Below are 72,089 nucleotides of genomic sequence, written 5' to 3'. Positions count from 1 at the left end.
ACTAACAGTATTTACAATAAAATCTGGATGAGATTCTCCTCCTGGTGTGGTTCTCATCCTCCAGACCCACTCCTGCCTAACATAGCGCAAATACTGGACTTCCTCCAGAATGGATTGGACTTGGGTCTTAAGCCCAGTACATTAATGGTGCAGGTTTCGGCTCTCAGTTCTGTCTTCGATATGGATCTGGCAACTCATCGTTGGATCCGCCGATTTATGGTGTTCGCTTGTAGGATTTGTCCACGGCAGAGGGTCTTCACACCATCCTGGGACCTCAATGTGGTCCTGACTGGACTTTCTCAGTCTCCTTATGAACTTCATGTCATCCTGTAGCATACGCTCTCTCTCACAAGGCTGCATTTCTTGTTGCAATTTCTTCTGCTCTGAGAGTTCGGGAGCTTCAAGCCTTATCCATCTGGGAACCATACTTGACCTACAGATATAAGAGCATTGTCTTTTGGCTGGACCCGTCCTTCCTTCCCAAGGTGGTCTGATTTCCATTGCTCCCAATCCATCGTTCTTCCTTCCTTCCTTCCTTCTGTCAGCATCCTCAGACTCCAGGGGAGGAAGTATTCCATTCTCTGAATGTTCGCAGGACGGTGTTACACTATATAGACCTGACGGCATCTTGGAGTATTGATTACAACCTATTCATCCAACCCTTCGGTTGGAATAAGGGTAAAAAGGTGTCTAAAAACACTATAGCCAACTGGATCGTGCAAGCCATTAAAGAAGCCTACCTCAACCAGCATCTGTCACCACCAACTGGTTTTACTGCACATTCCACCAGATCTACTTCTGCCTCTTGGGCTGAACGGGCAGGGGCTTCTCCCAAGCAGATCTGCAAGGCAGCTACCTGGTCTTCACTACATACCTTCACAAAGCATTATCGTTTGGACCTAGACTCCAACAGGGATTTGGCTTTTGGCCGTGGTCCAACCATCCCCTCCCCCCCCCCCCCCCCCAGGTATTAATTCATTGGTATTCCTCCTATGCGGTCGTGGAAGGGACTAGAGAAAAAAGAATTTATTCTGACTGTTAATTCGGTTTCTAGGAACCTTCCACGACCGCACTTAATTCCCTCCCCACTCCTCGATATTTCCTGGAATGTGTTTTTATACTTCCCATGTGCTATGGGTTCTTTGTAAGACACTGGCTTATGGCAGGTGGGAGGGTCCTTTTAACCTTTCTTATACTTCCTGTCCCTATTAGGGCTTTTTTTTTTTTTCTTGCAATACGGACTGGAAGCAGGGCTTGCGCCTAATTCCCTTTTTAAAGGGCAGGCTTCCGCTCTCGCTATTTTGTTTCAAAGGGATTTGGCCACAGAAGCCCAAATCAAGACATATCAGGCCTCCTTATTGACCACCCGTAGAATCTTGGGATCTTAATCTAGTTTTGGAAGTTCTCCGATTTTCTCCTTTTAAGCCAGTCAGGTAGATTCAGATGCTTCTATTGTTAAAAGGGTGACTTTTCTTATAGCCATCACCTCCATTAGAAGGGTTTCGGAATTGGTGGCGCTTTCTTAACTCTCTCATTACCTTGTTCTTCATCAAGATAAGGGGGTGTTAAGGCCAGTTATGACTTTTCTTTCCAAGGTAGTTTCCACTTTTTACTTTGAGGACATTGTCTTGCTTTCTTTTTGTCCCTCTCCATCTCATGCGATGGAAAAGAGACTGCACGATCTAGATGTGGGTAGGGCCGTGTATTATTATTTATCAGCTACTGCCACTACTTTAGGTAGTCCAATTTGTCCTGCCAAATGGGTCCTGCAGTGGTCTGGCTGTCTCCAAAGTGACTATGGCTGGATCAAAGCAATCATTGTTCAAGCTTATAAGGTAAAGAGCAGTGCTCCCCCAGTTGGAGGTACATTCTATGCGAGTGGTGAGGGCTTCCTCTTCGTTTTTTCATCAGGCCTTGACCCTGCAGCTCTGTAAGGCAGCTACCTGGGCAACTGTATCTCCTTTTTCAAAATTTTACAGGGTCCATATATTTTCTTCAGCTGATGCAAACTTGGACAGGAAAACTTTACTGATAGCAGTAACTCAAGCTGCCCAGGTGATTTATTCCGTGCAGTTCAGACAATATACAGAGACGTTAACGCGTTTCTGGCTTGACGCCTTTAATCATAAGGTTATGATTAAGGGCGTCAAGCCAGAAACGCGTTAACGTCTCTGTACATTGTCTGACCTGCACGGAATAAATCACCTGAGCACCCAGCTGGATCATCTTCTTCATTTATTATCGCTGTGCGGCCAGGGCAGGGCCGAATCCGAGTCTGAGGCACGGTGAGGTCAGACGTGGGTGAGCTGGATTCCTACACAACTCAAGCTGCCACTTTAGCTTCACCAGTAAGTTCTGTAATTTCAACAAAATATTTATCTTGGGTCTTTTCCCACCCCAGGACAGCTTTAGGATGTCCCAGGGTTCTGTGTCCCGCAAAAAAGTGACCAAGAAAAGTAGATTTTTGGTACTCACCGTAACATCTGTTTCTCGTTTGTCTTCATTGGGGTACACAGTTCCTTCCCCTGTTGGGCATGTTTTTGTTTGTTTTTCTTTGCCTTTTTACCGTCTACTGCTTTCTCACTAAACTGAGGAGATCAGAGACAAACAGGCTAGGTATAGTCTGCGGGGGAGAAGCTAATTTATTTGCTATGTAATAGTGTCATCCTCCAGGTGGCAGCATACTATCCGAGGGTTCTGTGTCCCCAATGAAGACTAAGGAAAAATAGATTTTACGGTGAGTACCAAAAATCGTTTTCGCCAAAATTATACTTAGTCGTGTAACATATAATATGGTTGATTATTACAATTGTGCATATTTTATAATGTATTGGTGTCTTCACAGTAGGAAAATATGGCTTCTGGTTTTTCCAACCAATGTTTGTATTTTGTAAACGATGGCAAACTTTGACACCATAGCCCTGATTCATCATTGCTGTTTCTCCACACTCTTGCATTAGGCTAGGTTCGCACACTGCGTCTTTTTGACGCTGCGTTTTTGTGCGTTTTTGGCCTCTAAAAACGCACAAAAGTGCACCTGCGTCGAAAAATCGCATCAAAAAACGCATGCGTTTTTGCCGCGATTTGCGTTTTTCCAATGCATTGCATGGGGGGAAAACGCAGAAAAACGCAGGAAAGAACTGACATGTCCATTTTTTTTTTTTTAAACTCAAAAACGCAGGTAAAAAAACCAGATGTGTGCGGACAGCAAAAATGAAAACTCATAGACTTTGCTGGGGAAGCAAAGTTCTGCAGTTTTGAGGCCAAAAACGCACCCGAAAAACGCGCAAAAACGCCGCGAAGAACGCACTGTGCGCACATAGCCTTAATTTGCTCCTTTTTAGTGGCTTTAATATATGCACTTTAGTCTATTTGACCCCGATTCTTCATTGCCTTTTGTGCCTTCATTATTCTATTTGCTCCATTTTCTTTTTTTGTGTATTTTATGTGCTCGCCTGTTTTTTTTTTATTTTTTTTTTTTGTTTTGTTTTCTTCCCCATTTCGTTGGTATAGTGATTCCAGATATTCAACTTTTTAAGATGTTGCAAAACCTGATGCAACTACACTCTCATCCTCCCCTGGTGTATTTTTGAGTATGCAAGTTTCCTGGCGACATTTTGACAAATGTGTTTTTGTTTTTTTTTTTTACGCTAAACAGTTGCAAAAACTGTTCCAGATAGAGAAGAAGACCTGGTGTGACTGTGTGCAAAATTCATGAACTGCATGGTCCAATTTGAAGAATTTGTTGCAAAAAACAATAACTATCACAAGACAAAAAGGAAAAACGATATATAAATATATATATTTTGCAAGACTATTTAGTTTAGTTTTAATTTTTCCTTGACCGCTTTACTCATCCAGATTTTTTTCGATGGGGTCAGAAATTGCGACTTTTTACCAAATGTCGATTTTTTTTTTTTTTTTTTTTTTTTTTTTTTTTTTTTTTTTGGGGGGGGGGGGGGGGGCATATCGCTATCCAGTCTCTGCCGGAAGTAAGGTTTCTAGCACAGTTTTCCATCTGGTGGGTTTTTTAGAAAAATGTAAGACCTTTTTAAAGGATGTGCTACTTTTGGTGCTAAAGTTACAAAACATGGTTAAAGACTAGGAACATTTTTTTTTATTTTTGTGCCAAATTCATGGAGGATATTCACTATGTTAAAGAACTTGTTGCAAAAAACATCTGAAAAGTGAAATCGCAAATGATGAATCGACCTCCATATTTTTTTTTTTTCAGTTTTCCAGACAATGATATCACCCTTTCCCCCTTCAATTGTTGATGGTACAGTTAATATCTCTGTATTCTTGTCTGGTTGGTACACATTTTAAGGCCTATATTATAGATGTACATTATGAATCACATACTGAATACTGCACCTTCAGAATAATATTTTCATTATGCTGTGTTATTTATCAGGCATATATATTGTAAGTTACATACAAAACATATTGCCAAGCAATTGTCCTGGAGGGTTTATTCGTTCCTTCCAGGGCCGGCTCCAGGTTTTTGTAGGCCCTGGGTGAAAGAGTCTCAGTGGGCTCCATCCACACATAGACATGCACAGATACATACAGGCATACGTACACATACAGGCATACGTACACATACATATTTAAAGAGACAAGAACACATATAAACAGACATAAATCTAGACACAGTCATATACACTGACATACATAGATACACATCATACATGCACACACAGACACATTAGAGATATTTCTAATATTGGGAAGCCAGCAACAGCCTCATTCACCTCTCTCGCATGACTCCATCCAGCTCCTCCAGGGCATGTGTCTGTGCCACGCTGATTGATGGCCGTCACTAAGAGACATGGCCGCACATAGAGAACACTAACACTGCTGTATATACATCACAAGAGAGGCTGGGGAGATACATATTACTGGGGGGCATACATATTACTGAGGAAAGGGGTTTACAGCAATGGGGGCATACAGCTTTAGAGGGGGGCAGTGGCTCTGAGGTGGGGGGGACATACAGCTCTGGGGCGTATACAGCACTGGAGTGGGGGGACATACAGCTCTGAGGGGGTATACAGCACCGGGGTGGAGGGGACATACAACTCCTGGGGTATAGTAGTATGCAGCCCCCACATTCCTCCATATAGTGTTAGGAAGCCCCCAGAGTCCTCCATATAGTATTATGCAGCCCCAATATGGAATTATTCAGCCGCCATAAAACATTAAGCAGTCCCATATAACATTAAGCAGTCCCCATATAGCACAATGCAGACACAGCATTAGGCACCTTCATGTAGTATACAGCCCCATATAGCACAGTACAGACTAAGATAGCATTAGGCACTTTCATGTAGTATACAGCCCCATATAGCACAGTACAGACCCAGATAGCATTAGGCACCCTCATGTAGTGCACAGCCCCTATATAGGACAGTGCAGACACAGATAGCATTAGGCACCTTCATGTAGTATACAGCCCCATAACACAGTACAGACTCAGAAAGCATTAGGCACCCTCATGTAGTACACAGCCCCCATGGTCGTCTGACCACAGTGATTGGATATATACTCACTTCTCCTCGTTCCCCCGCTGCTCCGGTCTCCTCGGCGCATCCACTGCTGTCGCTCGCTCTGACCTCCCTGCAGGTGCACAGTGATGACGTCACCGCACTCCGCTGCAGTCCTGTTAGAACGCCAACAGACACAGCGGAGAGAATGAAGAGAGAGGGAGCGTGCTGACGGGTTTGCCGGGTGCTGACGCCGGCCCTGGTTCCTTCGTTCTCATTGGTTTACAGAAATGTGACCTTAATTTAATATGTTCAAACACTGCCTTCTCTAATTAGGAATGGGAAAAAGAAAAAAAAAATACCTATTTCCATGTCTACCCACAGCAGTAACTGGTCATCAACGTTTAAATCTTTTTTTCCCCAGCTGAGCCATTCAGTGTGTCATTGCGTCCAAATGGCTCTCACAATTACTCAATGCATCCTATCTGTTATACCCATCATTCCGCCAACCCCATTAGTCCCATTATATAATATCTTTCCTTAGAGTGCTGCACATATATAGATCACTCATTTTCAGTCCTGTTACATTTTAAGGTTTACAATATAATATTCATATTTTCCCCTCACCCATGACAGCACCACGTGAGAGAGGTATCCGCCCAGCGAGGACAGGAAACCATTCTGAAATAAAAGGGCGGTACCTCTCCCCTTCGTCAGTTGGTTTCCTGTCCTTGATGGGAGACCTTGTTTTGGAATACGGCGGTTGAAGTAAGAAGTTTGAAGTACAGAAGATGTATTTACCCAGCCCCGTCCGGTGTCCGGAAAAGCCCCGTTCTTCGAGGCTGGAAGCGCCGTCCACCAGCCCTTGGGGAACCTGGTGTCTGTGCGGGGGTGTGCGGCAGGGCCCATCAGGGGTTCCGGACCGCCGCTCCTTCCCCCAACCCCCCCCCCCCTTGCGCTCCCCTGATGCCTAGGACTTCCGAATGTGGCGCACTCTGGGACACGCGCAAGGCATGCAGGGTACAGGAGGCGTGCTTGCGTGACGTCTCCTGAAGAGGATGGAGGCGGCCATGCAGCAGCAGCGGCGGTGTTTCAGGGCAGACGCCCGCCGTCTGGTCACCGCTGGGCGCATTGAAACGGGGGGGGGGGCACCTTTATGGGTCCGGAAGGTGGAGGAGCAGCGCGGGTGCTCGTGCCTACATCCCAGGATGGCTTCAGAAAGGCAGCAGCACTCTCTGGAGCGCCGGCAACATAGCCGTATGAACAGTCACCGTTCTAAGTGAAACAGACCTGCCCGGCCTCAATAGCCAGAAGGGCAAATCCTCTTGTGGCTCCACGACTTCTGCGGGACCTGTGGGTGTTCCAACGAAGCCTCCAGGACCGGTACCCTTGATCTCCTGTGGTGGGTGAGTGATCTTCGTGAATGTCATCTGCATCATTAGGTGGCTTCTAAGCTCCATACGGAGTGTTCCCTGTGCGGAGAGCCGATATGGCCTGCGGGCCGAGTGTCGGAGACCCCTTGTGTGGGGCATAGATGGCAATGTCTCTGCTTCGATCTATGGATTGCTGCATGCGAGTTACAAATGTGTATATGTTGTGAGGTAGCGACCACCAAAATTGTAAATGGTCGCTATATGTCGCAGTGGAGAAGGTCGCTGCGATATTAAACTGAAGAGGTTGCTATGGGACTTGTAATTCCACAAAGGTTTCTTTCTGCATATAAGGGCCAGGTTCCCTTATAAGGCCAGTGTGCTGTGCAGGTGTGGAGAATCAGACCTCCACCTGTGGGTGTGTCCAGTCTGATTAGGAGATTCAGTGTGTGTTCTGCAGAGTGTGAGAGCAGAGCAGGGAGCTCTGGATGTATCAGCCTGTGTGGAGGCTGAACACGGGGCTCTGGAATTCAGTCTGGGTTTAGACTGGAAGTAGTGTGCAAGCCAGGCTGGTTAGTGCTGTGGCTACTGGACCAAAGCTCTCCTGGAGTGGAGAGACAGACAGGAGTCTGCAGAGTGTCTCTGGGTTCTTGGACGGAGCCACAGCAAGTGTTGTTCACTGGCAGGAGCCAGTGTGTACAGGCGCCACACTTCCAATAGAGACCGTATTGGACTGGAAGCCCACGGTATGTGGTTGTGCTATGTTTTTGCCGTAAGCCAGTAGAGGGCTGTTATGTTTAATGTTTGCTGTTTATGACAAGTTTTTCATAACCGGCTGGAATTTTTTATGAAGATACTGTGTCGTCCTGTGACCTTGCCTATGCCTACCTGAGCTAATCCTCACAATGTATTGCTATATGGTTGGTAGCAGCCCCTTCCTTTGTGACAATTCAGCAGCGGCAGCCTCCGTGGTTGGCAACAACACCCCTATGACATACAGCATAAGTTGGGGTCCATGCCTACAGAGTGGCATGTACACAGTGACAGCTCTGTCTTAACAGCTGTCACTAACAGTGGGGGCTTGTTACTGTCAGTTACGGCACTCACTCTCCAGGTCCCATGTGCACGCTCCTGTGTGCACGCACTTGTGGGAAACATCAGCAGGAATTCTGAAGCCGGCTATTGCCAAATCCCTGCACGGCCCGTGATTTTCAGGATCTGGCTACAAACTATTGTAGATCAGCTGAAGGATACAACTCCTCGGGAGTATATCTTTTTCTAAACTTACCACTGCTGCAGGGAGCAGCGGCATTCTTGCAGAGTCGTCAGCCGATGCTGTCAGGCTGGGAGCCCGTTGTGCAGGATTGTCTAATCTGGCCGGAATGGCATTATGGTTGAAGGGCTGTCCCATATGCCTGCAAACCAAGCATAAATTATGTTCAGGGCCGTATGTCGATCTGCTCCTTTTGGTAAACAGCTGGAAGATGCGTTGGAGAACGTATCCGACGCCAAGCAGCCCTTCCAAAGGTTATCCCTTTTGTTCCAGCAGAGTAGATACTCAAGGTGTCAGAATAGGCCCTGGGGGCACTCTGCCATGCCATCATGTCTCTGAGACACGCTATATCCATGCGTGGCACTATGATATTGTGCTTACCGGCGGCTCCATGGGGCCTGTTCCACTCCAGGGCTCTCCAATAACAAATCCTGTCTGCCAAACAAAAAAAAAACACAAAAGGAAAACGCTTAGGAAGATATTTCGAAGAGGACGTCATTCTCTCCTTGCCAGTCAAGACTTCCCTGCTTTGGTGGACGTCCATAGGCAACCTGTCTGTGGGGTTCCTGGCTACCTCGGCATCTGAAGGTGGTCACTGCTGATGCCAGCCGGTATGGCTGGGGATGCTCGCCTCCAGGTGCAGATATCCCTGGGCTGGTGGTCAGCGCAGGAAGCAGCACAGCCCTCACGCCTCCTGACGCTAGGGTCTGAAGAACGAGCACTAAAATCCCTTTGCCCCCCCCTCCAGGGTCAGCTCGTTTGGTTGCTGTCAGTCACTCAGTCTATCGTCTCCTTCCTGAAACGCTGTGGGGGGGGGGGGGTTGGCACGATTCCCCATCCCTCATTCTGGCATCTTATGGTCTTTACTGGGTGGGACAGAATCCCCCTCGGCTCTACACTTCACAGGATTCTAAATGCCAATGTTCGTTCCATGGTCTCGTGGTAAGCTTGTGGCCTTGGATGTGTGAGCTTGTGGATTTGAATCCCTATTGGGCCATTCCTGTAGTTGGCAGCTTACCTCAGGCGCCATCAACCGCGGCAAGGGGAATGATCCCTGAATCCACGGATCTTTTCAACGGTAGTGGCTCTGTGGAGAATACCACAGAGGGACCTGTTTCCTCCAGGCTAAACTGGCATATAGACCTCTTGTTCCATGATCCCAGTAGTCCGGCCCTTGCGGTGAATGCACTTCCATTCCATGGACCTTCGGAATAGCCTCTGCCCTTCCCCCTGTTGTCATGCTCTCGATGGTTCTCCAAGAGCTCGGGGAAGCTCGGGCGAGGTTCCTTCCCCTCGCCCCCTTCTGGCCCAAGGGGCCATGGCTCTCTCTCCTGAGGACAATGTCTGTCCCGGATCCTGGGGTTCTGCCGGGGATTCCGGACCTGTTAGTGCAGTAACCTGTGTTCCTCGTGCAGGAAAAGGGTTTTTTCATTTCACAGCTTAGAACTTGAGAGGTTGTTGCTGATGCGCAAGGGTTCTCCTCTGACCCGGTCTCTTCCTTGCTGCAGAGCCATAAAACGGTTACCACTACACTCTATGGGAGATGGTGGCAAAAGTTCCCCTTCTTTGCAAATGGTCCCTTGGGTATGAGTTCCTATTCCATGCACATTGGCATTCTTGCAGACGGGGTTGCTCTAGGATTCTCAGTGTACACTCTAGGGGTTCCTGTTCTGCCCTAGGAACCTTATCCATTGGAAAACTGGCAGCAAACCGGTGGGTTCAAGGTTATTGGGTTTGTGAGTTCATGCCTGAAAGTTCCACCGGGGGATCAAATTAGGGTTGGACGCCCTCACGAGTCCTCCCTTTGAACCTATTGCCAAAAAAAAAAAATCTCCCTGACGTTGCTGACATTGGAAACTACTTGGCTCTGGGCCTTGGCATTCGCTCGCAGAATTAGTGCTTACGCGCCTTATCGGTAGTACAGCCCTACGCTCAGTTGTTCAACGATGGGCCGGGTCAGGTGTTAATAGGACCCTTTCTCCCAATGGTCGCCTCTCGATTCCATAGCACGCAGGGTATAATCCTCCCTCCTTTTGCGGCCATCCTACAAATACCGGGGTAAAACAGATTCATACGTTGGAGGTTCATAGGGCCCTGCTTCTCTACATCTCAGTGACACATAGTGTGGGGAAAATACAGTCCTTTTTCATAGCCCTGTTTGTAGTAGAAAAGGTCAGTGCAGTTTCACTCCCACAATCTCTAGGTGGATTAGGGAGGCCATTGCTTAGCCTACTCATCTAGTGGGGCTGCCTTCCCTGAGGGCTTAAGGGCCCATTCCACCGGTGCGGTGTCGCCCTCTGGGGCTGAGAAGACGCAGGTATCTATTGACCGCTACCGCTACCTGGTCTTCACATTCTCCTTTTTCTTCAGTCACTATCGGTTGGATCTATCCTCCTCGGCTGATCTCTCGTTTTGTAGAAGGGTGCTTGAGACGTTGGTCCCTCCCTAATACGTTATTCTCTGGAAATCTCTCACGTGGTGCTGTCATGGGTGAGGGGAAAACACCTCGGTTACTTACCGGTAGCCGGTTTTTCCAGAACCCATGACAGCACCCATATAATCCCTCCCTTTTCATCCTTAGTGTGCACTATTCTGGGTGTGCATGTGTGTGTTATAGTTGGTGATAGAGTTAAGTTCTAACGTTTTGTTGGAGGACCTCTCAATTCTCGGTAATCAACTGATGAAGGGGAGAGGTACCGCCCTTTTATTTCAGAATGGTTTCCTGTCCTCGCTGGGCGGATCCCTCTCTCACGTGGTGCTGTCATGGGTTCTGGAAAAATCGGCTACCGGTAAGTAACCGAGGTGTTTTCCGCAGACACTAGAGTTGATTTTGAAGGAAACCAAAAAATGTAGGTGTATGGTTTTGGAGTCTGGAAAGTAATTGGATTATGAAGTATCTCACATAAGAACATATAAACAAACTCTAAAGGGTGCTTTACACGCTGCGACATCGCTAGCGATCTCGTTAGCGATGTGACACGCCAGATCGCAGATGCGATCTGCCGAGATCGCACATGTGACCGGCTCTATAAAACGACCTATGTGCGATCTCGGTAGATCGCATCTGCGATCTGGTGTGTCACATCGCTAACGAGATCGCTAGCGATGTCGTAGCGTGTAAAGCACCCTTTAGGCTATGTGCGCATGTCCATGCTAAAAATTCTGCAGCGATTTGGCACTGCATGTGCGCTTCAAATCGCTGCAGAAACAATGCGTAATGGATGCAGTGTGTCTGCAGAATAGATGCCGATTTCATGCGCTCGGCATGCTGCCTCTCCCATAGTCAGAGTGGGAGCAGCATCCAAAGTACACCAAATAAGTGACATGTTTTTTTGAGCGCAGAAATTTGAATCAAAATTTCAGCATGCAAATCGCTGCGCTCTCAAACGCAACGTGCGGATGGATTATGCACAATCTTCATAGATTGTGCTGGGGACACAGGACGCATGCGTTTACGCTGCAGTGCAATACGCAGCGTAAAGGCATGAAAAACGCATACGTGGCACACAGCCTTATAGGGGATGTTTCATTGTAATGCAGAACCTTGGATCATTTCCTCTATAAAAAATATAATCTCCTGCATTAATTCCAACAAATAAAATATGCCTCTTGCTTTGTAATCATTTTTTTAAACCTTAGGCCATGTGCGCACTAGAAAGTGACTTAGGAAAATCTGGACCCTCTGAAAGAATCCTGCACCTGCGGTAAAAAAAACGCAACGAAATCCGCATGCGGAAAATCTGCGGGTAAATCTGCAGGTATAAAAAAACGCAGTGTGCGCACATCATTTATTTTTATACCCATAGGGTTTGCTGAGGATTGACTGCAGAAATGTTAGACACATTTTCTGCAGCAAATCCGCTGTAATATCCGCAGCGTGCACACATAACCTTAAGCCTCAGTTTAGACAGCTCTAATGCGGACAGGTATTTTAGAATAAGCATTATGGTCACAAGTCCAGAACCAATCACAAGTTTTATTACACCGAAGTCAAATCCGGGACTGGAGAAAAACAGGTTTAACACCGCGCTTGAAGACCACGGACATCAGTGTTGAACACACAATTCTTTTATTTTACTTCATTCCTACGCGTTTCGGAGACCACAACTGCCTCCTTCTTCAGGGAAAAGAAAAATTCTTTTCCCTGAAGAAGGAGGCAGTTGTGGTCTCCGAAACGCGTAGGAATGAAGTAAAATAAAAGAATTGTGTGTTCAACACTGATGTCCGTGGTCTTCAAGCGCGGTGTTAAACCTGTTTTTCTCCAGTCCCGGATTTGATGTCTTGCTTGTACAACAGGGCTGCTGCTGGACCACCTTAGCACTCGCCTATGCCATTATAGGGGTTGTGACTGGCACAACCCGACCAGGTGAGTGCACCATTTCTTTATACCTCTTACCCAGTAAATCGGGTAATACCCTATTGCGCCTTCTCTCTCCTATCTTTATTACACCGAAGTAACACTATTATCTATAGAGACGTCTTTCCAGGTCCATACGCTTACAATCCCTGGCTGGGACTTGCAGCCTTAATTCAGATGCTGACATGTCAGTATCTGGATGAGATTTGGAAATTTCACCTGGAATGTGGATGAGATTAGTATTTCTTCTGTATGTACCGTAATCCACTGCAAATCTTTCTTGCTCAAATTTACAGATAAAATCCATACTTAGGCCCTGTGCGCACTACAAAATGGAATTTTCTTAAGAAAATTCCGGACCCTCTGAAAGAATTAAAAAAAAAAACACACCCAAATTCTGCCTTCGGTTTTGCCGCGGTTTGTGTGCGGACTTGCCGCAGTATTGCTGCGGATTTTCCGCAGGTTGGTCCCTGCAGTTTTTACCATTATCTATGGCAAAAAATGCAGGTACCTGCAGAAATTAAGTGACATGCATATTAATTCCGCAGCGCAAAACCCCGCAGGGACAAAAAAACCGCAGTGTGCACACAGCATTTTTTTTATCCCCATAGGTTTGGCTGCAGAAGGACTGCAGAAATGTTCACATTTTCAACAGCATTCCTTCAGCGAAATCCGCGGCGTGCGCACAGTGCCTAAAACCGTATCCTGTGGGCTTAGCACAGTACTACAAAATTTAGGATATACATGGTGAAGGGAGGGAAGCACTAATGGATTAAGCAACTTGCATCAGACATTCCAGTATGTTCTCATGTGGCATATACTCTGTGCAGTTTTTATGACATAGAAATTTTACATTCTATAGATAAAAAGTGTGGATATTTCCTCCATTTCATCTTATGCATTGAGAAAAGTGCAATATGCAGATATTCACAGGATAAAATGACATGCTGCAGAATTTAAATACTGCAACGCAAGCAAATTTCTGCAGCGGATTTTCCACAAGTGAATCTATAGTTGTGTATTTACCCTTAATGTACAACACTGAAAAAACACTGACTATCATTCTACATCACTAATTAGGGCTACATGTGACATTTGATGATTGCACCTCAGGTGGTGCGTTTATTACTGACCATTTTATTACATTTATCAAAGCTGTAAATGAAGAAATGTAGCTGAAACCATGTAGACAAAATCCAAGTATTGTGATTATAGTATAAATCACAATGTTTATAGGAGAATATTCTTAAGGGTACTTTACACGCTGCGACATCGCTAGCAATCTCATTAGCGATGTGAAATTCTAGATCGCAAGTGCGATCTTTCGAGATCGCACATAGGTCATTTTACGCATGTGCGATCTCGGAAGATCGCACTTGCGATCTAGAATTTCACATCGCTAATGAGATCGCTAGCGATGTCGCAGCGTGTAAAGTACCCTTTAGTCTAATTCCAAAGGAACTTTTAGCTCTAAAATTGTTTCATTGTACCGCTGTGGCCTCGAATCAAGGACAAACAAGAACAACCTCTGAATGGAGGTTGTACAGTGGGTACGGGAAGTATTCAGACCTCTTTAAATTTTTCACTCTTTGTTTCATTGCAGCCATTTAGTAAATTCAAAAAAGTTCATTTTTTTTCTCATTAATGTACACTCTGCAGCCCATCTTCACAGGAAAAAAAACCCCCAGAAATGTAGAAATTTTTGCAAATTTATTAAACAAGAAAAACTGAAATATCACATGGTCATAAGTATTCAGACCCTTTGCTCAGTATTGAGTAGAAGCATGCTTTTGAGCTAGTACAGCCATGAGTCTTCTTGGGAATGAAACAACAAGTTTTTCACCCCTGGATTTGAGGATCCTTTGCCATTCTTCCTCTCCAGTTCCGTCAGGTTGCATGGTGAACGTTGGTGGACAGCCATTTTAGGTCTCTCCAGAGAAGCTGAAGTGATTTAGGTCAGTACTCTGGCACCATATATCATATTTCCAGATTATAAGAAGCACTTTTCCCCCCCAAAAAAATGGTGGTGTATCTTATAATCCGGAGTGGCAGTGGTGGAGCGGGGTCACAGGAGGCAGGGTCAGCGATACTGAGGGCTAGGAAGAGGGGGTGTCACTGCAGTGGAGTGGCTCAGGAGAGTCACAGGACAGAGGGTCGGCGATGCGGCGGGTGCCAGTGATCTGACAGCGGGCTCCATTGAAGCGCCTGCATTTGATGCGATGGACTCCAAGAAAATGACCGCGCCACCTCTGCGGCCATTTTCTTTAAGTCAATCTCATCAACCGTCGGCGATTTAATGGAGCTCGCAGTGCCTGCCGTTGCAACACTCTCAAGCCCGCAGTATCGCTGACACTCCATCTACTGACCGTCCTCCTGAGCCATGACACCCCCCTCTTCTGTGCTTGCAGCATCGCCGACCCTGCCTCCTGTGACCCTTGTGAGTCGCTTAACCACCGCCGCTCCACCTGGTGAGATATAAGACGCACAAGGATTGTAAGACGGACCCTCATTTTAACATTAAAAACTATTTTTTTTCCCATTTTACTCCTCTATTTGGGGTGCATCTTATAATGCGGTGCGTTTTCTAAAATGAAAAATACGGTAAGCCAGCGTAATAAATAGGTAATATATGTACTTGTAACGCCCCTGCGGTAATTGGGTGTCACAAAAACAAGGTAGCAGTTCGGGTCCTACATGACTGTGCCAGTTACTACACACACTAGCACACACACTAGCACACACACTAGCACACACACTAGCACACACACGGACATTTACACTCGCTGTACCCGTCTGAGGGACTCACTTAGCCAGATGACAGGGCTGAGCACTGTTAGATAACAGGCAGCCAACTGGGAGGAAGAGACTAGACCTGGGGGAGGAGAAAGTGACCTGGGGAGTGGGGGTAGACAGTGGGACAGCCAGAAGAGTTTAGGAGGAGGAAGTAGTAAGTTGAGAGGAGAGGAGAAGTAAGAAAGGTGTCAAGACAGACCAGAGACTCTTGAGACAAAGAGAAAGTGGAAGTGGAAGGAATGAGAAAGGAAAGTGAGGAGTAAGAAAGTCGGCGGAGTGGTAGTAAAGACACTGCAAAGGCCTGAGGAGAAAGATTAGCCACTCAGAGGAGGAAAGTAGCTGGAGAACAAGAGAGCAAGCTCCAAGGACAGAGGGATCCTGTGGGGTGGACATCCAGGGCTCACAGTACTTTACACGCACGGGTTGCAAATCCCAGAACAGACCAGGACTTCAAACCATCTGTTAACTCAGCCAGGAGGGTGGGTTTTCAGGGCCCATCTGCCACCACTAATGTCCAAGGCATCCGGAGCAAAGAGGGGACCGGCACATATTCACTTAAATAGTCCAAGCTGCCTGCGACAGGAGCCAGACACCAGGAGGACCTCCAAGTGCTCCACGCCAGGGAGGACCCACATACACGAGAGTGCAAAGGTGGAGAGTGGCACCAGGTCGGCAGGCGCAGCCATCAGGGACACAGGCGCACCTGGGATCCTGAGAAAAAGGAGCCAGCACGATCGGAAAATGGTATGCATCATATAAAAAGTGCAAATTCACACCCTACTTGGATCTGGTCCGCCTTTATCAATGGTTGCTGTCTGGCACTGGGAGGGTCAGTTCTGATATAGTCCTGGTATGTGTGGAGCTTGCTCCACACGCTGGGACCTAGGCTGGCCTCTATCCACAATTGCTTCTTTTGCAACATGGAAGCGGCTATATACAGGTTACAGGTATGTGTGCTCCATTTTGGTTCTGCTTTTAACTTTATATAGGAGGCTGCATGGCACATGAAATACATAAGATAGAGTAGGACGCCCCTATTGAGATTTGCCGTGACGTTGTCAGGGGTGGATCAAAGAAGTGATCAATTATTTGCTAAAAATCTCATTTTGTATTATAGTACAGTTGGAATAAATCTGTGAATTTGCACCTTTTTATATGATGCATGTCCTTTTCAGATCTTGCTGGCTCCCCTCTCGCACCTGGGATCCAGTACGTCCCCAGGGTGTGAATCTAGTGAGTAAAACCCATCAAACTGCCCTCTTTGTCTGGACTGATTAATTGCCGTGCGCCTCCATGTTAACCCTTCACCTACCCCTGGGGAAAAACCCTGTTAGCGGAGGGCTCCACCATCCACGCTGCCCCCATCCATCATCCCCAGTGGGAACCTGCAGATTCCATTCCCTCTTACCAAAAGCAAGGTGTCTATCAGGTGGTACAAGAGTACGAGCAAGTTTTTAGTAAGCATCCGTTAGATTTTAGGAGGTAAAAGGGGTATTCCATCACTTCCCTACAGGTGACCATCCTCCCATTAAAGAGCGGTATCGGCCTATCCCACCAGCACACTACCAACGTGCCAAAGAGATGTTGAGGGACATGAAGGAGGCTGAGGTTATCAGAGACAGTTATAGTCCCTGGGAGCTCCCCTGGTCCTAGTAGAGAAAAAAAATGGTACAATGAGACTGTGCATAGCTTACAGGCAAATAAACCGCATAACACATAAAGATGCTTCCCCTTTACCACGCATAGAGGAATCCTTAGCTGCATTAAAAGCCTCTAGCTATTTTTCTACTTTGGATCTTACCAGTGTGTATTGGTAGGTCTCCGTAGCAGAAGAAGATCGGGAGAAGACTGCATTTGCAATGCCCATGGGACTATGTGAGTTCAACAGCATGCCATTTGGACTCTGCAACGCTCCTGGGACCTTCCAAAGGCTGATGGAATGCTGCCTAGGACACTGCAACTTTGAGACAGTGCTACTCTATCTGTATGATGTCATCGTGTATTCTAGGACCTATGAGGAGCACCTGAAACACCTGCCTGAGGTATTTGAAGCACTGTCAAGGAATGGGATGAAGCTAAAACCTTCCAAATGTCACCCAAGGTTCAGTACCTGGGACATGTGGTCAGTGCAGAAGGCGTAGCACCAGATATGGACAAGGTGACTGCTATCAAGAATTGGCCCAGGCCCACCACTGTCAAAGAAGTACGTCAGTTCTTGGGCCTGGTGTGATACTACAGGAGGTTTATCCCAGGCTCCACCAAGATGGCGGCACCTAGGCAGGATCTCCTAGTAGGCCAGAAGACAAAAGTCAAGGCCTCCAACCATCCACTCCACTGGGGAGACAAGGAAGAAGAATCCTTCAACCTCATGAAAAAGGCACAAACTTGTGAAGAAATCCTGGCCTACCCTGATTAGAATCTGCCATTTGTGCTGTATACCGACGCCAGCAACGTGGGACTGGGAGCCGTGTTGTCGCAAGTGCAGAGGGGCAAGGAACGTGTAATTGCCTATGCCAGCAGGAAGCGCTGTCCTACAGAGAAAAATCTAGCTAATTACAGCTCGTTCAAGTTGGAATTTCTGGCCTTGGTCTGGGCAGTGACAGATTCAAACATCTGGCAGCTGCCAAATTCACAGTGTTCACGGATAACAATCCCCTGACACACCTGGACACTGCGAAGCTGGGTGCATTGGAACAACACTGGGTAGCTAGACTAGCGAACTATGACTTTACAATCCAGTACCGAGCTGGGCGCAAGAATGGCAATGCAGACGCATTGTCCAGAATGCCACACCTGCCAGATGATGGGAGAGAAAAAGAGGAGCTGGAAGAAATTGAGTTGCTCGCCTTTCACCACCTGAAATCATCACAGTGTCCGCAAACTCATCGCAGAGATACTGAAGGAGTCTTGAATCCCTTACCACATCATCAATGGAAGGAGACTCAGGACATTGATCCAGCTGTTGTCATGGTCAAGGAACTGATAATCCAACCTAATGCTCATATGGAGCAATAAAGCAGATCTGCGCTCGTGGAGCTACTTATTAAGTGAAGCGTTAATCCGTGTGGAACTAAGTTGTATGCAATGTAGACACCTGTAGTTCTAAATAGGTTTGTGTCGGAAGCTATTTGTTTGTTAAATATTCAACCTTTTTAATGTATAAAATTGGTAAATTCTTATTAATTTAAGAATCAAAAGCTGGAAAACTGAATGATTTGATTATTCTCTTTATGCTGCAAGAAAATCTGTCAAGTGTTCTCGTTCATTTTCAGCTGCTTCCTCTGCGCATAGAAACTATTCTCTAGAAAGACACCTCAAGAAGCACAACAATTGTGGAAGGCGAGAGGTTGGCTGTTTCTTCATCAGGAAAAGCTGTGCAGGCGTTTCATCAAACCAAAAACCCAGAAATTGGTGTACCAGAGAATAGTGCTGAAGAGAGATGTCCCAATGGTGTTAGAAGCATACCATAACAGAACAGGACACTTCGGATGGAAAAAACTTGAAGTACTCCTGAGTGACAGCTGTACAGGACTGTTCCCAGGAGACGGGCAGGCGTTAGGAAGGGTCTGTGATGGAGCAGGCCAGGACCCCGTCACCACAGGAATCGGTGACGCTCTCCCAAAACTTTATCACCACTTTGCTCATCCAGGAACAAAAGGACACCAGGGACTTTGGGTGGGAAACCACTAAGCAGTGGTGCCAGAGACTCTGAGTGGCGGGTGGTAAAGAAGGTGCAACCAGGTTGCAACGTTAAAGGAAATGTGCCTCCCGCAAGGGAAGAAATGTTGAAAATTTTTTTAAAATTGTTTGAAAAATGTTTACATTGTTTGTATGTAAAAACTGAAGTATGACCTGTTTAAATCCAGCACGTCCGCGGACTGTAATTCAATCAAGGGGGAATGTGTCGCCCCTGTGGTAATCAGGTGTCACAAAAACAAGGTAACAGCAAGGTCACAGCTTGGGTCCTACATGACTTTGCCAGTCACTACACACACACTAGACCACCAGGACATTTACACTCGCTGTACCCGGCTGGGAGACTCACTTAGCCAGATGACAGGGCTGGGCACTGTTAGATAACAGGCAGCCAACTGGGAGGAAGAGACTAGACCTGGGGGAGGAGAAGTGACCTGGGGAGTGTGGGTAGACACTGGGACAGTCAGAAGAGTTTAGGAGGAGGAAGTAGTAAGTTGTGAGGAGTAGTAAGAAAGGTGTCAAGACAGACCAGAGACTCTTGAGACAGAGAGAAAGTGGAAAGTGAGGAGTAAGAAAGTTGGCGAAGTGGTAGTAAAGACACTGCAAAGACCTGAGGAGAAAGATCAGGCACTCAGAGGAGGAAAGTAGCTGGAGAGCGAGAGAGCAAGCTCCAAGGACAGAGGGATCCTGTGGGATGGACATCCAGTGCTCACAGTACTTTGCATGCACGGGTTGCAGATCCCAGAACAGACCAGGACTTCAAGCCATCTGTTAACTCTGCCAGGCGGGTGGGTTTTCAGGACTCATCTGCCACCACTAACGTGCGAGGCATCACCAGCAAAGAGGGAACCGGGACATATTCCCTTAAATAGTCCAAGCTGCCTGCTGCAGGAGCCAGACACCAGGAGGACCTCCAAGTGCTCCACGCCAGGGAGTACCCACATACACAAGAGTGCAAAGGTGGAGAGTGGCACCAGGTCAGCAGGCACAGCCATCAGGGACACGGGCGCACCTGGGATCTAGTATGTCCCCAGGGCGTGAATCCAGTGAGTAAAATCATCAAACTGCCCTCTTTGTTTGGACTGCTTCATTGCCACGGGCCTCCACGTTAACCCTTCACCTCCCCCTGTTGAAAAGCCCAGTTCGCGGAGGGCTCCATCATCCACGCTGCCTCTAGCCATCATCCCCAGTGGGAACCCAGAGCGGCGGCCCTACTATCCCTGGCCGCAAACCGCGAGTGGCGTAGTCGGACTTTATTTTTCATTTAAAACTGTTCGATGGTGCCCCCGGGTCCTGGACCCCTCGGGCCACGGACTGCCCAGATCCGAGTAGCCCGGCTGCCCCAGGGCGCGACATACTCTTAAAGGGAATCGATCACCAGGTTGTAGCCACCCAATCTTAGAGCAGCAGAGCTCTTGATTCCAGAAGCATTTTACTAGGCTGTTTACTCTGGGTTTGATAAAATCACAGCTTTATCAGCAGATTATCACTAGAGTACCAGTAAACCGGTTCCCAGGTGGTGCTCCATAATCATGAGCTCTATATAACCCAGCCCCACCACTGCTTGTCCGCTTTCTGTGCAGACTGAATATGGGCAGAAAGCGGACAATCATTAATGTAGGTGGGATGATACAGAGCTCAGCATTCAGAGAACTGCTAAATCTGCAACAGATAAAACAGTGCTTTTGTCAAGATGACAGCAAACAGCCCAATAAGTGACACATCGCTGGAATTAGGATCTCTGCCTCTACATTATGCTGGTCTTAGATTGGGCAGCAAAAACCTGATGACCGATTACCTTTAAGTGTATGTCTGTGCACATGTTGGCAGTTTAAGAAAAATAACTTTGCAACTTTTTTTTTTCTTTTTGTAAAAATGGCCATTGCTACTTCTATTTATATCATTGTATGGTGCTATGTATTTCTAATCCGGAAAATTCAATAGTTACAGAGATTTGAAGGCTTCTCCTGTGCGGTGTCCATGTTTCCTGTCCTGTTCGCACTCAGCAGTCACTATATGGAGAGAAGAAATGGTAGCTTGGAAAAACATATGAGTAAATGCTTATATGGCTGACATCCTGGTGACGTCTCATTAGTAGAGCTAAACACAAACTCACAATAGGATAAATACGCAGATCTGTATACATACAGATGTAGTAATCATTACACTAACACACAAGAATATTATCACGATACAGAAAGTTTAAGGGAGTCTTTCACTGCCAATTAACACTAGAAGTGCCAGAGATGGGTAATTTAACATTTCTACCTTTGGAACCCAGAGAAGGGTCGAATGACCTGAAGGATTTTAGCTAACATCCTATAATCACCGTCTTTTGCTCTGTACTTAAGGCCATTACTGTCGCACCACAGGAGGTTGTTGTTTTTCATTGAGTTTAGCCATTTAGTTTCTAGTTAGTTCTATTTAGTCCAGTGTTCCCCAACTCCAGTCCTCGAGGGCCGCCAACAGTGCATGTTTTCAGGATTTCCTTAGCATTGCATGGGTGTTGGAATCATCAACTGTGCAGGTGATTAAATATCACATGTGCAATATTAAGGAAATCCTGAAAACATGCACTGTTGGCGGCCCTTGAGGACTGGAATTGGGGACCCATGATTTAGTCTATTGTATAGTGTCATTTGACCCACTTTCGGGACTTCAGGGGGAGCTCGAAATTTCTGGGACTTCTAGTGTTAAACTACTTATACGGCCTAGATTTTAGTGCTTTGATTGCCAGACACCCTTTCCACTTTATTTCATATACAATTGAGGAGATTTCTGTGCACACTTGGCGTGGGACTCAGTTCACCATTACACCCCATCACTTTGCATACTGAACACTTACACCTTGATTGACTGCTGCCTGAATTCAATCTGTGGCTATGAAGGAGCCCAGATAGGTTCAGTGGCAGTGTGCACTCTGATGCCTGGCTCCTGTCTGCAATAAGTGGTGTTGATCACTGTCTGCCCTAAGCCGCAGAGGGAATACACACTGGCACTGGGAGGGGTGCGTGGCTGAGCTCTTACAGTGTCATTGCTGATGTGTAGACTCCCTGATTGTCATATCTTGATTGACAGTACTCAATGTGCTAAATATACAAATTGAGAGAACTAATTTGGATATAATTTTTTTCCCTCAACTACACCACTAAAATCTATATTACATTGATGATGTTTATAGGGGTTTAAGGGGTGGTTCCCTAATCTGCAATAGTGGCCAAATCTCTGTAAAACTGATAGCGAAGGGTTTTTCCAAATACCTTGTGTTGCCAATAGTGCCTCTGAGTGGCGCTATTGCGGTCCACTCATCCCTATGAAATGACCCGCTTGGGCCCTGTCACCTCTGGGATCCGGTGATGTCATGTCAACATCCAGTTGACGTGACATCACTGAGGTCGGCCCTAGTGTTCCTGAGTGACTGGGCTGTGGGCGGAGTTTCATCGCTTGTCACAGCCCAGCATCACTCCTGCTTGCAGCGCTCTGCAGTGAAGGAGAGCTTGCGTGACATACTGCACTGTGCTGAGCAGTGAAACAGCGCCCACAGCTCGTTCACTCAGACTGTGGCCGGCCTTGGTGATGACGTGACGTCAACTGGAAGTTGACGTGACATTACCGGATCTCATAGGTCACAGAGCCCAGGGTGTCCCTTAATGGGGATGAGCGGACCACAATAGCGCTGCTCAGAGGCAGAATTGGCTGAACAAGGTATTTGAAAAAAGCCTTCCTTATCAGTTTTATGCCTTTGACACATCAGTATTTTGCATCAGTGTGCAATCAGTAATTTATGCCAAAACACAGAACTTGTGTAAGTGGTTTAATTACTGCTGCTGGGGTAACAAACTCTCTAACTCTTTATACATGCTCAATGGCTTTTGTTGGTTGGATTTGCATTACACTTTTCTTCATTGGGAAAATGTGCTGCATCATAATATTTTTATCATAATCGCACATCTGGGCATTAAAAGGTCTTACAATTAGGTAAATATACCCTCAGGTGAGCAACACCACGACAAATTACATCATATAATTTAACAAAAAACTAAGCCAAAATGCAGCAGTATTTGAAAAATCAAGTCTAGCCTTGCTTCTTTGATAGGAAGCACAAAAGATTATTGTTCTTGGCAACACACCTGTCTAAAGAGGACGCGCTGCCGAGAACAATGACAGTTACTGTACACTGAGCAATTTATTGCAGATTGTTCAGTTTGCACCATGAAAACGGGTAGATAAATGGTTGCTGATATGTTAAGGGTCACATGAGTGTCATGCCCAGGGAAGGGGGTACTCTGTCCCGGGCGGTAACAAATGGGAATGTCACTCTGGTGGCCGTTGCCTGGTCCCGTGCCCTTGGGATTCTTTTGTAAAAGGGGGTATTTACAGGGGTAAATAGAGTTAATGTCATGTGACGCCGCCTATGGGTTGCGGTTAAGGATAGAGAACCGCCGCTGCTAAATGTGGGTACTCCCAGAGCTGGTGGTGATTGCAGCAATGTTGTTAGGCCCTCCGCAGGTAGGGCTGTGCCTGGGAGATGATGAGGGATAACAGAGACCACACCAGGTTGTCTTTAACAGTCTCTACTCACTTGGACCCAGGGGTTGCTGGTTCAGGTCCCTTGGAGTATCAGTACCAATGTAGTGACCCAGGTTCCTCTGTCCCCAGCACTTTCTGTTGATTGGGTCCCCATAGCATGGAGCGTTTGGGGCCCGATTGTCCGATTTGGGGTACAGTCTCCTTCTCTGTACGGCGGATCGGGGAGGTAAGTGTCCAAACCCCGATCCTAGTTTACTGCTGATGCCCCCGGATTATTTGTTTCGGTGAAGTCCGCGAAGGTGTCCTCATGGGGCAGGTATTTATCAAGCCATGTAGAACGGGCGCCTGATCTAGGGCCTTGTGCACCGTGCATGCTCCAGTCCCAGCGGTATCTCCTCTACCCGACCTGGTGACCTCTCTCCTGTTCCCCCGGGTCACCGTTGCACAGACCCAACTCGGGCACGTCCGCAAACCTCTCCTCTGTGCCACACTTCTCCAGACTCTCTTCTGACTGCTGACCCCTCCCACTAGGCTGGCTAATCCCAGGGACTTGTTCCTTTCCATGGCGACCATCCCCTTACATGGTTAACCCTCTATGCTTGGTGTTGAGTGGAGAACTAGGATTTTAGTTGTGCTTTGGTGATATCGCCACTGGTACTCCAGGTCCCAGGGGGTAGGTCCTGCATCCCCAAGAGGATGCAGTTCCTTGTAGTGCCCTGAGTATCTCAGGGAGGCTACATGAGCATATAAAAAAACGATCCTATTTTCATCCAGAAATAGGGGGAAGATTTTTTTTTTCTTCACTCAGCAGTGCGCAGTCTGAGTGCAATTGTTGTTTGTTTTTTTTTACAGTAACAGCTATTATTAATTTACATGACTATTAACAGTTTTCTGTGCTACATGTATCCGTAAAAATCGGATGCTATACTATGGCTCCGTATGCCATGTAATTTTTTTTTCTTGCATCCATCTGTTTACGGAGTGAAAGGGCAGCATGCTGCATTTTTTTTTTGTTCAGTCAGTGAAAAAAAAAATTGATCAACAGCACTGTTGATTGAATAACATTGGTCCGATTTATACAGTGGTGTAAACGAGCCCTAAGGCGTAAACTGGCCATACACATGGCTGACCGCTATCTTTTTTACATACACAACCAATTATTCACGTTTTCTCATGGAAAGAGTGGAGAAAGTAAGTCGCTGCCAAGCACTGACGAGTTATCTCCCAGAACAAAAGTGTTGGGTGAAATTGCCTGACCCTTATCTCCACCATAATCTCTCAAGGAAGAGTCAGAAAGGTCCAATACATATTAGATTGTCGTCTGATTTCACATGTATCAGTATATACGGCTGACTTGCGTATAGGAACTTTTAATTTTTGGTAATGCATTAAATTGGGTATATAAACAACAATGCCAACATCAATGTGCAAAAAACTTTGGAAAGCAGTTTGCAAAACAAAAAGAAATACATACTGCAAATACAGGAAAATGCTACGTTTATTATTTGATTATTGCAAATGGTTTGGCAATCTTTTCTCTATTGCTAGTAATCTTTCCCTTACAAATATGTACAATAGGGCAGTGCAATTCTATTATATTCCATAAAAGACAACACGTTGTACCTCTACAGCTGGCATTGGAGAAGCTTGTCTATGTACGAGAATGGAGCACAATAATTTTAAATAATCAAAGATATGTGCAAAATATCAGGCAAAAGTGTTATGTGCTTGTTCAACAAGAATCCCTGCAGAGATTGATCCTAGACGGCCGATTGATGTTCGCTACAAATATAGATTGTGCTAGGACGAATCCTTCTCCGTGTCCTCCCTGGAAGTTTGGGAAGGATCTTAAATGTTTTGGGCATAAATTCCATGCAGGCCTCTCGAAACTTCTTTATCCTCCAGCAGTATATGACGGGATTGAACACAGATTTCAGGTAACTGAGCCACAAAATGCAAGTACTGATGACATAAAATGAGGAACTGTAGTAGAAAGTCCTACTGAAGACAGACAAGAGACTGAACACAGAATGTGGGAGCCAGCAAAGTGAGAACCCAATAAAGAGAATCAGTATGGTAGTGAAGGCTCTGGTCTTGAAGCTCATGTCAACATTCAGTTGATGGGGCCTCTGCAATCCCATCAGCCCTAGCTTGCTTACTTGGCTGAGGCATAAGCTCTCGGCGTGGTTGTGAATTCGGACAGCATTTCGTCTCACTGTGTTAAGGATGCATAGGTAAGAGTACAGCATAATACTGAAAGGGATGAAAAACACTGCCACCACTAGCATTACTGCATATGCCCTATCGGCCAAAAATTCTGTATATCCCAAAACACATTGCGGCGCTCTTGTTGGAACTTCAACCAAGGTCCACCCTATAACAGATGGGAATGAAATGCAAAAAGAAAGTATCCAAGAGCTAAGAATCATTATTTTAGCACGGTGAGGGTTCAATTTATCCTGTCTTTGAACAATGATCAGGAAACGATCAACACTGATAATAAGTAGTATGGCAACTCCTTCTAATACGAAGAACCAGAAGAGCATGGCAGATATCTGGCAAAACTGAGAGCCAAAGTGCCAGCTCCCAGTGATAATGGTCACTGCAGTAAAAGGCATGCAGAACAATGACAGCATGATATCAGAGAATGCAAGAGTTGCGAGAAGAAGGTTGATTGCAGATCGCATGGCTGGCTTTTGATAGACAATAAGGCAAACAATGGCATTGCCTAAAAAAGCAATGGCAATCATTAATGCCATGATTATTGCCAAGAATATCCTGAGTGGGGTAGGAAATGCATTAAAACCGGAGTCCTGGCTCCCTGTTGTCACATTCATACTAGAAAAGGTGTAGCCGCCCAGAGGCGTGCTATTGCATCTTTCATTGACTTGTAGACTCCACAAATCAGACATTATATCCAATATGGTTTTCATGTGTCTGTTCAACGCTGTTCCATCCCTCTACACTTCTTGATATATCTGGTAAGGAAACAAGAAAGACAAATGAAGAAGTAAATAGATAGTTTCGGAAATCGCAGAAGGCTCTTTTATTTTTTACCAGTTACTCAAGTTTATTTAACCTCATAACGACGGCCGTACGACTTAAAGCGGCGGCAAAACAGGGTACTTATTCTGTTCCGCCGCTTTAAAGCGGCGGCCCGAAAAAACCCTGTAGCGCCCCCCAGCGACCGAAAATCTCGGGGGTTTCAGCTACCGGGGGTAGCTGAGACCCCCCAGATTATGAATCGGGGTGTTTTTTTTGGACCCCGATCATGTGATCGGCGGTATACACTGTATACTGACGAACACATGAAAAAAAAAAGAAATGGCCGGTAAAACTGATTTCTTTTTCATCTGACATGATCAAACATGTCAGATGAGAAAGAAATCTAACCCCCTAGTGCCCCCAAAGCCCCCGGTACCGGAGAGTCCCCCCACCCCTACCCCCACCGGACATCCAAAACGGCGCCGAAGCGCACAGAAAACTGCCGCCGGCGCCGGCTCTGCAGTCATTTCCCTCCGATCTGAAATGATCAAACATTTCAGATCGGAGGGAAATGTCCTCCCCCTGACCCCTCCTCCGGTCCACCGGAGCCCTCTGGTCACCGGAGCCCCCTCCGGTTCTCCAGAGCCACCACCCCCCCTCCCCCCTCCGGAGCGTGGAAGATGGCGGCGCACAGCGCGCGGCCGCATTCATTCTGCTCTTTCTGCCGCATGTGACACGTCACATGCGGCAGAAAGGTGTCCCCAGGTCCCACTAGGTCACCCCCCGTCACACCCCCCCCCCCAAGCCCCCGGTTATACGTTACCTGTCTGCCGCTCCGTCCCGCGATCACACCGCCTCCTTCTTCAATGCTGGCGGCGCATGCGCAGACAGCGGCTGTCAGCTGGATCCCTGCAAGCAGGGATCCTGCTGACGTCGCAACTGCACAGGCTACTCCACTGTGGACCGGGGGAGGGTGAGTGCGGTAATCTGCAGTCACACTCCTCACATGGAGAGACTGCTGTTCCAGAAAATGGGGGGTACGTTCTGTGAGCGTGCCCCTCATATTCTGGAATGAGGTTACTGCAGGTCACTCTGCCCTAGGTTGGACCGGGGCAGTGTGAGTGCAGTATTCTCAGATTACTGCACCCACACTGCTCATGGAGAGCTTGCTCTTCCAGAAAATGGGGGATACGTTCCCTGAACATGCCCCCCATATTCTAGAAGATCCAGAGTCGGCGTGGGACCTCCAAAATGGATTACAGCGACCGGAATTTCTTTATTTTCAATAAATTGGTAAAAGAGGAATGTTTCGGGGAGTGTTTTTTCAAATACATTTTTTTTTTGTCTTTTTTTTTTCTATTACTGACTGGGTTAGTGATGTCGGGTATCTGTTCAGATGCCGTGACATCACGAACCCCAGGGCTTGATGCCAGGTGACATTACAGCTGGTATCAACCCCATATATTACCCCGTCTGCCACCGCACCAGGGCGCGGGATGAGCTGGGGCGAAGCGCCAGGATTGGCGCATCTAATGGATGCGCCACTTCTGGGGCGGCTGCGGCCTGCTATTTTTAGGCTGGGAAGAGTCCAATAACCATGGCTCTTCCCACCCTGAGAATACCAGACCCCAGCTGTCCGCTTCACCTTGGCTGGTGATCTAATTTGGGGGGACCCCACGTTTTTTTTTTTTAAAAAAACGCCTGGGGAGCCCTCCAAATTGATCACCAGACAAGGTGAAGCTGTCAGCTGTGGTTTGCAGGCTACAGCTGTCTGCTTTACTCTAGCTGGCTATCAAAAATAGGGGGGACCCCACGTCGTTTATTTTAATTATTAATTTTTTGGGGGGGCTAAATACAAGGCTAGGCACCCTTTAGTGCCACATGAAAGGCACTAAAGGGCGCCAGCTTAGAATATGCAGGGGGGTGGGACGTTATATATGTTTGACATCTATCCATTCATCCATTGTAGCATTTTACGCTGTGTGCCCACAATCAGGGTTTGCAGCGTTTTGGGCGCAGAGTGTTTTCCCTGTGTCCATAATGCTGCGTTGTGCAGTAGAAGCACAGTGGAAGGATTTTTAGAAATCCCATGCCCAATGTGCTTCTTTTCTCCGCAGCATAAACCGACCTGTGGCGCAGCTTCCCGAGCCTCAGCATGTCAATTTATGCTGCGGAGATGAGTGTTCTCTGCAGGTAGCATAGAGCTCCACAGCGGCCTGAACCCAAATCGTGGGCATGGGCAGCTGCGTTCTCCCGTGGACAACACTCACATCTCTGCAGGAGGCTGACACTGTGTACTAGATGCCGTGTCGCTGGATCATGGCCACATAGCCTAAAAGTGAGACATTTGTTGCTACAGCAACATTTTTGTGAAGTACCTGTGGATTCAAAATGCTTACTATACTTCTGAATAAAATCCAGTTTCCAAAATGGAGTCACTTGTGGGGGGTTTCTAATGTATAGGTACCCAAGGGGCCCTGCTAATGTGACATGGTGCGCGCAATTTATTAATTTATTTCAACTTTTCCAGAATTCAAATGGTGCTCCCTCCATTCCAAGCCCTCCCATTTATCCAAACAGAGGTTTTTGGCCACATGTGGGGTATCCCTGTGCTCATAAGACATTGGATAACAACCTATGGGGTCCACGGTTTGTTGTTGTCTCTTGAAAAAGTGAGAAATTTGATGCTAAAGCAACAGTTTTGTGAAAAAAATGAAAATTTTCAATATGGCAACCTAAGCTTATCAAATTCTGTGAAGTACTCGTGGATTCAAACTGCTCACTATACACCTAGATAAAAGCCTTGAGGTGTCTTGTTTCCAGAATGAAGTCACTTGTGGGGGACCGCCACTGTTTAGGCACCTCAGGGGCTCTCCAAATGCAACCTGGCGTCCGCTATTGATTCCAGCCAATTTTGCAGTCAAATGGCACTCCTTCCCTTCCGAGCCCTGCCATGCGCCCAAACAGTTGATTTCCACCACATATAAGGTATCGCCAAACTCAGGAGAAATTGCACAATAAATGTTATGCTGAATTTTTTCCTTTTACTCTTGTAAAAAAAAAAGCTACCTGGTTGAAATAACAATTTTGTGGTAAAATTTTATTTTTTTTTTTTCATGGCTCAACGTTATAAAATTCTGTGAAGCACCTGAGGGTTCAGGGTACTCACAAAACATCTAGATAAATTCCTTGAGGGGCCTAGTTTCCAAAATGGGGTCACTTGTGCGGGGTTTCTGCTGTTTAGGTACCTTAGGGGACCTCCAAATGCGACATGGTGCCCGCAATCTTTTTCAGGCAAATTTCCTTTCTAAAATTCAAATATTGCTCCTTTCGTTCCAAGCCCTCCCATTTGTCCAAACAAAGGTTTCAGACCACATGTGAGGTATCACCGCGCTCATAAAAAAGTGGGTAACAAACCTTGAGGTCAAATTTTTGGAATTACCTCTTGAAAAAGTGAGAAAATTGATGCTAAAGCAACATTTTTGAGAAAATTATTAAAATTTTCAATATGACAACGTAACGGTAACAAAATCTGTGAAGTACCTGTGGATCTAAAATGCTCACTATACCCCTAGACAGAAGCCTTGAGGGGTCTAGTTTCCAAAATGGCGTCACTTGTGAGGGGTTTCTTCTGTTTAGGTACCTTAGCGGACCTGTAAATGCAACATGGTGCCCGCAATCTATTTCAGCCAAATTTGCTTTCCAAAATTCAAATATTGCTCCTTCTGTTCCGAGCCCTCCCATTTGTCCAAACAGAGGTTTCTGACCACATGTGGGGTATCGGCGCGCTCATAAGAAAGTGGGGAACAAGTTTTGGGGTCCATTTTGTTGTGTTATTTCTTCTAAAAGTGAATAAATTTGGGTTAGAGCAACATTTTTAGGTAAAATTTAATTTTTGCTTTTTTTCATTCCACATTGCTTTTGTTCATGTGAAGCACCTGAAGGGTTAATAAACTTCTTGAATGTGGTTTTGAGTACTTTGGGGGGTGCAGTTTTTAGAATGGTGTCACTTTTGGGTATTTTCTGTCATCTAGGCCTATTGAAGTCACTTCAAATGTGATGTGGTCCCTAAAAAACTGGTTTTGTAAATTTTGATGTAAAAATGAGAAATTGCTGATAAACTTTGAACCCCTCTAACTTCCTAACAAAAAAAAATTTTGGTTCCAAAATTGTGCTGATGTAAATAGACATGTGGGAAATGTTATTTATTAACTATTTTGTGTCACAGAAATCTCTGGTTTAACGGTATAAAAATTCAAAAGTTGAAAATTGCTAAATTTTCAAAATGTTTGCCAATATTCAATTTTTTTCATAAATAAACACAAAAAATATTGTCCTAAATTTGGTACTAACATGAAGTCCAATATGTGACGAAAAAACAATCTCAGAATCACCGGGATCCGTTGAAGCGTTCCAGAGTTATAACCTCATGAAGTGACACTGGTCAGAATTGCAAAATTTGGTCTGGTCATTAAGGTGAAAATTAGCTCCATCACTAAAGGGTTAAGAAATTAAGCCCACAACACAATGATTATTCCAGTGTTAGAATTAAGGATGACTGGCAAGTATAGAGCTGAACAGTGTTTCCCAGTAATCCCAGCAGCTTCCCACTGTCCCCAGTATTCCCATCAGGTTCCCACTCTCCCTAAATAATCCCAGCAGGTTCCCACTCTCCCTAAATAATCCCAGCAGGTTCCCACTCTCCCCAGTAATCCCTGCAGGATCCCACACTCCCCAGTAATCCCTGCAGGTTCCCACTCTCCCCAGTAATCCCAGCAGGATCCCACACTCCCCAGTAATCCCTGCAGGTTCCCACTCTCCCCAGTAATCCCTGCAGGATCCCACACTCCCCAGTAATCCCTGCAGGTTCCCACTCTCCCCAGTAATCCCAGCAGGTTCCCACTCTCTCTAAATAATCCCAGCAGGTTCCCACTCTCTCTAAATAATCCCAGCACGTTCCCACTCTCCCCAGTAATCCCAGCAGTGCTTTCTCCACTCTAAGGCCCCTTTCACACGTCAGTGATTCTGGGACGTTTGTGCTTTTTTTAAAACGTACCAGAATCACTGACATACGCAGACCATTATAATGAATGGGTCTGCTCACACATCAGTGATTTTTCACTGCACGTGTCTCCGTGCGGCATACCCGCGTGTGCGTGATTGCCGTACGGAGACATGTCCATTTTTTTCTGGCATCACTGATGTCCTACGGACCACGCAGTGGTGTGGTCCGTGAAACACGTGCCAGAAAAAAACGTGCTTTTAAAATAAAAAACATTTTAACTCACCCGGCGTCCAGCGATGTCCTCTGCAGCCCATCCTCCCTGCTGCTTCTGAGCCGGCTCATTATTGTCACGCATATTCATTATGCGCGACACAGCCGACCCGGAAGCAGCTGCTGCGGGGGTCACCGCCGGCCGGATGCTGCACCGCGGGAGCGGGCACAGGTGAGTTGTTTTCCAAGTGCAATCACGGGCCACGGAGAACGGAGCCCGGACTGCACTTAGACAACCCACGTGTGCCGTGAATCACAGCACACGCAGGGACATGTGCGTGTTTTACACGCCAGTGAAAAACGTCACTGTTTTTCACTGACGTGTGAAACGGGCCTAAAGCTGGAGTCACACTTGCGATTAACTCGCACGAGTGCAATGCGAGAAATTCTCGCATTGCACTCGGACCAATGTTAATCAATGAGGCAGCTCCCATCTGCTATTTTTTCTCAGTCCAAATCGGACTGAGAAAAAAATCGCAGCATGCTGTGTTTTGGTGAGTTTCTCGCACGAGTCTCCCCAATGAAACTCTATGGGTGCGTGATAAAAAAAAAAAAACGGATATCACACGGACGGCACATACACCATCCTAGTGACATGTGTTTTTCTAAATACATTTATTGCATGTTGCAGGAAACACTGGAAATGAGTGAGGTCTGTCGATGTCGGTCTCTCTCTCTCTGTCGGTCTATCCCTTTCCCCACAGACAGAGCCGCAGGATGACAATGAAGTCGGGTGAAGTTCATCCGACTTCATTCTGATCTCATGGCTCTGGCTGTGTCTGCTGTCAGCGGCCATGTAGCAGAGCTGAATGGCAGATGACATAGCTGCTGAGAATAAAAATGTATCACACACGGATTGTACATGGACTACAATCATGAGAAAAATCACAGAATCGCATCGCTGTTGCATTGCACACGGATCAACACTCGGACAGAGCTCATGCTACTTTCTAGCATGAGACTCGCAAGTGTGATTCCAGCCTAATACTAATAGTCCTTTCCCATAAGCTCCACTACCAAACACTCCTATGATGTGCCCTCTCCTGAGCAGTATCATGCAATATATTATATATTTATTTATATACAGTATATATATATATATATATATATATATATATATATATATTATTTTTTTTTAAAGTTCAGAGTAATGATGGATATCAGATGTTTCTAAAGAAGGGAATTTTGTTTACTTACCGTAAATTCCTTTTCTTCTAGCTCCAATTGGGAGACCCAGACAATTGGGTGTATAGCTACTGCCTCCGGAGGCCACACAAAGCAGTACACTTAAAAGTGTAAGGCCCCTCCCCTTCTGCCTATACACCCCCCGTGGGATCACGGGCTCCTCAGTTTTAGTGCAAAAGCAAGAAGGAGGAAAGCCAATAACTCAATAACTGGTTTAAAAAACAAATTCGATCCGACGAAACATCGGAGAACTGAAACCATTCAACATGAAACAACATGTGTACCCGAAAAAACAAAAATCCCTAAGAAAACAGGGCGGGTGCTGGGTCTCCCAATTGGAGCTAGAAGAAAAGGAATTTACGGTAAGTAAACAAAATTCCCTTCTTCTTTATCGCTCCTAATTGGGAGACCCAGACAATTGGGACGTCCAAAAGCAGTCCCTGGGTGGGTAAAATAACACCTCGTGATAGGGCCGTAAAAACAGCCCTTTCCTACAGGTGGGCAACCGCCGCCTGAAGGACTTGTCTACCTAGGCTGGCGTCCGCCGAAGCGTAGGTATGCACCTGATAATGCTTGGTAAAAGTGTGCAGACTCGACCAGGTAGCCGCCTGGCACACCTGCTGAGCCGTAGCCTGGTGCCGTAATGCCCAGGACGCACCCACGGCTCTGGTAGAATGGGCCTTCAGCCCCGAGGGAACCGGAATCCCAGCAGAACGGTAGGCTTCAAGAATTGGTTCCTTGATCCACCGAGCCAGGGTGGATTTGGAAGCTTGCGACCCTTTACGCTGACCAGCGACAAGGACAAAGAGTGCATCCGAGCGGCGCAGAGACGCCGTGCGGGAAATGTAGATTCTGAGTGCTCTCACCAGATCCAACAAATGCAAATCCTTTTCACATTGATGAACTGGATGAGGACACAAAGAAGGTAAGACGATATCCTGATTGAGATGAAAGGGGGATACCACCTTAGGGAGAAACTCCAGAATTGGGCGCAGAACCACCTTATCCTGGTGGAACACCAGGAAGGGAGATTTGCATGACAGCGCTGCTAGCTCGGACACTCTCCGAAGAGACGTGACCGCTACTAGAAAAACCACTTTCTGTGACAAGCGAGAAAGGGAAACATCCCTCATAGGCTCGAAAGGCGGCTTCTGGAGAGCAATTAGAACCTTGTTCAGATCCCAGGGCTCTAACGGCCGCTTGTAAGGAGGGACGATATGACAAACCCCTTGCAGGAACGTGCGTACCTGAGGAAGTCGTGCTAGGCGTTTCTGAAAAAATACAGACAGCGCTGAGACTTGTCCTTTAAGAGAGCCTAGCGACAAACCTTTTTCCAAACCGGATGGCAGGAAGGAAAGAAGAGTAGGCAATGCAAATGGCCAGGGAGAGACTCCCTGAGCAGAGCACCAAGATAAGAAAATCTTCCACGTCCTGTGGTAGATCTTGGCGGAAGATGGTTTTCTAGCCTGTCTCATGGTGGCAATGACCTCTTGAGATAATCCTGAAGACGCTAGGATCCAGGACTCAATGGCCACACAGTCAGATTCAGGGCCGCAGAATTCTGATGGAAAAACGGCCCTTGGGACAACAAGTCTGGTCGGTCTGGAAGTGCCCACGGTTGGCCTACCGTGAGGTGCCAGAGATCCGGGTACCACGACCTCCTCGGCCAGTCTGGAGCGACGAGGATGGCGCGGCGGCAGTCGGACCTGATCTTGCGCAGCACTCTGGGCAACAGTGCCAGAGGTGGGAACACATAAGGTAGCCGGAACTGCGACCAATCTTGAACTAAGGCGTCCGCCGCCAGAGCTCGGTGATCGTGAGAGCGTGCCATGAAAGCCGGGACCTTGTTGTTGTGCCGGGACGCCATTAGGTCGACGTCCGGCATCCCCCAGCGGTGACAGATCTCCTGAAACACGTCCGGGTGAAGAGACCATTCCCCTGCGTCCATACCCTGGCGACTGAGGAAGTCTGCTTCCCAGTTTTCCACGCCTGGGATGTGAACTGCGGATATGGTGGATGTCATGTCTTCCACCCACGTCAGAATCCGCCGGACTTCCTGGAAGGCTTGCCGACTGCGTGTTCCTCCTTGGTGGTTGATGTATGCCACCGCTGTGGAGTTGTCCGACTGAATTCGGATTTGCTTGCCTTCCAGCCACTGCTGGAAGGCTTGTAGGGCAAGATACACTGCTCTGATTTCCAGAACATTGATCTGAAGGGTGGACTCTTGCTGAGTCCACGTACCTTGAGCCCTGTGGTGGAGAAAAATTGCTCCCCACCCTGAAAGACTCGCGTCTGTCGTAACCACCGCCCAGGATGGGGGTAGAAAGGACCTTCCTTTTGACAATGAGGTGGGAAGAAGCCACCACCGAAGAGATTCCTTGGCCGCCTGAGAAAGAGAGACGTTCCTGTCGAGGGACGTCGACTTCCCGTCCCATTGGCGGAGAATGTCCCATTGTAGTGGACGCAGATGAAACTGCGCGAAAGGGACTGCCTCCATTGTTGCTACCATCTTCCCTAGGAAGTGCATGAGGCGTCTCAAGGGGTGTGACTGACCTTGAAGGAGAGATTGCACCCCTGTCTGTAGTGAACGCTGTTTGTCCAGCGGAAGCTTCACTATCGCTGAGAGAGTATGAAACTCCATGCCAAGATATGTTAGCGATTGGGTCGGGGTCAGATTTGACTTTGAAAAGTTGATGATCCACCCGAAACTCTGGAGAGTCTCCAGCGCAACGTTCAGGCTGTGTTGGCATGCCTCTTGAGAGGGTGCCTTGACCAGTAGATCGTCCAAATACGGGATCACAGAGTGACCTTGAGAGTGCAGGACTGCTACTACTGCTGCCATGACCTTGGTGAAGACCCGTGGGGCTGTCGCCAGCCCGAAAGGCAGAGCTACGAACTGAAGGTGTTCGTCTCCTATAACGAAGCGTAGAAAACGCTGATGCTCTGGAGCAATCGGCACGTGGAGATAAGCATCCTTGATGTCTATTGATGCTAGGAAATCTCCTTGAGACATTGAGGCGATGACGGAGCGGAGGGATTCCATCCGGAACCGCCTGGTTTTCACGTGCTTGTTGAGCAGTTTTAGATCCAGAACGGGACGGAAAGACCCGTCCTTTTTTGGCACCACAAACAAATTGGAGTAAAAATCGTGACCTTGCTCCTGAAGAGGAACAGGGGTCACCACTCCTTCTGCCTTTAGAGTGCACACCGCTTGCAGAAGAGCATCGGCTCGGTCGGGAGGTGGAGAAGTTCTGAAGAATCGAGTTGGAGGACGAGAACTGAACTCTATCCTGTACCCGTGAGACAGAATGTCTCTCACCCAACGGTCTTTGACCTGTGGCAGCCAAATGTCGCCAAAGCGGGAGAGCCTGCCACCGACCGAGGATGCGGAGAGAGGAGGCCGAAAGTCATGAGGAAGCCGCCTTGGTAGCGGGTCTTCCGGCTGTCTTCTTTGGGCGTGACTGAGCCCGCCAAGAATCTGAGCTCCTCTGATCCTTTTGAGTCCTTTTGGACGAGGAGAATCGGGACCTGCCCGAGCCTCGAAAGGACCGAAACCCCGACTGTCCCCTCCTCTGTTGGGGTTTGTTTTGTCTGGGCTGAGGTAAGGATGAATCCTTACCCTTGGACTGTTTAATGATTTCATCCAAACGCTCACCAAACAGTCGGTCACCAGAAAATGGCAAACTGGTTAAGCACTTTTTGGAAGCAGAATCTGCCTTCCATTCCCTTAACCACAAGGCTCTGCGTAAAACCACGGAGTTGGCTGACGCCACTGCCGTACGGCCCGTAGAGTCCAGGACAGCATTAATCGCGTAAGACGCAAATGCAGACATTTGAGAGGTTAAGGATGCCACCTGCGGAACAGATGTACGTGTGACCGTGTCAATCTGTGTAAGATCAGCTGAAATAGCTTGGAGTGCCCATACGGCTGCGAATGCCGGAGCAAACGACGCGCCGATAGCTTCATAGATGGATTTCAACCAGAGCTCCATCTGTCTGTCAGTGGCATCTTTAAGTGCAGCCCCATCTTCCACTGCAACTATGGATCTAGCCGCAAGCCTGGAGATTGGAGGATCCACCTTGGGACACTGGGTCCAGCCCTTGACCACGTCAGGGGGAAAGGGATAACGTGTATCCTTAAGCCGTTTGGAGAAACGCTTATCTGGATAAGCGTGGTGTTTCTGGACTGACTCTCTAAAGTCAGAGTGGTCCAGAAAAGTACTTAATTTACGCTTGGGATACCTGAAATGGAATTTCTCCTGCTGTGAAGCTGACTCCTCCACTGGAGGAGCTGGGGGAGAAATATCCAACATTCTATTTATGGACGCTATAAGATCATTCACTATGGCGTCACCATCAGGAGTATCCAGATTGAGAGCGGTCTCAGGATCAGAATCCTGATCAGCTACCTCCGCCTCATCATACAGAGAGTCCTCCTGCTGTGACCCTGACCAGTGTGATGAAGTCGAGGGCCGCTCATAGCGAGCTCGCTTAGGCTGTCTGGGACTGTCGTCCGTGTCAGAGCCTTCACCCTGGGATGCATGGGACACCCCCGGAGCCCGGAGCTGCTGAACTGGGGGACCAGGGAGCAATGATTCAACAGTGCCCCTGGTCTGAGTTACTGGTCTAGACTGCAAAGTTTCTAGAATTTTAGTCATAGTCACAGACAATCTATCCGCAAAAACTGCAAACTCCGTCCCCGTCACCTGGACAGTATTCACAGGTGGTTCTCCCTGGGTCACCTCTAGCAGAGGCCCCGGCCGAGCAAGTGCCACAGGGGCTGAGCACTGCACACAATGGGGGTCAGTGGAACCTGCAGGTAGAGTAGCCTCACATGCGGTACAAGCAGCATAGAAAGCCTGTGCCTTGGCACCCTTGCTTTTTGCGGATGACATGCTGTTGTCTCCTCTGAGTAATCTAGGAGGGTATATAGCCAAGAATCACCAGCGACCGTACAGTGCAATGTATAGCATGCAAGCATAAAAATACAAAATGTACACTTCGGCACTAGTGGGGTCAGCACCAGAGGTGCCGCTTACCGCCCGCGGAAACGCGGGTGTGTGGTCGCCAGAATCCCGTGTCTGGGTCTCCCAGAACTTGTCTCCCCTCTCCAGCTCAGACTGCATACAGGAATGGCTGCCGGCGTTCTGTGAAGAGGGGCGGACCGTGGGCGTGCCTCAGACAAAGTGCGGGAAACTGGCGTCCCACTGTGTCCAGTGTGAGGGCTGGAGTATGTAAAATAGACTCCAGCCCCCTGCGTTGATGTTCTGTACAGCGTCCCGCCCTTCCCCTGACTGGCAGGCCTAGGGGCGGGAACGAAGCGAAACTAGGCCGCAAAAGCCGGGGACTCGAGTAATAAGCGCGGCCGTCATATATGCACGGCCAGCGCGGAAGTCCCCGGCGCACCACAAGTCCCAGCCGCGCCGCAGTGTAAACTGACAGCAGCGGCCGGCGCGGCAGTTCACAATACATTAACTCACTCAGCAGAGCTGTAGTGAGTAGTGGCACAAGCGCGCAGCGCTGTTGTCCCCGGCGCACTAACACACCCAGCAATGCTGCAGTGTGTCTGCGCGCGGTCTGTACGGGGACACAGAGTACCTTGACGTAGCAGGGCCATGTCCCTGACGATACTCAGCTCCATATCCAGCAGATCCAGCGGCTGTGGATGGAGCACGGTCTCAGTGCCTGGAGACAGGTAAAATCCCACTTCACCCAGAGCCCTAAGGGGGATGGGGAAGGAAGCAGCATGTGGGCTCCAGCCTCCGTACCCGCAATGGGTACCTCAACCTTAACAAACACCGCCGACAAAAAGTGGGGTGAGAAGGGAGCATGCTGGGGGCCCTAGTATGGGCCCTCTTTTCTTCCATCCGACATAGTCAGCAGCTGCTGCTGACTAAACAGTGGAGCTATGCGTGGATGTCTGACCTCCTTCGCACAAAGCATGAAAACTGAGGAGCCCGTGATCCCACGGGGGGTGTATAGGCAGAAGGGGAGGGGCCTTACACTTTTAAGTGTAATACTTTGTGTGGCCTCCGGAGGCAGTAGCTATACACCCCAATTGTCTGGGTCTCCCAATTAGGAGCGATAAAGAAAGGTTTATTTTTTTTATATTTTGTAATCTTAGGTACGGTATGATGAACCCGTCTTGGCGGCACTATATCACAGCTGCTTATTGTAAACCTTCGCAGTAGATTCCCCACTAATCTGACTTTTAATTAGACCATACAATATTACTTTAGAATCAGTACAAACAAAATGTTTACAAGGTTGGCCTACGATCTAATGTGTATGGAGATGATAGTTGCCATCAGGAGGCTGAAGGATCCTTTATTACCATACCTCTACATGCCCACTAAGTTATATGTGGCCTAGAGGCCTGAAGCCACAAAATCACAAGCTATAGATATTGCTGCCATTCATTTGGTGTCAAAGTCACAGGCAGCATTACTTCCATGCTACCATTTGCTGTTGCGCATCTCATTGTTTACGTAGCTGTTAAATCATGAGTACAGCATGTGCGCGCTGCGGCCAACAATCACTGGACATAGCAGTCATCCCATTGTAGACGGAATAACCGCTGAGCCCATTGATTGCTTGCATTGCTTACATGCTACCATGTGTTGGTGCACGTCTCATTGTTTACATAGCTGTGAAATCATGAGTGCTGCATGTGAGCGCTGCGGCCAACAATCACTGGGACAGAATAACCACTGAGCCCATTGATTGCTTGCATTGCTTACATGCGCAATCCACTGCTAGTGCTTGCTCATCACTAATAAAAATGTTTGTGTGGCCATATTCTGTTGTTTTTATGTGCACCATTATGGCCTTATAGTTTGGGTCATTATGCATGTAGCAGTGCCAAATATGTGTAGGGATATTCTTCCACCAATATAAGACTCAAAAGAAAAAAAGGTCTGCTTACGTTTTTGCATGGGTTTTTATCATTTATGCTTCTAAACATCTTTTTGTTTACATTGCTGGTGTGATTCACACCTACTCTTACACAGGAGATCACACATCATCTCTTCTGTCCTCGCAGCCTGCCAGATCCTTCCCACACCTCTCCTCCGTCACTCCAGCTGGCTGGATCTCGGCCTGCATGCTTCAAAGTGTAACCAGAATCGTCGTTGTAGTCATAACCCAGGCACAGACATATAAAGTGAGAGTGACATGATAGCAGCAGATATAGGCAGTCCTCACCTTGCCCCATGTATATCAGGGGGAGTTGTGACTACAGGGGCTATTCCGGTCGTATTTTGATGCTGAATCTCCGCTTCCAAATGAGTCCTGTTGAAGTGCTGCAGGCGGAGATGTGGCCATTAGTGGCCTGGCTATGTCACATATGACTTTGGCTCCCAAACTGCCATCCTGTAAGGATGTAGACGTCCTGTCCAGTAAAGAGTTGAGCAGCCCACCCTCACGATACCAATATCTGATGAACCCATCTTATATATATGGGGTGGGGGGTTCTGATTATCATAAACGGATGAGCAGCGCTTACATGAAGTGGGAACGTGGCCATAGCTTTTTATTCTGTAGGAGCCATATATGAGAAGCGCCAAAAAACTCCAAAAATAGATATATTCACATTTTGCATTATTGCAGCATTTCTTTTGTACACTGAAAACCAGAGCGGTGGCAAGAAATAAAGCAAGCAGTGTATAATATGCACTTTATCGCATTTTACAACCGTTTATTTTAATGGGTTAAAAGTGCTGCAAAAACGCTGAAAAAGTTGACATGATGTGTATTTGCAAAACTGCAAAATATGTGTAGATAAGATAGCAGGCATATAATCCAGAGTGCGGATAATCCAGGGTGCGGATAATCTAGGGTGCGGATAATCTAGGGTGCGGATAATCTAGGGTGTGGATTACTCAGGGTGTGGATTATTCAGGGTGCGGATAATCCAGGGTGCGGATAATCCAGGGTCCGGATAATCCAGGGTGCGGATAATCCAGGGTCCGGATAATCCAGGGTGCGGATAATCTAGGGTGCAGATTACTCAGGGTGCGGATAATCCAGAGTGCGGGTAATACAGCGTGCGGATAATCCAGGGTATGCGGATAATCCAGCGTGTGCAGGAGATGTTAGAAATCTCATGGATTATGCTTGTACTATAAAATGCTGCGTCTGTTGACCCACCAAATACGCTGAGTGAAATAAGCAGGGTGTGATGGGAAGTCTCTAATCAGGACCGCGTGTTTCAATGTGTCCCGTAATTCCACCTTTGATATTAGTGGGGCTTTCCGATGACACGCTATGTTTGGCTCCATTCACACTATGAGACAGCTTGTATGCGGTTTTACAAATGCTGACGTAATATTATACTCACGTGGCCTTACCATACAGCACATAAACCCTGCCGGCCTATGTCAGCCTAGGAGGTACCATGACTTTTGGGGACACTGTCATGGCACCCACTGGTGTGCAGTGTGCTTATTGGCCCAGTCTCTGTCAGTTTTTCATGGTAACAGAACACTATTCTTGCCTGTGATAAAGGGCCCCTGACATGTCCTGTTACCATTGGAGTCCATGGGAAACCGCAGCAGGAATCCGCATGTGAATCCATGGCCACCTGCAGAACTGCGGGACAGCCCGGGATGTCAGACGTCACTATACACGATGTCGTGCAGCGGAGCGCGGCGTGCACATGGTTAATACCCCGGCACAGAGCTCCGTCCATCATGTCCCCTCGGCCCCGCACATGCCGCCTCCTGGCCCGTACCTGCAGCACAGCTGGGGCCCCCGCAGCCTGCCATGATCCTCCCGACTGAAGCTTCTAGGGGTGGTCCCTGCATCAGTGCGCGGCTGCGCCTGCTCCAGTGTACACAGCGGGGACAGCCAGCGCTTCGTCGTGTGCTGTCATCATGCCAGGCTGCCAGTCTGTATGGAGCAGCGGCCCTCCTAGTACGGGGGCAGTGCACGCCATTGTGGGGTCCGGCTCCCCGCAGCCACCGCTAGGGGGCGTACATATGGGGCTTGCATTGAGCTCAGTGGCAGCGGCATGAATGTGCACCGAGCTCCCCCTGGTGGTGGCCGTAGGGTGTGAGGTGAAGCCGGAGTGTGGGATTGATGGAGACCAGGCACTATGAGTGACTGCAGATCCTGTCAGACTCACTGTCATTCCCAGTGTAAGCATTATACATAATGGAGGCCAGAGCCAACTGGACTCTTCCAACTGCTCTCAATTTACCCCTCAGGAGTCGGGACGTGCCCACAAGTATGCAGCCTGCGTCCATGTAGGAACATGGGGCGTTATCATAGCGTGCACATTGCACACGGTTATGATTCAGCAGTCTGTTGTAGAGTTACTGCAGCCATTTTGCCAAGCTTGGACAACCCCTGTAAAAGCGGACTGCAGACAGAGCGCCATACCGTTATGTCAACTTAGGGGAATGGGGCAGCACTTGACTCATTTGTTAAAAATACCTCAAAGTGTTGGGAAAAAATGTGACCTGGCACTTTAGTGTTTGATACAGTACAGTGACCCTGATAACTCCTCACACTACACTGGCACAGATCCTGGCACACCACTCGCACTGGGCAGCGGTATAACATAGCTCCAACTAAGGCTAGGTTCACATTTCCGTTGTTTTGCATCAGTCACATGCGTTGCTGACACTTGTGACTGATGAGTTGTACAATGGATGACAAGTATTGGTTTGAGAAGGCGGATTCCGTTTTTGAGAGCAATCAGCTGATCGCTCTCATAAGCCGGCGGCCTGGAGATCAGCTGATCGCTCTCATAAACCGGCGGCCGGGAGATCAGCTGATCGCTCTCATAAGCCGGCGGCCGGGAGATCAGCTGATCGCTCTCATAAGCCGGCGGCCGGGAGATCAGCTGATCGCTCTCATAAGCCGGCGGCCTGGAGATCAGCTGATCGCTCTCATAAACCGGCGGCCGGGAGATCAGCTGATCGCTCTCATAAGCCGGCGGCCGGGAGATCAGCTGATCGCTCTCATAAGCCGGCGGCCGGGAGATCAGCTGATCGCTCTCATAAGCCGGCGGCCAGGAGATCAGCTGATCGCTCTCATAAGCCGGTGGCAGGGAGATCAGCTGATCGCTCTCATAAGCCGGCGGCAGGGAGATCAGCTGATCGCTCTCATAAGCCGTCGGCCAGGAGATCAGCTGATCGCTCTCATAAGCCGGCGGCAGGGAGATCAGCTGATCGCTCTCATAAGCCGGCGGCAGGGAGATCAGCTGATCGCTCTCATAAGCCGGCGGCAGGGAGATCAGCTGATCGCTCTCATAAGCCGGCGGCAGGGAGATCAGCTGATCGCTCTCATAAGCCGGCGGCAGGGAGATCAGCTGATCGCTCTCATAAGCCGGCGGCAGGGAGATCAGCTGATCGCTCTCATAAGCCGGTGGCCGGGAGATCAGCTGATCGCTCTCATAAGCCGGCGGCAGGGAGATCAGCTGATCGCTCTCATAAGCCGGCGGCCGGGAGATCAGCTGATCGCTCTCATAAGCCGGCGGCCAGGAGATCAGCTGATCGCTCTCATAAGCCGGCGGCAGGGAGATCAGCTGATCGCTCTCATATGCCGGCGGCAGGGAGATCAGCTGATCGCTCTCATAAGCCGGCGGCCAGGAGATCAGCTGATCGCTCTCATAAGCCGGCGGCAGGGAGATCAGCTGATCGCTCTCATAAGCCGGCAGCAGGGAGATCAGCTGATCGCTCTCATAAGCCGGCGGCAGGGAGATCAGCTGATCACTCTCATAAGCCGGAGGCCGGGAGATCAGCTGACCACTCTCATAAGCCGGAGGCCAGGAGATCAGCTGATCGCTTTCATAAGCCGGCGGCCGGGAGATCAGCTGATCGCTCACAGAAGCCGGCCGCCGGGAGATCAGCTGATCGTTCGGCCGCCGATGAGCATGCGCCGTGAAAACATAAGAATTCCGCTGCTCAAAAAACGTTACAGGCTGCGTTCCTGCCGCCCGACGGTCAGTCGTTCCACGACTGATCAGTCGGGCGGAGGATGCAACGCAAGGGCATCAGTCGCAATCCGCCGCTCATGCAAGTCTATGGGAAACAACGGAATCCGCCAAACGGATTCCGTTGTTTACCAGAGCCGCGGATTGTGACTGATACAAATTGACGGAAATGTGAACCTAGTCTAAGGGTATGTGCCCACGATCAGGGTTATGTGGCGTTCTGGTTTGCATCCACTGCGTTCTCCCACGCAGGAGAAAATCTTAATTACTCACCGGTAATGGGAGTTTCAATAGCCCATGACAGCACCACCTGAGAGATAGGTTCCGCCCACATCAGGACAGGAAACCCACTGATAAAAAGGCGGCACCTCTCCTCCACATCAGTAGGTTTTCAGAGCCAGAGAGGACCAACAAAACACAAACAAACAGATTAATCATACCACCCAAGGAAAACACACCAATAACTAACACTCCCCGAAGGTTGCCCACAACCAGTGAATAGGGGGGGAACTAAGGGTGCTGTCATGGGCTATTGAAAATCCCATTACCGGTGAGTAATTAAGATTTTTCCCTGCCGCCCATGACAGCACCACCTGAGAGATTAATATAGACCACCACCTTAGGGAGGGACCACCGCCTGTAAGACCCGTCTCCCAAAGGAAAGGTCAGTTGTGGAGGATAAGTCCAGTCTATAGTGTCGAAAGAAAGTACCAGGAGACGACCAAGTAGCCGCCCGACAGATCTGGTCAATAGAGGCATCCGCCCTCTCTGCCCAAGATGTAGACACTGCTCTAGTGGAGTGCGCCCTTATGCCCTGAGGAGGAGTGGTGTCCTTAGCCGAGTATGCCAAGCCGATGGCATCCCTGACCCATCTGGCCAAGGTAGCCTTAGAAGCCCCATGCCCCCTGGATTGCTCCTGAAATGTGACAAATAGGGCCTGAGACATTCTCCATTCCCTAGTCTTATCTAGGTACGTGAATAAGGCCCTCCGGACATCCAATGTGTGCAACCTAGCCTCCTTCTTGTTATGAGGGGAGTCACAGAGGGAAGGGAGCACGATTTCTTGGGACCGATGAAAGGGTTTAGAAACCTTGGGCAGGTAGAAGGGATCAGTCCGCACACTACCCTATCATCCAGAATCTGGGTATAAGGGTGAACTATGGACAAGGCTTGGAGATCCCCCACCCGCCTGGCCGAGGTGAGTGCGACGAGGAGAAAAACCTTAAGTGGCAGCTTGAAAGGGACATCCCCCAAGGGTTCAAACGGTGGCCCCGTGAGGGCATCCAACACTAAATTGAGGTCCCATGGGGGAACCCTGGGAGCCTGAACAGGTACAGACCTGGACTTAATAAACCTGCAAATCCACTCATTCTGTGCCAGACCACAATTAAACAGTGCCCCTAAGGTTGACACCTGCACCTTGAGTGTACTGGTGGAGAGCCCCAATTCCAACCCCCTCTGGAGGAATTCTTGTATAGCCGAGATAGGAGGGGGGTCCTCCACCCGAGCCCCGGACTGAAGGAGAAAACGCTTCCAGACCCTCCCGTAAATGGCCGAAGAAGAGTGTCTATTAAGCCAGAAGAAAAACCCCGTCGAGCTAGCAGCCGCCGCTCAAACGCCAGGCCGTCAAATGGAGAGCCAGGTCGGGGGGGTGATGAACTGGGCCCTGGGAAAGGAGATGAGGGGCGTCCGGGAGAACCCAAGGATCCACCAGAGACAGTGTCCGCAGCCAGTAAAACCATGCCCGCTTCGGCCAGAAGGGGGCTATGAGAATAACCTCCGCCCTGTCGTCCCGGATTTTCCGGAGAACCGAAGGCAACAGGAGCAGAGGAGGAAACGCGTACAGGAGGCCGTGAGACCAAGACATCTGAAACGCATAGAGGGCAACAGGATCGTCTCGGGGGCTGAGAGCAGAACCTGTCCACTTTCCGATTCGCCTTGGTAGCGAACAGGTCTAGAACAGGGACAGATAGAAGCGTGATCTTGCGAAAGACCTCCGGGTCTAAGGACCACTCACCGTGACGGAGACAGTGCCGGCTGAGGAAGTCTGCCTCCTCGTTGTCCGTCCCCTTGATATGAAGAGCTGTTAAGGAGGAGAGATGTTGTTCGGCCAGCTGGAAGATGCGCATAGTCAGAGTCAGAAGAGAAGGGGATCTGGTGCCTCCCTGATGGTTGACGTACGCCACCGTCACCCTGTTGTCCGAAAGGATCCGAACATGGCGACCGCTCAAGAAGGGGAGGAACCCCTCTAGTGCCTTGAGAACCGCCATGAGCTCCCTGTAATTGGAGGACTGTATGACCAACTGAGCGTCCCAGGGACCCTGAAGCACCTGTTGGCGCAGATGGGCACCCCACCCCCAACGGCTGGCATCCGTGACTATTGTGTCTGTGACTGGGGAAAACCAAGGAACCCCTGTCCGGAGGTGAGAGGGGTCAACCCAGGGAGTGCAAGGCGTCTGCAGACAGGGACAATTTTTTCTCCAAACAGCCTCCAAACAGTCTCTGAAACCGAAGGACCTCCATCTGGAGGACTCTGGAACGCAGTTGGGCCCACCATACTCCTGGGATGCAAGAGGTAAGAGTCCCGACCAGTGACATAGCCTGCCGTAAGGACATGCCTGGGCAACTCCGTATGGAAGAGAGCAAGGACAAGATCCTGGTGACCTTGTCCTCCGGCAGGTGGCACAACTGGCTTTTGGACTCCAAGACTAGACCCAGGAAGACTTGACACTGGAGAGGCTGGAGTCTGGACTTCTGCTGATTCACCACCCACCCCAGGCCTTCCAGGATGGTGATGACCCTGGACACGTGAGCTGCACATAGAGACTCTGACTGACCCACTATCAGGAGGTCGTCCAGATACGGAACGATCAATATGTCCTGTTCCCTGACATGTGCCATGACATCCGCGATGACTTTGGTGAAGATCCGTGGGGCCATGGAAAGCTCGAATGACAGCGCTGCGAAATGGAAGTGTCTCAGCCTCCCGAGGACGTGTAGTGCGAACCTGAGAAACCGCCGGTGAGACGGAAAAATAAGGATGTGATAATAGGCGTCTTTTAAGTCGAGGACCGCCATAAAACAGTCTGGATACAACAGCCTGACAGTTGACTTCATGGTCTCCATTTTGAAGGCTCGCTGCACCAGATGCAAATTCAAGTTCCTGAGGTTGAAGATGGTGCGGAAGGTGGAGTCCGGCTTCCAAACTAGAAACAGAGTGGAGTAAAAGCCGTCCCCTTCTTGTCCCATGGGGACCTCCTGAATGACTTTCCTCAAGAGGAGAGTCAGCACTTCTACTTCCAAGGCCTGCTGCCGCTCTGGGGACCGCAAGGATGTTATTATTAGAGACCCCTGAGGGGGTGAACTGAATTCCAATTTTAACCCTTCCGCCACAATCTGAAGGAGCCATTTGTTGGAGGAGGCCATTTGTTGTTCCAGGCATGGAGGAAGAGGGACAGCCGGCCCCCTACCTGATGACTGGCGTCATTGGGAGGGTTTGTTCTTATTATTGGAGCGCTTGCCAAAGAGAAAACCTGAGGTATTCTTTCCACGGTCCTTCCACTGATCCTGCGGTTTTTGGGACTTCTTCGTGAAAAACTGACGTCTCCGAAAGGGCCGGCTGCGAGAGGATGTCACCGGGAAAACTGGAAACCCCTGTTTCTTATCGGACGCCTTAGTGAGGAGGTCATCCAGGCCTAAGCCAAAAAGATAGGTACCTTCACAAGGCATGCCGCAGAGCCATCCCTTGGATTGGACATCACCCTTCCAATTTTTCAGCCAGAGGGCCTGACGTGCGGAATTGGAAATCGCTGCCAATCTGGCGAAAAGTCTTAAGGAATCAACTGAGGCATATGCCATAAAGGCCGCAGCACCCTGTATTAAGGGCAAGGACGAGATAATATCCTTCCTTGGAGTGTCATTTCTCAACTGGTCTTCCAATTGCTGAAGCCACACCATCAAAGATCGGGCAACGCAGGCGCTGGTCACGGCAGGGAGCAAGCCACCTGCTGTGGATTCCCAAGTGCCTCTCAGCAACCCATCAGCCTTCCTATCCAGCTGATCTTTAAGGGACCCTAAGTCCTCAAACGGCAAGGTAGTGGAGCGGGAAGGCTTGGCAATAGCGACATCAATCTTCGGGGTTCCATCCCAGGAGGTAGGCGCCTCCCCATCCACTGGGTACTTCCTTTTAAGGGAAGAGCTAAGATTCAATCTTCTGTCCACTTTTTTCCACTGGTCAGCTATGAGACCCTGAACCTTCTGGGGAATAGGAAACCCCTTAAGTTTTTTGGAATCTAAGCCCCCAAACATGACATCCTGGGTGGATTCGGGTCCCCTGGGGTCCACCATTCCCATGGTCGAACGCACTGCCTTCACCAAGGGTCCCACGTCCGCAGTAGGGAAACAAGGTCGACCACCTTCATCGGAAGAGGAGGAGGAGTCAGAATCGGAGGGGGAGGATCCCGAGGAGCCTGATGACTGAGAGTCATGAGCCGAACCCGCCGAGGTATCAGGAGTAGACAGCTTAGGATGACGAGATTTCTTGCGTCTCTTGCCCCCCCTTAAGGGATTTAAGGGACTCCTGTACTTCTGCCCTGATAATGGAACGTAATTCAGAGGAGAACCCTGGCCCTTCTTTGAGGAGGGTCTGTTGGATACAGCCTGCACATAGGGCCTTGTTGTAATCAGAAGACAGGGAGGATTGGCATATTGCACATTCCTTGTGACGCTGCTTGGAGGTACACTTTTTCTGTACAAGAGAGGGGACATGGAAACGGGGTCTTAGTAACACGGCTGACCATGACGTTCACTCACCCCCACGACTCCTGGCAATACCGGATCAGGAGGCGGATTCTTTTCTCCCTTGGTCCTCTTGGGACCCACCGACCGAACGCTGCCCGGACTGGATACAGCATTCCTGGAACGATCCGCTGAGCCGCGTTCTGAGCCACGCTGCGGTGACTCCTTATGCTGCTCCTTGCTGCGGGGTGAATCTCCTGCCATAATACAGAAGAAGGGAGGAGAAAAACTCACCAGTCCCAGGCGCCGGTCACATTTTAAACGGAGATCCCCGTTACATGGGCGCCGCCATCTTGGATCCTAGTGCGCATGCGTACACCAGTCACTTCCTGGTCGCACTGTGCACGTCACCAGGGTACACGCGTCACTTCCGGCCAGAGCGTCCTGCTTCACTCCAGCATGCAGCACAGCAGGGACAAGCCTTCCAGCGGCCGCCGTGAGTGCGCACATCCCTGGAGCAACGCCGGGCCGCCCGCGCCACACCGCTGCAGAGGTCTGAGACCAAGGGGGGGTGCATTCAGGCCCGAGCACCGGCTTCTGGTAAGTACCAGGCTTCCACACCGGGTCAGACCTGGGACAGCAATGGGTTGTCCATACCAGGACAGGAAACCAAACTGATGTGGAGGAGAAGTGCCGCCTTTTTATCAGTGGGTTTCCAGTCCTGATGTGGGCGGAACCTATCTCTCAGGTGGTGCTGTCATGGGCGGCAGGGAAAACTGACATGCTGGGGATAGGAAACCCACACCGCTGGTCAGTGTACACAGAGTAGAAAAGAAGCACAGTGGACAGGAGATTTCTACAAAGCTCATCCACTCTGCAGGTTCTGTACACAGAGAGGATCCAGATTTCAAACCGCTTAGATGCTTCACCCAATAGTCACTATAGCATCTAAGTATTTATACAGTCACAGAATGTCAGCCCAACAGCCCCGGGAAGGGAATCAGAGGTTTCTTGTAGGTTGTCATGGCAGAGTCATAATGATCCTTTGTGCCACAGGCCGGGTTTATTACACAATCGATGCAATATTGTGCAAGCAAACATTTTACTATAAGAAAGAAAGCAAGGGAGCGGTGCAGGGGCACCATGGCTGAGCGGACGGAGTGATTAGGCCAGCATTAGAGTGGTGTGAGCAGTGTAAAGCACAGATGAAAGCAGCACAGGCGCCTTACTTAGGCCGGCCACTCTGAGACTGCAAGATGGCCTTTAACCAAGGTGACGAGCGGTAAACTATAAAAATCCAACCATTGTTAAGATCAGAGAGGATTTAATATAAAGAAGTAAATTGCAATGTTGCCTGTTTTTACAAGCAATTTTAACCATTTAAGATCTTGAGACAACCCTTTTAAAATACACAGCCAATTTTCAACTTTTCAATTTCATTTTCTTTCACTCCTTACAAGAGTCATACATTTTTTTTTTCATAGACAAAGTAGAGGGGGGCAATCAAGCTCATTTTGGTGAGCCAGTCTGTGGCAGATGTAGCTGAAACCCCGCCCACATGTCGCTGTAATGCCCCAAAGTTGTTGTGTATGTGCCTTTAAGATGTAGCAAAGTTAACAGATCAGTTATTATGCTTGCACTGCTAATATTTTCCTTGCAGGTAATGTAGATAAGAATTCAGTACCTAAGTGTTTTTTTATATGCACAAAGTGATGTACCTGTTATGTTCCGCTATTAGGAGGTTGTTAAGGGTTAATGAGCCAGCCCAGTTTTCCATATATGGCAGACAGGTCACCTGGTAGAACCACATTAGTGATGGGCAGTCCGGCTCTTTTTGGTGATCCGGTGGCTCCGCTCACCAAAAAGAGCCGTCTCATTCGGATCGTTCTCGGCTCCTTATTAAATATGTGTTCACCCCAAGGTGAACACATATTTAAGATTATTATGACGCCGTTAAAACGACGCCCACCGGCGGCTAAACCCCACCCACTTACAAGAAACCAATTAGATTGTGGAGTGTGCGGGGTTTAGACGCGGGTGGGCAGGGTTTCAGCGGCGAAATGAGACGTTTAGCGATTTTAGTGGTTCACTTTGGTGATCCGGCTCCTGTCAGTCACAGCAGGGAGCCGGATCTTTGTGTCGGATCATTCACGACCGCCACATCACTAAACCACATCACTATGTCCCTGTGGTAAACAGGAAGGTGGGGAGACATTTTGTCTCTGTGGGAGTCAATCTGGAGAAGCTGAGGGGGGAGGTAAGGGAGCAGCCATAGCTTCTGTATATATATCATACACCAGAGCCTTAGCTGCAGATAATTGTGTGGTTAGGATTGTGCATACCAACAAAAAGAGAAGCTCAGGAATCTCTGCATCTGATGTATAACCACATGACTACCATGGAAAGTAATTGTGCCTGTGTGCAAGGGTCATTTATCTGGATATACCTACAGTATGTAAACTTACAAGTAGGCATACTTGCAGTATTGGGGATCAGAAGTTAGTTTGTCTTAGTTGGTAGGCGTAATGCCTGGCTTGGTGGATGTGGCCCGGAGTTTCCTTCCGCGCCCGTGGACCCGGGCCGCTTATCATTGGTTGTTGTAGCCTTCACCTGCATGCGTGCCACCGTTGTCTTGTCACAGTACACCGCTTGTCAGGTTTGTCGCACCAGTTGTCGGTGTGCGTACTTTCCTTGCACTGTCCGGAGTGAGTGGGCTTGGTGGCTGGCTTAGTGAGTGCGGCACGGCATCTCGCACACATTGTGTGCACAAACCCTTAAAAACAACTGCCAGTGTTTTGTAATTCGGTGCATCCCCTCATAAAGTGGGAATTCACTTTGAAACGCATTGATTAAAACACCTATATCGCCTTTCAAGTGGTTTGGAATTTATTTTCTTGTACAGCAGCACAGTTTAATCCACGCTTCTTCTGGTTCCTTCTTCTCACGCACACAACATCAGACCGGCACCTTATCGTGGCACGTTTGCGGGGAATGGAGTGGGTCGGTCACAGGGGGCATGGTGGCAACAGACCTTAGTCAATCAGCAGGAAAACAACTGGGCCATGGAAGGAAATGCCGGGCCATGCCCACCAAGGTGGGTCTTATGCACACTAACTTCCAGTCCCTGATACTGCAAGTATGCCCAACAAGTAAATATGTGGTTTTCTACTGTTCAAGTGGCTTCCCTGTTTTCTGGACTAATCAGAGTGCATCACATTACACCCCACTGCCAGGAAACAGAGGTAAATTAAGTGCACCCTGGCATCACAAAGTCCTTTTTTTCTTTTTGTTTTCATCTTTTGATCACTGCCATGGTGGCATGCTAACTACTGGAGACCAGATGATCAACACCACTAAACAAAATGAAAGGACTTTTTCAAGGGAACCTGTCACCAGATTTGTTGACTATAAGCTATGTGTTCCGCCCCGGCAGCGGATCGAACCTCTCGGATCCGGGGGTGGTGATTGCTCGTGGCTCAAGGGTCTCCAGACCCGGGGGCTAGGGGCAACACTCAAATGGAAAAGGGGGGGATTATTTAAAGGGGATATAGTTCGAGATGCCACCTGTGGTGTACAGTAATTGGGAGTACCGTCACTGCCGTTGGAAGTACCCGGGGTGATGGAGTGGGGCAGCAAGATGACGTTACCCTCCACGGGTAGGGGTAGGCCCTGCGACTCTAGATGGTGATGCAGGGGTGCAGTACAGGAGTCAGTCGGGTACTCAGCAATGAAGCAGACGTGGACAACAGGGTAAACCAAGTCTCTGACTGCCACTGTCTCCTGAGGGGAGCTCGTCCGGGTCCCGTCCACTGCGGCACTGCCTGGTGGTCCGTAACTTGCCTCCTGGCACACAATTTAGATTGTCCATTATGGCCCGGTAGCTTGGATCTTTCCGGGCCCCGCTCCCCACTGTGGCTAAGTTAAGGAGCCTGCTCTCAGGAGCTCACGCTTGGGATTTCAGTGGGCCGCTTGCTAGGGAAAGCCCTATTCCCCCCATTGCGCTAGTACTCCCGATCTCTGAGCTTTGTGGGAACAGTCCATAAAGGCCCTGTCCTCTGCAGCTTAATTGCCGGGTCGCCTGAAGCTTCTCCCCGACCTAGGGTCCGTGTATCCCGACGTGCCTTCGATCCCGGACCAGTGATAGGACCAGGCTGCTGACAGTCCTCCTTGACGGGTTCCAGGCACCTAGCCTCAATCCCCTGCGAATGGGGGGTCTGACTCCTCTAGGTCCAGACCACTGTCTGCGACCTAGTCTGCTTCTCCCCTGGGAGCTACAACTCCCAGCTTCCTCAGAGCTCCTCTCAGCTCGAGGGTAACTACTTGACTGAACTTGACACCTCCCAACTCCCTCTCTGACCCCTAGGTGGACGGCCTTATTCCTGCTTAAGCAGCCCACTGGTGTGCCTGACAGGTGTGGTGCAAAGTGTATCTAGAATTTGTGAATGCTGGTGGAGGCAGTACTGCAGGATGGAGACCCAGAACCATGGGGGGTTTGAATACTGCACAGGGAGGGCAGATTGTGCAGAACCTTGTGACGACCCGAATAGTTCAGGGCGTCACACTATGGCCAGCACTAGTGAGCTCTTATATGCAGCATTCCAGAATACTGTATATAAGAGCCGAGGCCGCTCTGTAGAACGTAAAAAACACTTTTATTATACTCACCTAGGGGGCGGTCTGGTTTGATGAGTGTCACTGCTCTCTGGTCCGGCGCCTCCTCTCTACGGTGATCACCATCCTCCTTCTACCCAAAAGAGAACCACAACTGTAATAACCTCACGAGGTAAGATTCAAAAGAAACCACCTAAACAAACCTCTAAAAAAATATCCTTTAATATTAATCAATAAAAACAATTTAAGACACCAATGTCAAATAACATAAAACACATGACAGTGTATTAGTGAGAGGTCTAATGAAGAGCAGGAAAAGCGTGCAGGAATAGGATGATAGTTAGATAAACTCTAGATGATCTTAGAGGAGCTAGGTGATCCTCAATTTCTCCTGCCTGACTGTGGAGGGTATTATAAGGTTTTGAACACCCCCCACTCCGGGTGGCTGTCCCTTGCTATCCCTGTTCTTCACTGGCCTGAAACCCACCACCAAACCAGGTGCATTGTGTAAGACCAGGACAACGTAAAACATACAAAAATTATGTTGGTTCCTGAACAAGACTGGATTCTATATTTCAGTCTAGATACTGTATAAACAGCAGTTAGGAAAGAGCTCCTGGGTCCACCAAGGCCGGTACCCACAGCTTCTCCCGATGCGTTTCCCCCCCTCCTAACTGAATGGTCGGGGGTTCATCAGGGGTAAATATCCAACAACACTTGGAACAACATCCAAGATTGATACACTGGTTGCAGCAGAAAGTGCTTGCTTGATCTGTCTTAGTACAATCTCCAAAAAGGACTAGTAGTGTCCTCCTTATGTGGTCCACTTTTCTTGTCTCAGCAGAGAAGAGATATTACTATTCAGGGTAGAAGACACCTATAGTCTGATGCAAGGCTTATGGATGGTGCACTGTGTGCCGTTTAGGTCAGAGGATCTCAGTCAGCCCTCTAGGTTAAATATCCAGCTGTCCAAGTTACCTATATACTAATGTTTCCATAAAGAGAATCCCTAGATTCCATTTCAAATCCCAGAGAGTAAGCCCTTTTTCAATCCTCAGCCACCATGATGGTCGTCCTTTGGAGATTGTACTAAGACAGATGAAGCAAGCACTTTCTGCTGCAACCAGTGTATCAATCTTGGATGTTGTTCCAAGTGTTGTTGGATATTTACCCCTGATGAACCCCCGACCATTCAGTTAGGAGGGGGGGAAACGCGTCGGGAGAAGCTGTGGGTACCGGCCTTGGTGGACCCAGGAGCTCTTTCCTAACTGCTGTTTATACAGTATCTAGACTGAAATATAGAATCCAGTCTTGTTCAGGAACCAACATAATTTTTGTATGTTTTACGTTGTCCTGGTCTTACACAATGCACCTGGTTTGGTGGTGGGTTTCAGGCCAGTGAAGAACAGGGATAGCAAGGGACAGCCACCCAGAGTGGGGGGTGTTCAAAACCTTATAATACCCTCCACAGTCAGGCAGGAGAAATTGAGGATCACCTAGCTCCTCTAAGATCATCTAGAGTTTATCTAACTATCATCCTATTCCTGCACGCTTTTCCTGCTCTTCATTAGACCTCTCACTAATACACTGTCATGTGTTTTATGTTATTTGACATTGGTGTCTTACATTGTTTTTATTGATTAATATTAACCCCTTAAGGACGAAGCCAGTTTTGTACTTAATGCCCAGGCCATTTTTTGCAATTTTGACCAGTGTCACTTTATAAGGTTATAACTCTGGAACGCTTCAATGGATCCCGGTGATTCTGAGAGTGTTTTTTCGTGACATATTGGGCTTCATGTTAGAGGTAAATTTAGGATGATATTTTTTTATTTTATTTGTGAAAAAATCTGAAATTTGACAAAAAAATTAAAAGTTTTGCAAGTTTCAAACTTTTAATTTTTATGCCCATAAACCGGAGAGTTATGTCACACAAAATAGTTAATAAATAACATTTCCCACTTGTCTACTTTAGATCAGCGCAATTTTTGAAACAAAATTTTTTGGGGTTAGGAAGTTAGAAGGGTTCAAAGTTCATCAGCAATTTCCCATTTTTTCAACAAAATTTACAAAACCATTTTTTTAGGGACCACATCCCATTTGATGTGACTTTGAGAGGCCTGGGTGACAGAAAATACCCAAAAGTGACACCATTCTAAAACCTGCACCCCTCAAGGTACTCAAAACCACATTCAAGAAGTTTATTAACCCTTCAGGTGCTTCACAGGAACTAAAGTAATGTGGAATGAAAAAAAATAAAAATTAACATTTTACCTAAAAATGTTACTTTAGCACTAATTTTCTTACTTTTTCAAGAGGTAACACCAAAAATTGGACCTCACACTTTGTTACCCACTTTCTTATGAGCGCGCCAATACCCCACATGTGGTCAGAAACCTTTGTTTGGGTAAATGGGAGAGCTCGGAATGAAAGGAGCAATATTTGAATTTTGGAAAGCAAAGTTGGCTGAAACAGATTGCGGGCACCATGTTGCTTTTACAGATCCCCTAAGGTACCTAAACAGCAGGAACCCCCCTCAAGTGACCCCATTTTGGAAACTAGACCCCTTAAGGCTTCTATCGAGGGGTATACTGAGCATTTTGGACCCACAGGTACTTCACAGATTTTGATAACGTTACTTTGTCATATTGAAAATTGTAATTTTTTTTTCAAAAATGTTGCTTTAGCATCAATTCTCTCACTTTTTCAAGAGGTAATTCCAAAAATTTGACCCAAATGTTTGTTACCCACTTTTTTATGAGCGCGGTGATACCTCACATGTGGTCTGAAACCTTTGTTTGGACAAATGGGAGGGCTTGGAACGAAAGGAGCAATATTTGAATTTTGGAAAGGAAATTTGGCTGAAAAAGATTGCGGGCACCATGTTGCATTTGGAGGACCCCTAAGGTACGTAAACAGCAAAAAACCACCACAAGTGACCCCATATTGGAAACTAGGCCTCTCAAGGAATTTATCTAGATGTTTGGTGAGTACCCTGAACCCCCAGGTGCTTCACAGAAGTTTATAACGTTGAGCCATGAAAATAAAAAAATAAAATTTTACCACAAAATTGTTACTTCAACCAGGTAGCTTTTTTTTTCACAAGGGTAACAGGAAAAAAATCACCATGAAATGTATTCTGCAATTTCTCCTGAGTTTGGTGATATCTTATATGTGGTGTAAATCAACTGTTTGGGCACACGGCAGGTCTTGGAAGGGAAGGAGTGCAATTTGACTGAACATTTGGCTGGAATAATTAGTGGACGCTATGTCGCATTTGGAAAGCCCCTAAAGTGCCTAAACAGTGGAGGCCCCCCACAAGTGACCCCATTCTGGAATCAAGAAACCTCAAGGCTTTTATCTAGGTGTATATTGAGCATTTTGAATCCACGAATACTTCACAGAATTTGATAAGCTTAGGTTGCCATATTGAAAATTTTCATTTTTTTCACAAAAATGTTTCTTTAGCATCACATTTCTCACTTTTTCAAGAGGCAACAACAAAACGTGGACCCCACAGGTTGTTATCCAATTTCTTGTGAGCGCAGGGATACCCCATATGTGGCCAAAAACCTCTGTTTGGATATATGGGAGGGCTTGGAATGGAAGGAGCACCATTTGAATTTTGGAAAAGTTGAAATAAATTGCGCGCACCATGTCACATTAGCAGGGCCTCTTGGTTACCTATACATTAGAAACCCCCCACAAGTGACTTCATTTTGGAAACTGGACCCCTCAAGGATTTTATTCAGGAGTATAGTAAGCATTTTGAATCCACAGGTACTTCACAAAAATGTTGCTGTAGCAACAAATTTTTCACTTTTAGGCTATGTGGCCATGATCCAGCGACACGGCGTCCAGTACACAGTGTCAGCCTTCCTACAGAGATGTGAGTGTTGTCCACGGGAAAACGCAGCTGCCCATGCCCACGATTTGGGTTCAGGCTGCTGTGGAGCTCTATGCTACCTGCAGAGCACACTCATCTCCGTAGCATAAATTGACATGCTGAGGCTCGGGAAGCTGCGCCACAGGTCGGTTTATGCTGCGGAGAAAAGAAGCACAGTGGGCACGGGATTTCTAAAAATCCTTCCACTGTGCTTCTACTGCACAACGCAGCGTTATGGACGCAGGGAAAACACTCTGCGCCCAAAACGCTGCAAACCCTGATTGTGGGCACATAGCCTAAAATGCTACAATGGATGAATGGATAGATGTCAAACATATATAATGTCCCACCCCCCTGCATATTCTAAGCTGGCGCCCTTTAGTGCCTTTCATGTGGCACTAAAGGGTGCCTAGCCTTGTATTTAGCCCAAAAAGAAAAAAAAATAATTAAAATAAATGACGTGGGGTCCCCCCTATTTTTGATAGCCAGCTAGGGTAAAGCAGACAGCTGTAGCCTGCAAACCACAGCTGACAGCTTCACCTTGGCTGGTGATCAATTTGGAGGGCTCCCCAAGCTGTTTTTTTTTTTTAATTATTTATAAATAAATAATTAAAAAAAAAAAAACCAAACGTAGGGTCCCCCCAAATTAGATCACCAGTCAAGGTGAAGCTGACAGCTGGGGTCTGGTATTCTCAGGGTGGGAAGAGCCATGGTTATTGGACTCTTCCCAGCCTAAAAATAGCAGGCCGCAGCCGCCCCAGAAGTGGCGCATCCATCAGATGCGCCAATCCTAGCGCTTCGCCCCAACTCATCCCGCGCCCTGGTGCGGTGGCTAACGGGGTAATAAATGGGGTTGATACCAGATGTGTAATGTCACCTGGCATCAAGCCCAGCAATTAGTTATGTCACAGCGTCTATTTGATACCAGACATAACTAATTGACAGTAATAATAAAAAAAAATTGACAACTAAAAAAAATTTATTTGAAAAAACACTCTCCAAAAACATTCCCTCTTTGGCCAATTTATTGAAAAGAAAAAAAAAAAAAATCAAGTCCCTGCTGTAATCCATTGTGAAAGTCCCGCGGCGATTCTGGACCTTCTAGAATATGGGGGGCACAATCAGGGAACGTATCCCCCATTTTCTAGGAGTGCAGACCATCCATTTGAGGAGAGTGGGTGCAAAGAATTTGCACCCACCCTCCCCGGGTCACAGCTGCAGACTCTGTGCAGCAGCAGCAGCCAGCGTCTGAGTCACAGACACAGGAAGCTGACAGCCGCGCTCTGCAGTGTGACCGGCGTCTGCTGTGAAGGAGGTGGGGGCCGCGGGGGATCAGAGCTAACAGGTACGGGGGACACCGGGGAACACCGGGGTGGGAATAGGGGGTGACCTGGCAGGGCCTGGGGAGCAGGTTTCTGTCGTATGTGTCATAGCACATGCGACAGAAACCATAGGAAAGGGGGAAATGCGGCCGGCGCGCTGCTGTGCGCGCCGGCCGCATGTGCAGCGCCATGTTAGATTTTCGGGAGGAAGGGGAGGTGGGGGGACACTTTAGCGACACCGGGGGACCCGAAAGGACCGGGGGATGAGATTTATCTCCCATCTGACATGTTTGTTTATGCCAGATGGGAGATAAATGATTTTTTACCGGCGCGGTCATTTACTGTAACCTGATCATCGGTATACGGTGTATACCGGTCATCAGGTGAGCGGGGACCGGAAAAACCGGCCAGAATCATGATCTCCAGGGTCTCCGCTACCCCCGGCAGCTGAGACCCCGGAAATTTTCTGACTCTGGGGGGCGCTAGACCCTTTTTTCCGACCGCCGTTAAAAAGCGGCGGATCGGAAGAAGTACCCTAATTTGTCGCCGTTAAAAGGCGTATCGGCGGTCGTTAAGGGGTTAAAGGATTTTTTTAGAGGTTTGTTTAGGTGTTTTTTTTGTTTTTTTTTCTCCTTCTACCCAACCCAGTATAGATGGCGTGTCCTACATCATCCATAAAGGACGGCATTGCGGTCCTGCGCAGATGCACTTTGATCTGCTCTGCTGAAGGCAGATCAAAATACTGTAATGCGCAGGCGCAAGAAAAGGTTAAGGAAAGGGAGAAGCTGCAGAACCAGGCACAGCTGCTAGTCCTGGCCCTCAATTGTGCTGATAGACCGGGTCCTAGATGGCCACCCCTGGCCATGGCTAAATGTAAAATCAGTGGCAGTTCTCAGCTCCTGCATGGCTCCTCCGAGCAATCCATGCATTGTATAGATACCATTTCTTGTTTACCTATGCACTCTTAATCTATATAAAAAGCTAACATTATGTAAACTGTAAAAGTATGTAATGAAAAAAAGAATAAAAGTATGTGTCCACAATCAGGACTCACTACGTCCTGGATGCAGCGGGTCCATGAGTCTCCTCCACAGGAGAATGCAGGAGACCACAGCTGTCAGTACCCACGAGCAGGGTTCAGTGCGCTGCGGTCTCTCGCTTGTGTTATCCCTACGGAGGACGCATGAGAATCCGCAGCAAACAATTGACATGCTGCGGTCTGGAAAGCCGCTCCGCAGGTCAGTGTTTGCTGCGAAAAAACCAAGCACAGTGGGCACGGGATTTCTAGAAATCCCATCCACTATGCTTGTACTGTACAACGCTGCGTTTTGGACGCAGCGAAAACACACTACATCCAAAATGCTGCAAACACTGATCGTGGGCAGCTTTAAAATGACAAGTTCAAAAGAAAAACAAATATGTAAATTCAGAATCAACACACTGACCACTGGACCCATTACTTTTACCACTTGGTCACTGCAGGGTTAACATGATTGGATTTATCTTTGATTCTCCATTTTATTAGTTGTGTGTTTAGTTGTCACATCTTTCCTGAATTAATGGGTAAAGGTTTCCATCTAGTGGTGTATATGGATAACTGCAACAGTAAAATAATCCCAAAGACCTGGAAATATGACTCAAGGTCAGTACAAATATGACGATTCCGTACATGCAAAATTGTTTTTAGTTTTACTTGGTAGTAAAAAAAAATTGAATGTGTTGACATTTTAACCCTTTTTTCCACTTTCATGACCAGGCCATTCTTTTCAAATCTGACCAGTGTCACTTTATGATGTAATAACTCTGGAACGCTTCAACAGATCACAGTGATTCTGAGACTTTTTTCGTGATATATCGTACTTCATGATAGTGGTAAATTTAGAATAATATTTTTTGCGGGTTTTTTTGTTAACAAAAACCGCGAATTTGGTGAAAATTTCACAATTTTCAATCCTTGAATTTTTATGCCCTTTAACCAAAAAGTTATGTCACATAAAATAGATACTAAATAACATTTCCCACATATCGACTTTACATCAGCACAATTTTTGAAACATAATTTTATTTTGTTAGGAAGTTAGAAGGGTTCAAAGTTTATCAGTAATTTCTAATTTTTCCAACAAAATTTACAAAACCATTTTTTTAGGGATCACATTACATTTGAAGTGACTTTGAGAGGCCTAGGTGACAGAAAATACCCAAAAGTGACACCATTCTAAAAATTGTCCCCCTCGAAGAGCTCAAAATTAAATTCAAGAAGTTTATTAATCCTTCAGGTGCTTCACAGCTTCACAGGAACTAAAGCAACATGGAATAAAAAAATGAAAATTGTGCTTTTTTCTACAAATGTTACTTTAGCCCCAAATTTTGGATTTTCACAAGGGTAACAAGAGAAAATTCACTGTAAAATTTATTGTGCAGTTTTTACTGAGTATGCGGATACCCCATATGTGGTGGAAATCTACTGGTTCGGTACACGTCAGGGCTCGGGCGGACGCATGTCACGTTTAGAGAGCCCTTGAAGTGCCTAAACAGTGGAACACCCCTCCCTCCCCCCCAATGACCCCATCTTGGAAGTTACACCCCTCAAGGAATTTATCTAGAAGTTTGGAGAGCACCTTGAACTTCTCAGAATTTTAGAACGTTGAGCCGTGAAAATAAAAAAACACTTTTTTTGTACCAAAAAACTGTTGCTTTAACGCACATTTTTCAAACTCACTAAGGTAACAGGAGATAATGGACCATTCAATTTGTTGTGCAATTTCTCCTGTGTACAACAATACCCAGTTTGTGATTGAAAATTAGTTTTGAGGCACAGAGCAAAGTGAAAAAGAGTAGAAGCTCCATATTGAGTTCAGATTTAGTTGGAATGGTTTCCTGGTGCCATGTCACATTAGCAGACACCCTGAGGTGCTGGAACAGCAGAACCTTCCCCCACAAGTGAACCCATTTTTACAAACTGCACCTCTCAATGAATTCATCCTGAGGAGCAGTGAGCTTATTTACACTACAGGTGTGTCTGAAAATTTAATACTATTGGTTAATGATCAAAAAATAATTACATCTTCACCACTAAACTGTTGTTGTAACCCCAGATTTTCAATTTTCACAAGGGGAATAGGTACAAAAATTCCCCATAATGTGTTACACAATTTCTCCTGAACGTGGTAATACCCGACATGTACTGTTTGGCTGCACCACAGGGCTTAGTAGGGAAGAAGCGCCAATTGATTTTGGAGTACAGATTTTCCTAGAACAGTTTGCAGATTCTATTTGCAGACCCACTAAGTGCCAGAACACAAGAAATCTCCATCAAGTGACAAAAGTTTGGAAATTGCACCCCTCTGAGAATTCATCTACAAGTGGTGATGATATTGTCTCCGGAAAACACCCATGAGTCAAACGCAGTGAATGTTGCAGAATTAAAAATTACAAATAAGTCCTTTTCATGCCCAGTACATCTTAGTGCCTGTAAATTGTGCCCAGCTCATGCTTCTGGAAACCTGCACCCCTTTAATTAAGCAAGCTCTGCTCACTACAACAATGCCAAACATGTGGACGCTAACCGTAACCGTGATTTAGGCACATTGTGGTGCTCAGAAGGGAGGAGGGCATTTGGATTTTGGAGCACAGATTTTGCTGGATTTCTCTTTTGAGGGGGGAAGACATGGCGTTTTTACAGGGGCTATTAGTAATGTGGAAGCCCCCCATATTTCCATTAACAGATGATGGACATGGGTAGGGACTTGTGTTTTTGTGGGTTGAGTTGCTATTTGGTGATTTTGGTACAAAATATTTTTAATCCGTTCACATTTATTCTGTGCTCTATCCTGAGAACGTACATTGCGGTTTCCATCTACATCTCTGAAATACGTGATTCAGGTGAAACCCCCAACAGATCCATTCACTAATGAGGCAGCAGAGTTACTCCGGGGATTGTTTGGCCTTTGTTTAGTGGTGTCCGTCTTTTCAAAGGAGAACAAAACTGTTGATGACCGCACCTTTGTGTACGCCTAAAAAGATGGACATTTCCACACCACAGGCTAGACAGGAGTTCAAAGTGACTCCCTCTGCCTCATTATAGTTAGTTTTCCTTTGGGAATTTTATCTACTTCACATTTTTTTTCAGAGATTTACACATAATTCCCGGTATAAGTGTTCAGCAGAGTAAACAAATCAACAGCAGATGAAGAATTGGCTTTATTTTTTACGCTATCCATGTAGTATAAATGATTAGGCGCCTTTATTCCTCCGGTCAGTATGATTACAGCAATACTAGATTTATATAATTTTTTTTGCTCTCCAGCCGAATAGGGTCAGGAAACACAAAGAGGTTAAATAACCCCTCCCATCTCCAGTGTTGTTTTCTGTTCTTATGAGGGCAGGAAGAGGTTACGTGCGGTGCTCAGTAGCCAGTGAACTCTACAATAGGAAAGAAAATTATTTTATGCCAGGCAGGTGAGGTCATAGCTGAATGCTGCCCTCATCTGCTGCTCCCGTGTCTTAAGATTTGGGGACCTTCCCATTCCTTTTGCACCTCACCTGAGGGAAAACAGAATGGGTCCGACATGCCGGTGGCTTCCCTGAGTTCCCCGGCATCTCCTCCTCCCTCCATGTGCAGCGTCTGTGTATGGTGCATGCAGGAAGTGAAGTCAGTGGCACACGCTCCTACCGCATCATTCCACAGTGGTACTATCTGTGCGCCCCATCCCTGAGGCCTACCTTGTCCAAAGAGGAGAAGTCGTCCACAGGGTGGAGATGGCACTGAGGGCCCAGTACTTCTATATGTGTCCCGAACAGAAGATGCTCCCAGGTAGGACTAATCTCTGATGATAGAGGGTGAACGGTCAACCCGCTCTGCTTCTGTGGAGCCCAGCGCTATTCCTGCTTCAGTGAGTGCTCTGAAACAGGAGGGTCAGTATGCATGAATGAATGCATCTTGTATACATGGACTCCTATGTATGCATGTGTTCTCTCCTCCCTTTGGGGCAGGTTGTTATGGATCTCTTTTCTCACTTATTTTATAGGGAGACAAGATTCCTGCACCCAGAAAGGAGAACTCTCCCAGCTGTAAATGTGCTGTATGTGCCAAGAAACTCCCATCCTTACATAAGAAATTATGCAAGCCCTGTACGGATATTGTCGTTAGAGAAGAACAGCCATCCCTAATAGATGAAATTAAAAATCTTGTACGTGAGGAGGCGCAATCATCCCTAGCATCCTTCTCACAGTTACTGCCTTCTATAACCCCAATATAAAAAAGAGGAAAATTGATCAAATAGAAGAATCAGACTTGGATTTCTTGGAAGGTCCATCTTCAATTCCCAAGAGGTAACTAGATGAGGAGAACGTAATTTCAGTTGCAGAGAGGTGCCTGGACAATAATAAAAAATACTTCTTCTCAATGAAAGATATGGAAGAACTATTGGGAGCAATATGGATCACTATGAGAGTTGAAGATGAGAAGACTACTAGATCTGTGCAAGTTTAAATGTTTGGTGGACTTAGAACCCAAAAGAAAAGGGGGTTTTCCCATCCACAAAAACATCCGGGGTTTAATTCTTCAAAAGTGATAGACTCCGGAAAACTGTCTAGGGGTTCCAGTAAAACTAAGGCATAGATTTCCACTGGACTAGACATCTTCTAAATGTTAAATTCCTAAGGTAGAAATTCAAGTGGCTAGAGTGGCCAAAAGAAGAACGCTTACGTTTGTGGATTCTTCCCAGCTTAAGGATCCAGTGGACCATAAGGCTATGTGCCCACGGGACTATGTACCCGCGGATATATCCGCAGGTACGTCCGCAGGTTTCCCGCAGCAGCTCCCCAGAATCTGCAGCTATCCATTGCTGTGAAATTCCAGCAAAATATGTGAACCTGCGGACATTCGTGCGACTTACCTGCGGATGTCCCGGCCTCTATCTCCATAGTGAAGAGGCGGGATATCCGCAGGAATAATTGACATGCAGTTACGTGTGGCTGCGGGATATCTGCAGCATGTTCCGCAGCCGCACATATCGCAGCATGGACACGGCACTCCCCATTGTCCCATAGGATAACATGGGAAGTGTCTGTGTCGCGGGCGGCGGGGCGCTGCGCTCACCACGCTCGGGTCTGGCGCTGCTGCTGCTCGAGTGGTGGGCCGGATCCGGGGACTCGAGCGGCGCTCCTCGCCCGTGAGTGAAAAGGGGGTTGTTTGGTTTGGGGATTTGGTCCGTGACGCCACCCACGGTTTGTGGTGAGGTTGGGCACCACCACTGCTATTGACGGGGATCCCGGGAGCGATGGTAGGGAGCAGCTGGGATGTTGTTTTCCCCCTCCGTGGGTAGGGGTTGGTGGTCCCAGGGCCCGGTGAGGTGACGGGGAGGCAGGGTTGGCAAGGTGCAGGGTCGCTTGGGGTGCGCAGCGCGGTGCCGGATGGCACGGTAGTACTCACTCAGCCACAAATGAATGCAAAGTCTCTGGTAAACCAAACGGCTGGATGGACGGGTCCAGCAGCCGGTTGCTGTGGCTTCTCCCGGACGGTTGGTGGTGGCTGCCTTTCCCTGCACCTTTGTGTATGTTCGGTCCCGATGGCTTCCCACCGGTAACCAGCTCCCCAGCGTGTATATGTACAGGCTCTGGCCCTTGGAACTCTAGCTGTGGCAGTAGCTGTATTTCCTTTTGCTGGTTGGACGGTTGCCTTCAATCGGGTCTTGGCTGTTAGGAAACCCCTGGGGTTCCGGTCACTGACGGATTTGACCAATTTAACGGCGACTCCAACCTGGTCGGGATCCGCAGGCCCTGCCGGTTTGTGCTGGCTTCACTTCGCTCCCCGGTTCAGTACCGGCGGGCCACCGCCCGTCGCCGGTCCTACGGTTCCACGTTGATCTGCCTCTCCTGCAGACGGCCACCACCGTCTGCCAACCTTGCTCTCGGTGCCCAGGCCACGTACCCGGACACAGTCAGTTTGCTCCTCTACTACTACTTTACTCCTCACTCCTTCACTTCCCTAACTGTTCTCCTCTGACTTCCTTTTCCCGCCTCCAGGACTGTGAACTCCTCAGTGGGTGGGGCCAACCACCTGGCTCCACTCCACCTGGTGTGGACATCAGCCCCTGGAGGGAGGCAACAAGGATTTTGTGTCTGACTGATGTGCCTATCTCGGGGTGGGGGAGTCGTGTTGTAGTACCTGTGACGACCTGGCTAGTCCAGGGCGCCACATTCCCCCTTGGTTAAATGCAGACCGTCCGCAGGCTGCCCGTCCATCACCAATTTTATTTTTCAACTGCAAAAGGTAGAAAACATGTGAAAACATTCAACAAAAGCATATTTATAAATCTTCCCTTAACGGGAGGCACGGTACTTTAACGTTACAAACACATTTTTATTAATAACGGTCGGCTTCCGCTCTCCCACCCAAACAACCTGGCCCTGATGCTGCCCCTAAGAAAATGGGCAGCACCCCTTGACCCCAGTCCAGATCCAGGCTGCCCGAGCGGGAACGGGTACTATGTCTCGCACCCGACTGTCACTTCAGGGGACCCCACGTCCATGGGGGACCCCTGACCCCCGGAGGATCGCCACCGGTTGCGGTAGTGGCGGGCCTGGGACAACTCTTTCCTCCAGGCCCATCCTCCAAAATCAGCCTCTCCGGAGGCGGCAACGGAAACGTGCCCAACATATTTACATTTCCACCAGTTTGTGGGTGCCCTGCAAGTTCTCAGGCATGTCCATGAAGAGTTCCTCAAGCAACGGTACAAAGGGTCCCTACGGGGACTACTTGCCGGCAACGGCCGGATTAATCACGGTGTCAATCAGGTTACTTTCTCGGTTGATTCATTCATTTGCTTAACAGGTTAACGGTACTGGTGGTCCCAACGGTGCAACGGAGGGACCGCTGCCTTCACTGCTCACTTTCATACTCCTCACCCGGCCCCAGGTGAAGAAACACGGGTACCAGCCCCTCCAGCGCACGGCAGGCACGACGGGGAAGGGCCACCCGATATCCATTATTTCCGCTCTGTGGGATGTAAGTGGCCTCCATGTCATACAAGCCGACGACTCCCTCCTCCTCCGAGACAGGCTTTGTGTCAGGCCCGGAGTCACTATCATCCGTTCCTGCGCCAGGCGTGTTGCCACCAGCTGCCGCAGTCTCCGGGCTTGCCACTCTTTCTGCTGCCGCTGCAGGGGGCCGCAAGCCAGACGGACCAGCAGCGGCGGGGCACGCGGGCAGGGAAGATGGAGGCAGTATGGGGGCCAGGGGCAGACCGGGTCCCTCAGGGACATAGGGGCGTGGGTCACTCACCAGCTCCTCCATCATGGCCTCCATCCCGTACACCCGGGCGACCGCAGCTAACTCCTCCACCTCCGCGGTCCACTGCTCCATCAGAAGACATATCTGATTCCGGTAGCGCTGACAGATCCCCGCCGTTCGGGCCCTGATCCATGCCGCTGTTCCGGGCACCGGCTCCGGGATCTCTGCGTGGCCGGACGGGGCGGACATGTTGGCAGCAGTATTTTCCAGGAACCAAATGGCGGCAGAGTCCTGGCGTCTCTGCTTTAATGGCCTCGGGTTACATGCGGCCGAACGCCATCCGTCCCCCCTTGGTCTTTTCTTAGCACCTCCTCTTCAGGGGCGGGGCTTCGGCTTTCGTGCCTCCACTGCTCGAGCAGACGCTCGAGCGGGAAAATCTTCGCGCCCAAGATGGCGGATTCTGAAATTTTTCGGCCGGACACCGCCGGCGGGACACAAGGCACACTTCTACCAGCCGGCAGAACGGTAAGATCCTGTTCGTGACGCCAAGTTGTCGCGGGCGTCGGGGCGCTGCGCTCACCGCGCTCGGGTCCGGCGCTGCTGCTGCTGCTCGGTGGCTCGAGCGGTTGGCCGGATCCGGGGACTCGAGCGGCGCTCCTCGCCCGTGAGTGAAAGGGGGGTAGTTTGGTTTGAGGATTTGGTCCGTGACGCCACCCACGGTTTGTGGTGAGGTTGGGCGCCACCGCTGCTATTGACGGGGATCCCGGGAGCGATGGTGGGGAGCAGCTGGGATGTTGTTTTCCCCCTCCGTGGGTAGGGGTTGGTGGTCCCGGGGCCCGGTGAGGTGACGGGGAGGCAGGGTTGGCAAGGTGCAGGGTCGCTTGGGGTGCGCAGCGCGGTGCCGGATGGCACGGTAATACTCACTCAGCCACAAATGGATGCAAAGTCTCTGGTAAACCAAACGGCAGGATGGACGGGTCCCACAGCCGGCTGCTGTGGTTTCTCCCGGACGGTTGGTGGTGGCTGCGTTTCCCTGCACCTTTGTGTATGTTCGGTCCCGATGGCTTCCCACCGGTAACCCGCTCCCCAGCGTGTATATGTGCCGGAGGAGCCCTTTTGCCCGCAGGCTCTGGCCCTTGGAACTCTAGCTGTGGCGGTAACTGTATTTCCTTTTGCTGGTTGGACGGTTGCCTTCAATCGGGTCTTGGCTGTTAGTAAACCCCTGAGGTTCCGGTCACTGACGGATTTGACCTATTTAACGGCGACTCCAAGCCTGGTCGGGGTCCGCAGGCCCTGCCGGTTTGTGCTGGCTTCACTTCGCTCCCCGGTTCGGAACCCACGGGCCACCGCCCGTCCCCGGTCCTACGGTTCCGTGTTGATCTGCCTCTCCTGCAGACAGCCACCACCGTCTGCCAACCTTGCTCTCGGTGCCCGGGCCACGTACCCGGACACAGTCAGTTTGCTCCTCTACTACTACTTTACTCCTCACTCCTTCACTTCCCTAACTGTTCTCTTCTCTGACTTCCTTTTCCCGCCTCCAGTAGTGTGAACTCCTCAGTGGGTGGGGCCAACCGCCTGGCTCCACCCCACCTGGTGTGGACATCAGCCCCTGGAGGGAGGCAACAAGGATTTTGTGTCTGACTCATGTGCCTATCTCGGGGTGGGGGTGTCGTGTTGTAGTACCTGTGACGACCTGGCTAGTCCAGGGCGCCACATCTGTACTTGCTAAACCTGCGGGTACATAGTCCCGTGGGCACATAGCCTAAGATGGAGAGTCGCTTCTGCCGAGTCAATCCAAGTAGCAGGAAAAGCAGCAGTTCTATCAAACTCATCAAAAAGGGATCTCTGGCTCAAGCTTTAGAGTGGAGATGGAACATCAAAGATTAAACTCTGTTCCATCCCCTTCAGAGAGAGTACATTTTCAGACCAGCTCTAGCTGATCTGCTAGAAAAGGCAACTGATAAGAAAAAAATCTCTATCGGAGTAGAAGCCTAAAATAAGTTTTTTCATCCCTCTCAGAACCAGCCTCCCCAATATAGAGGCAAAGGAAAAACGGGAGGCTGGAATTACCCCAAAGGTGGGAAAGGCAGAAACATCTTTTGCTCTTTAAAGTCTGAAGATTGGAGTCAACATCAGTATAAACAATGAAGCCAGCAAAGTACAGGGCTGCAACTCAAGATTTTTTTCCCAATGGCAAATAATATCATCCAGCCAGTGGGTTCTAAATGCCATCAAAGATGGCCTAAAGATCGAACTTGCCCCCTTTCCCCCACAGCATCTAAGGGTCACCTCCCTTACTACTAAGCGATTACAAGACCCACTCATATCAGAAATCCAGGAACTCCAGATGTCGGAGGTAATAATCCCAGTTCCAGAACAAGAAATTGGGAAAGGCCACTAGTCACATCTGTTCCTGGTAAAGAAACCCCATGGTTCTCACTGGATTATTATAAATCTGAAGTCCTTGAACCAACACAATCTACAGACAGTTCAAGATGGAATCAAGTCCACAACTCCGCTGCTCGGGAAAGATTTTGTGATGGCAACAAATCAACTTAAAAGATGCCTATTACAAGATTCCCATCCACCAGTCTCACAAGAAGTTCTTGAGGATTGCAGTGTCTCAAAACCACCAAATCCTCCACTTTCAATACAACATACTCCCTATTTGATATCTCCTCAGCACCTCTCGTGTTCACCAAACTAAAAGCAGATGCAGTAGCGTTCATTAGGAAACAAAATATCTGTATCGTCTCCTACCTCGACAATTTCCTGATGATTACTCCTTCAGCCCTAGTGTTCGAACAACACTTGCTGATAACCTACGAGGCCCTTTAAAAATTGGGGTGGATTATAAATCATCAAAAATCAAACTTGAACCCCTCCACAAGAAAGACATTTCTTGGCATCTTACTGAACTCAGGTTAGCAAACATCCTTTTCGCTATATGGCAAACAGATAGAGGTAAGATTCAGAATCTTGACCCTACACAATCAAATCGATTGTCATTCCATGTCAAGTGATCCAAATATGAATATTTTTTTTACTTGACGTCTTTAGATTTTTTAAAAATTTTTTTATATTTCAAATCTATTTTATTGATGAAACTGTTGTCAACATACAAACATATCATTTGTGCAATTACAATACATAATCATCATTTTCTCAATGCCGGGATAACATCCAGAAATTGTTACATTACTAAATTTCTTGGAATTCTTCAAATTATCTTTGTGCTATTACCATACAACCACTTATAAATTAGGTCAGAATTCCCACTTCTTTTGACTTCCCGTATACTAATATACTCATTGTCCTTGTATGTCTATTGTTTTATGAATTATTGATAAATCTTTTCATATAAAAAATGAAACTAGAAAAATGCAGATTAATGTTCAGAAAAGAAAGAAAGAAGAGGAAAGATACAAGCATAAAGAAGGGGAAATTAGAGAGAAGGGGGGAGAGGGGGGAAAGCAAGAAAAGAAAAGAAAAAAAGGGGGGGAGGTTATTTTTTTTATGATGTACAACTTTAGTTAATTACAAATTAAAAGTTTTGAATTTTTTTCTTCATCAGTTAATTTTTTACAAGCTTTTAAAGTTTTAAAGAAAGAGCGAATTTTGGCCTGGTATGGCTCTACATTTTATCTCTCGGGCTAGAAGTAAGATAAAGAGGTGGGAGAGGCATCATTTTTCTCAGAACTGTACCGGCTTTAATTTGTCACAAGACTGTTTCTTTATATTTTGTTTTGGAGAAATTAAATTAAAAATTTTGATGCGTAATTGTGAAAAAAAATGTATGTTTTAAAATTGTGAAAAATTGCATGTGTGTTACTTGTGTAAATTGCGTGTGTGTTACTTGTGTTCTTGGTTATATTTGTGCAGGGATTCAACCTGGGATCCAACTCTTCAGTAGAGACGAGCGAACCGGTCCCGTTCGAGTTCGATTCGTCGAACGTTTGACGAACCGAACTCGAACTGCATAGGAAACTATGGCAGGCAATCACAAACGCATAAAAACACCTAGAAAACACCCTCAAAAGGTGTCCAAAAGGTGACAAACAACTCACAACACAACACAAACACATGGGAAAGTGACAAGGACATATATTCATGCGAAAACAAAACAGCTGGACAAGGAAAAAGAGGAGGAGACACAGATATGAGTATATGCAAGGAAACATCGATGCCATTACTGTGCAACTTGAGCCCTGCTCATTTTAGGCTTCCAATCTGGATAAATTGCCTGAGCTTGCCACGTACGCCTTGGGGATCTTGTCGTGTCCTGCAGCCAGCGTTCTCTCGGAACCTGTCTTCAGTGCTGCTGGGGGTCTGCTGGCAGATAAGCACACGTGTCTGTCCACTGACAATGTGGACATGGCTCTCAGAGAACTTTTCTTCCCCTGGGTCATCCAGGGGACGGGAAAGGCACGCGTATTTTTGAGAGTGCTTCATGCAAAGCATCTTTTTCTTTTTCAAAAGGGGGGTCAACTGATGCCAGTCAAGTGGGGTGTGTGTGGCCCAATTAGTGGCAACGAGGGAGACTGTGGTTGGAGTCCCCTCGCTGTGTTTCTAAAAGAACCAAGATGAACAAGTCATGGCTGTCAGAGGACTTTTCTTCCCCTGGGTCAGCCAGGGGACGGGAAAGGCACGCGTATTTTTGAGAGTGCTTCATGCAACTTTTTCAAAAGGGGGGTCAACTGATGCCAGTCAAGTGGGGTGTGTGTGGCCCAATTAGTGGCAACGAGGGAGACTGTGTTTGGCGTTCCCTCGCTGTGTTTTACATGATTTTCGAAGGGCATGTCATGCCTAAGAGGTTGAGTTTCATCATCTGCAACTTGTTGGCAACAGAAAGGCTGCCTTTACACCCTTTTGAGACCGAGGATTTTCGAGACATTATGCCCATTGCAGTGCCCCAAGAGCCGATGGCCAGTCGTCACTCCTTCTCCAAGAAAGGCGTGCCCGCGCTACCACAGCAGGTCGCACACAACCTCACCGATTCCTTGAGAAGCTCTGTGTGTGACAGGGTGCATTTCACCACAGATACTTGGACCAGTAAGCATGGACAGGAGTGTTACATGTTGCTGACTGGGCACTGGGTAACTATGGTGAGAGATGGAGAAGGGTTTGCTGTACAAGTCTTGCCGTCCACACGACTTGTGTGTCAATCCTTCATCTGTATGTACAAGTTCCTCCACTGCTTCTGCCTCCTCAACCTCATGTGGGTCCTCCACCTCGGCCCAAACCCTGTGTGGTCAGGCCACCCGCGTTGTAACTGCGCCCAAGGAATCCCACACACCTCCTTACTATGCTGGCAGCAGAGCTCAAGGCCATCAGGCGGTCAAATGTTTACTTTGAAATGTAGGGGAAATGTGAGACACCGCTGAGGAATTGTGGACGGTTAGCTCTGGAGA

At 48.1% G+C, this 72,089-nt stretch overlaps 1 protein-coding gene across 1 annotated transcript; it reads right to left on the bottom strand.

The window, feature by feature from the left end:
- Positions 1-24,985: 24,985 nt before the first annotated feature.
- Positions 24,986-41,947, bottom strand: GPR45 (G protein-coupled receptor 45). The gene is made up of 2 exons (XM_075334272.1): positions 41,682-41,947; positions 24,986-26,483 (listed from the first exon to the last, which is right to left on the bottom strand). The coding sequence occupies exon 2, from the start codon at positions 26,436-26,438 to the stop codon at positions 25,266-25,268; it is 1,173 nt and encodes a 390-aa protein (XP_075190387.1). The 5' UTR covers positions 26,439-26,483; positions 41,682-41,947; the 3' UTR covers positions 24,986-25,265.
- Positions 41,948-72,089: the final 30,142 nt, after the last annotated feature.

The sequence above is a fragment of the Anomaloglossus baeobatrachus genome, chromosome 2 (assembly GCF_048569485.1).
Source record: "Anomaloglossus baeobatrachus isolate aAnoBae1 chromosome 2, aAnoBae1.hap1, whole genome shotgun sequence".
NCBI lineage: Eukaryota > Metazoa > Chordata > Amphibia > Anura > Aromobatidae > Anomaloglossus > Anomaloglossus baeobatrachus.
The sequence above is the reverse complement of the archived record's forward strand: the minus strand, read 5'-3'. Positions and strand labels throughout refer to the sequence as shown.

Coding starts and splice junctions, on each gene's coding strand:
- GPR45 (XM_075334272.1), bottom strand. CDS start 26,438: ATGAAAACCATATTGGATATAATGTCTGATTTGTGGAGTCTACAAGTC.